This window comes from Chelonia mydas, chromosome 26, assembly GCF_015237465.2.
Source record: "Chelonia mydas isolate rCheMyd1 chromosome 26, rCheMyd1.pri.v2, whole genome shotgun sequence".
Taxonomy (NCBI): domain Eukaryota; kingdom Metazoa; phylum Chordata; order Testudines; family Cheloniidae; genus Chelonia; species Chelonia mydas.
In genome coordinates, this window is record NC_057859.1 from 15,219,281 (window position 1) to 15,289,768 (window position 70,488).

Here is a 70,488-nt window from a genome sequence, read left to right on the forward strand (position 1 = left end):
CATTAGACAAAGTAAAACTATTTCCCCATGTTTATTCCCCCCCCCCCAACTGTTCCTCAGACATTCTTGTCAACTGCTGGAAATGGCCCACTTTAATTACCACTACGAAAGGTTCCCCCCCCCCCGGCCCCCCCTCCACTCTCCTGCTGGTAATAGCTCATCTTAAGTGATCACTCTGGTTACAGTGTGTATGGTAACACACATTGTTTCATGTTCTCTATGTATATAAATCTCCCCACTGTATTTTCCACTGACTGCATCCGATGAAGTGAGCCGTAGCTCACGAAAGCTTATGCTCAAATAAATTGGTTAGTCTCTAAGGTGCCACAAGTCCTCCTGTTCTTTTTGTGAATACAGACTAACACGGCTGCTACTCTGAAACACGTTGGTTTTGTGAGGTTAGCCTCTGTAGAACCAGACATGGAGCATATAACGGCTGCCCAAATTGATGGCAGGGAATACTTGGGGCAGAGGGATACAGGGGCCCAGATCTCTCTGGTTAAGCAGAGTGTGGTCCCAAAGGCCAGTATGTTGCCTGGCCAAATGGCCGAGATTGTGGGGGAGGGTGAAAGCAGATTCCTTGTGCCACTAGCTAAAATCCATGTGGTTTGGGAAGGTTTGGAAAGTGTTCTGACTGGGGGGGTAATAGAACACCTCCTAGTCGACCTGCTCCTGGGGAATGATTTTTTCCGTGTAGCTCAGGTTAAAGTATTTGCCTGCAGCAGGAGGGAATATTATGCTGGGACTCTCGAGGGAAAGGGGAAGGTCTCAGGAACTGCTGAGAGAATGGGAGGGAGTCTCCTTGATTCTTCGGCAGCAGGGGGAAGCCACATGCTTCCAGGTGGGAGGGTGGTTGAGACCAATCTCTGCACTGCAGCTGGAGGCAACACCACCTCAGGAAGGGATGGGGTGTGATGCCTGCCAGGGAGAGAACCGTCCAGGTTGTTAGCTGCCAGCAAATTTCAGCTGAACCAGAGACAGACCCAGCTCTAGGGAGCAGAGAGAAATGTGTCCCAGAGAGCCTGGAGAAGGGGCAGGGAATCTCAGAAACCACTGAGGTGGGTGAGGATTCCTGTGACTCTGTAACCCAGGGAAGCAGGGTGCTTCCAAGTATGGGAGGGGCTGAGACAAGCTCCTTTGCAGCAGAAGGCAACATGCCCTCAGGCGCAGGGGCAGGAGAGGGGTTGTCAGTGATTAAGGAAACTGTCCCAGTTGTTAGCTGGCAGGGTTCTGCAGCTGAACAAAAGATAGAACCCTTCCTAGGGAGCACAGAGAAATGTGTCTTGGGAGGGGGCCCAGAGGAGGAAACGGGGGAAGGAACAGTGGGGGTACAGGAATGTCTCCATCCTGGTCACTTGGGACAGGATGCCCAGGACACTAGCAGGATGGCTGGGTCAGGTTTTGAGAAGGATTTGTGTAACTGACCTCCTGGATGGGAGCAGTCACACAGCTGACTTCTCAGGGACAGAGAAAGGGGTGGCGGAGGGCACCCCAATCCAGGTTCCAGTTTTTCAGGATGCTATTCCTGATAACTGTTTGGAAAGTAACTGTGTCTCTTTACATCAAGATGCAGCTCCAACGCCTGTGACAGCAGAGGAGTTGAGATCAGGAAATTGCCAGGTGGTCGTTTGTGAGAACGCAAATGATCCAACGGGCGGGGTGTGTGTGTGTGTGTGTTCCCCCAGGCTGGTGAGACACATGCAGAAAAGATGCTGGGAAAAGGTGAATCTGATCAAAGGATAAACACACTTATCCCACAGAGCAGGGATCACAGCCCTCTAGGGGGCAGGGAAGGACTCAGTGCTGGGAGGGGGAAACACAGGGTAACCCCAAAAGAGGAGCTGGATTTTCTGCATATGTAGAGTCCTGGGGTTGGGAGACTGCTCCCCAAAGGGCCAGCCAATGTGCAGGATCCCCCTAAACACCTATCTTGCCTGACCCTGAGGCACCAAGATTCCAGAAACATGATTAAATTAAGAGCCCACACAGAAGAGAACACTGGAGGGAAGGAAAAGCCAGTGACTGATTACATGGGAAAGAGTCAAAGGACACCATGGGTAATGAACCAACTGACCTCAAACTACACTATCGGAACAGAGGGCGTGGTATCATAAAGATACTTGTAAACACCCATCTGTGATAAAAATTTTGGTATCAATGTTAAGTTTTGGGGATAAGAATTTTGACACGGATGTGAAACCTTATGATAATGCTACTTTTCAGTTAATACCTATAAACAGGTTTAAAGCTTATCACAGCAGATAAACCATAAAAAACTTGGTTTGCTGTGTGTGAATAGGGAAACTGAGGCACACTGCCTCATGGCTTGATGACTGGGTGCCAAGAGAATTATAACACAAACTGCCTTCGAGCTAATCAGCAACTAACCCTCTTGCAGTAAACTAAGGGGGGAGATGTGATGCTCTGTACCTTGGGGGAGTGTGCTGTAACCCCCATATTCCTATTTTCATATAATCATGATCTTACATATAAAGCATCCTTGTAAGGTATCAGGGGAGGGAGGTTGTGTCCAGGGGTGGAAGGATGGATGGAAGGAGTGTCTAGGGATGGATGTATGGATAGATGGCTGTATTTTAAAGAAGCCTTATTAAGGGCGCAGGAACAAACCATCCCGAAGTGCAGAAAGAATAGCAAATATGGCAGGCGACCAGCTTGGCTTAACAGTGAAATCTTCAGTGAACTTAAACTCAAAAAGGAAGCTTACAAGAAGTGGAAATCTGGACAGATCACTAGAGAGGAGTATAAAAATATTGCTAGAGCATGCAGGGGTGAAAGCAGGAAGGCCAAGGCACAACTGGAGTTGCAGCAAGCAAGGGATGTTAAGAGTAACAAGAAGGGTTTCTTCAGGTATGTTAGCAACAAGAAGAAGGTCAGGGAAAGTGTGGGACCGTTACTGAATGGGGGAGGCAACCCAGTGACAGAGGATGTGGAAATAGCTGAAGTACGCAATGCTTTTTTTGCCTCGGTCTTCACAGACAAGGTCAGCTCCCAGACTGCTGCACTGGGCAGCACAGCATGGGGAGGAGTGAGCAGCCCTCAGTGGTGGAAGAACAGGTTCAGGACTATTTAGAAAAGCTGGACATGCACAAGTCCACGGGTCCAGATCTAATGCATCCGAGGGTGCTGAGGGAGCTGGCTGATGTTATTGCAGAGCCACTGGTCATTATCTTTGAAAATTCATGGCGATCAGGGGAGGTCCCAGATGTTTGGAAAAAGGCAACTCTAGTGCCCATCTTTAAAAAAGGGAAAAAAGAGAACCCAGGGAACTACAGACCAGTCAGCCTCACTTCAGTCCCTTGCAAAATCATGGAGCAGGTCCTCAAGAAATCCATTTTGAAGCACTTGGAGGAGAGGAAGGTGATCAGGAACAATCAACATGGATTCACCAAGGGCACGTCATGCCTGACCAACCTGATTGCCTTCTATGATGAGATAACTGGCTCTGTGGATATGGGGAAAGCGGTGGATGTGATACATCTTGACTTTAGCAAAGCTTTTGATACGGTCTCCCACAGTATTCTTGCCAGCAAGTTAAGAAGTATGGGCTGGATGAATGGACTATAAGGTGGATAGAAACTGGCTAGATCATCGGGCTCAATAGGTAGTGATCAACGGCTCGATGTCCAGTTGGCAGCCGGTATCAAGCGGAGTGCCCCAGGGGTAGGTACTGGGGCTGGTTTTATTCAACATCTTTTTTAATGATCTGGATGATGGGATTAATTGCACCTTCAGCAAGTTCGCAGATGACACTAAGATGGGGGAGAGGTAGATACTCTGGAGGGTAGGGATAGGGTCAAGAGTGACCCAGCCAAATTGGAGGATTGGGCCAAAAGAAATCTGATGAGGTTCAACAAGGACAAGTGCAGAGTTCTGCACTTAGGAAGGAAGAATCCCATGCACCGCTACATGCTGGGGACCAACTGGCTAAGCAGCAGTTCTGCAGAAAAGGACCTGGGGATTACAGTGGATGGGAAGCTGGATATGAGTCAGCAGTGTGCCCTTGTTGCCAAGAAGGCTAAGGGCACATTGGGCTGCATTAGTGGGAGCATCGCCAGCAGATCGAGGGAAGTGATTATTCCCCTCTATTCGGTACTGGTGAGGCCTCATCTGGAGTACGGTGTCCAGTTTTGGGCCCCCCACTACAGGAAGGATGTGGACAAATTGGAGAGAGTCCAGCGGAGGGCAACAAAAATGATTAGGGGACTGGAACACATGACTTATGAGGAGAGGCTGAGGGAACTGGGCTTATTTAGTCTGCAGAAGAATGAGGGGGGATTTGATAGCAGCCTTTCATTACCTGAAGGGAGGTTCCAAAGAGGATGGAGCTCGGCTGTTCTCAGTGGTGGCAGATGACAGAACAAGAAACAATGGTCTCATGTTGCAGTGGGGGAGGTCTAAGTTGTATATTAGGAAACACTATTTCACTAGGAGGGTGATGAAGCACTGGAATGGGTTACCTAGAGAGGTGGTGGAAACTCCATTCTTTAAGGTTTTTAAGGTCAGGCTTGACAAAGCCTTGCCTGGGATGATTTAGTTGGTGTTAGTCCTGCTTTGAGCAGGCGGTTGGGCTAGATGACCTCCTGAGGTCTCTTCCAACCCTAATATTCTATGATTCTATGGATGGATGGATACAAGGAGTGTCTGGGGATGGATGAATGGATAGAAGGAGTGTGATGTTCCCCTCTGGTGTTGTCTGGACCAGTGATCTGCTAGGTCCCCCAATCCTTGACTCTGGGAGCCAGCCTTACCCTGCTCCGCTGTGAGAACCCCCACTCCTGGGCTGTTCATGCACAGCCTCTGCCATGTAAGGGGCTCCCAGCTACTTGCAACCGAATGACACTATCCAGTACCCCCAGTCTCAGACACAACCCTGGGAACCGCCGTCTTGCAGTGTCCATTTTGCCGGCTGGATGCTCCAAGCTTATATGAGTTCATCAATTTAACAAAGAAATTGATATGTACCAGGCTTATTCTCCCAAGGGGAGTCTCTGACATGCTTCAAACCAAACGCACTGCTTCAGGTCGAATAAACAAACAGATTTATTAACTATAAAGATAGATTTTAAGTGATTATAAGTCAAAGCATAAAAAGTCAGATTTGGTCAAATGAAATGAAAGCAAAACGCATTCTAAATGGATCTTACAGTTTCAATGCCCTTATAAACTTAAGTATCAGAGTGGTATCTATGTTAGTCTGTATCCACAAAAACAAGGAGGAGCCCTGTGGCACCTTAAAGACTAACAGATTTATTGGGGCATAAGCTTTCATGGGTAAAAAACCCAGAGACAAACACTTACAAGATCTTTATCAAGCATTCTTAAAACCACAATACTCACCTGGGGAAGTGAGGAAACAGATTGACAGAGCGAGACTGGTACCCAGAAGTCACCTACTACAGGACAGGCCCAATAAGGAAAATAACAGAAAGCCACTGGCCATCACGTACAGCCCCCAGCTAAAAGCTCTCCAGCACATCATCAACGATCTACAACTTATCCTGGAAAATGATCCCTCACTCTCACAGACCTTTGGAGGCAGGCCAGTCCTCTCTTACAGACAGCCCCCCAACCTGAAGCAAATACTCACCAGCAACTACACACCACAGAAGCACTAACCCAGGAACCAATCCCTGTAACAAACCCCGTTGCCTTCTCTGTCCCCATATCGAATTTAGCGACACCATCAGAGGACCCAACCACACCAGCCACACCATCAGGGGCTCATTCACCTGCACATCTACCAATGTGATATCTGCCATCATGTGCCAGCAATGCCCCTCTGCCATGTACATTGGCCAAACCGGACAGTCTCTAAGTAAAAGAATAAACGGACACAAATGCGGAAAAGGACCTAAGGGTTACAGTGGACGAGAAGCTGGATATGAGTCTTGTTGCCAAGAAGGTTAATGGCATTTTGGGCTGTATAAGCAGGGGCATTGCCAGCAGATTGAGGGACATGATCATTCCCCTCTATTCGACATTGGTGAGGCCTCATCTGGAGTACTGGGTCCAGTTTTGGGCCCCACACTACAAGAAGGATGTGGAAACATTGGAAAGAGTCCAGCAAAGGGCAACAAAAATGATTAGGGGGCTGGAGCACATGACTTATGAGGAGAGGCTGAGGGAACTGGGATTGTTTAGTCTACGGAAGAGAAGAATGAGGGGGGATTTGATAGCTGCTTTTAACTACCTGAAAGGTGGATCCAAAGAGGATGGATCTAGACTATTCTCAGTGATAGCAGATGACAGGACAAGGAGTAATGGTCTCAAGTTGCAGTGGGGGAGATTTAGGTTGGATATTAAGAAAAACTTTTTCACTGGGAGGGTGGTGAAACACTGGAATGCGTTACCTAGGGAGGTGGTGGAATCCCCTTCCTTAGAAGTTTTTAAGGTCAGGCTTGACAAAGCCCTGGCTGGGATGATTTAGTTGGGATTGGTCCTGCTCTGGGCAGGGGGTTGGACTAGATGACCTCCAGAGGTCCCTTCCAACCCTGATATTCTATGATTCTATTTAGTCTGAGGAAGAGAAGAATGAGGGGGGATTTGATAGCTTCTTTCAACTGCCTGAAAGGGGGTTCCAAAGAGGATGGATCTAGGCTGCTCTCAGTGGTAGCAGATGACAGAACAAGGAGTAATGGTCTCAAGTTGCAGTGGGGGAGGTTTAGGTTGGATATTAGGGAAAACTTCTTCACTAGGAGGGTGGTGAAGTGCTGGAATGGATTACCTAGGGAGGTGGTAGAATCCTCTTCCTTAGAGGTTTCTAAGGTCAGGTTTGACAAAGCCCTGGCTGGGATGATTTAGTTGGGATTGGTCCTGCTTTGAGCAGGGGTTGGACTAGATGACCTCCTGAGGTCCCTTCCAACCCTGATACTCTAGGATTCTATGAAATCAGACATCAGGAATGGTAACATACAAAAGCCAGTAGAACACTTCAATCTCCCTGGACTTTCAATAACAGATTTTAAAATAGCCATCCTGCCACAAAAAAACTTCAGAAACAGATTTCCAAGAGAAACTGCAGAATTACAATTCATTTGCAAACTTAACACCTTGGGCTTGAATAGGGACTGGGAGTGGCTGGCTCACTACAAAAGCAATTTTCCCTCTCTTGGTATTGATACCTCCTCATCCATTATTGGGAGTGGACCACATCCCCCCTGACTGAATTGGCCCTGTCAACACTGGTTCTCCACTTGTAAGGTAACTCCCGTCTCTTCATGTGCCAGTATATCTATGCCTGTATCTGTAATTTTCACTCCATGCATCTGAAGAAATGGGGTTTTTACCCACAAAAGCTAATGCCCAAATAAATCTGTTAGTCTTTAAGGTGCCACCAGACTCCTCGTTGTTCTTACAAATGTAGGGCTTGGCTACACTTGCAAGTTAGAACGCCTTAAATCAGCACCAGGCACCTGAACTCCTGAGGTGTTCACACTGGCAAGGCACATAGAGCGCCTGGACTCTGCAGCTGGAGCACCCCTGGTAATCCACCTCCACAAGAAGCACAGAGCTTGCTGCACCCAGGCTGGAGCGCCAGGTCTCAGTGTGGACGACGTGTTGCATTACTGTGCCGTGATTGGCCTTTGGAAACATCCCATAATCCCCTGAAGTCAAGTGGCCGCTCTGGTCATTGTTTTGAACTGGCTGCAGGCATGCGGATATCCCCGCAGCCGGCTGCTTCTCTGCTCCGGGACAAAGCAACCATCACGGTGGAATGCTGCTGCCAAGGGAGGCGTATGTGTGTGTGTGAGAGAGAGAGAGGCGGGGGGGATCTGCTGCTGTCTGAACTTACAAGTCAGCACGCTGACACACTCTCTGCCCCCCAAAACACACTGTCTCTCCCCCCACATACACACAACACACTCCCTGTCACACTCCACCCCCACATTTGAAAAGCTTGCTGCAGCCACTTGCACACTGGGATAGCTACCACAATGCATTGTGCTCCGTGGCGTTGCAAGAGCTGCTAATGTGGCCACACCACTGCGCTTGCAGCTGACAGTGTAAACACACAGCGGCACTTTCCCTGCTGCTGTCTCCGAGGGCGAGTTTAACTCCTGGCGCTCTACATCTGCAAAAGTAGCCATAGCCTTAGATCAGGGGTTCTCAAACTGGAGGTCAGGACTCCTCAGGGGGTCACGAGGTTATTACATGGGGGGTCACAAGCTGTCAGCTTTCACCTCAAGCCCCGCTTTGCCTCCAGCATTTATAATGGTGTTAAATATATAAAAAAGTGTTTTTAATTTATAAGGGGGGGTTGCACTCAGAGGCTAGCTATGTGAAAGGGGTCACCAGTACAAAAGTTTGAGAACTGCTGCCTTAGATGCGTCTCACCACAGGCTGGCTGGTTGCTCTTCAGCCAGGCTCTCCCCTTTGATCAGCGTTTCAGTCGCTTGGTGGTGGTGTCTGTAGATACAGGTGGAAGAGAGAGAGAGCCTGGCAAACATCTCTCCCTTTTACCATGTTCTTTCTTCCCTCTTGGCTTTGCCCCCCCCCCCCCCCACCTTTCAGATTCAGGTGAGCATTACCTCATCACAGTCCCAGACTGACCAAAGGAAGGGGGTGACTCACTTGAACAGATCCTTTTGTTGCTGTCTAGGCCAGAGTCCTTTGTTCCTGTGAGGCTGGGCTGGGTTTGTCCCATACCTGCCCTGATGAGGTGTGAACTGCCTCTCTGCTCTTGGAGAATTTTTGCCTGGGCTTATTTTAAGCCATGAGGATACATTTTCAGCCTCATAACTATATATATATGAAATTATATAACATTAGTGTAACACTTACTACAACATCACTATAACAACCATGCTCAGTGCATCATGAGCCTTCCGAAGACACCCAGCATGACAACTTTGCATTGGATCCCACACAATCATTTTAGAAGGATGAACATGGGGGTGCTGGGTGTTCCCCCAAGGTACAGAGTGTCACACCAACCCTCTTAGTTCACTGCAAGAGGGTTAGTCATTGACTAGCTCCCTCCCTCCAGCCATTCCCATACATTCCATCCATCCATCCCCAGACAAAACCGCCCTCCCTCCCTCCCTCCCTCCCTCCCCCCATCCACCTCAAGACACTCCATCCATCCATCCATCCATCCATCCATCCATCCACAGACACTCCTTCTATCCATCCATTCCCAGACACAATCTCCCTCCCTCCCCCCCTCCATCCCTAGACACTCCTTCTTTCCATCCATCCATCCATCTATCCATCCATCCTGACACTCCTTCTATCCATCTATCCATCCCCAGACATTCCTTCCATCCATCTATCAATCCATCCCCAGACACTTCTTCTTCTATCCATCCATCCCCAGACATGCCTTCCATCCATCCATCCATCCATCCATCCCCAGACACTCCTTCCTTCCATCCATCCATCCACAGACACAACCTCCCTCCCTCCATCCATCCCCAGACACTCCTTCCATCCATCCATCCATCCATCCATCCATCCATCCCCAGACACTCCTTCAATCCATCTGTGACGAAGTGGGGGATTTTCTTGGCTTCTTGAATGGTTTGCAAGCTGAGGGGGTGGGACTCAGTTTCCCTGGGTGTTACTGGTTTAACAAGGTGGTAGGAGAGGGAGTTTGCTGTTACAGAGGACCTGGAGAATGGCCTGGAGAATGGATACCACAGCGACTGGTGACCTGGTGACCGGGAGGCCCAGCTCAGGAGTTGCAGCCAGTTCTGGCCAGTGGGAGGACAATGGGCTGTGAAGAGAGGACCCCGGTGACCTGACCAGCCGGTTCCAGCCAGAGGAGGCCAGAGGACAGAAGAGGGAGAGGAGGCCCAGGCGACCCTGTTTACCTGGATAGAAGACAATGGACAGAGGGGAGACCTGGGGGAGGTGATCTCAGATGCCCAGCTGGGAAGCAGGGGGGCTAGGGACTGGAGAGAGAGAGCAGGCAGAGCCCACCTGGAGGGATGCGCTGTGCTGAGGGAGGCCAGGGCTGTGGGCTCTGAGAGTTTCCTATGTCTTGTTCAGACACTCAGTAAACCCTCCTGTTTTATGCTGGCTGAGAGTTGCTCTGGTCTAGAGAACAGGGTTGCATTATTCCCTCTGGGAGTGGGGACCCTGGGAGTCCATAGAGAGTGGACTCCCTGCGGGGGCCCACGGCAAGAGACAGGCATGCTAAGGCTCAGAGAGGTGCAGTTCCAGGAGGTGGAGGGGCTTAACCCCCGAGAGAGAGTGGACCCCCAAGAAGGGCTGTCACACTGAAGGGGGTTCCCCCCAGGGACCGTACGGGCCAAGAGTGGACATGACCTGTGACACCATCCATTTATCCATCTGTCCATCCATCCCCAGACACTCCTTCTATCCATCCATCCATCCATCCATCCATCCATCCATCCATCCATCCCCAGACACTCCTTCTATCCATCCATCCATCCATCCATCCATCCATCCATCCATCCATCCATCCCCAGACACAACCTCCCTTCCTCCATCCATCCCAACACTCCTTCTATCCAGCCCCAAACAGCCCCTTTATCTCTCTATCCAACCCCATACACACCTCTCTGTCTATCCTTCCCTCCCCATACACACACCTCTATCCATTCATCCCCATACTCCCAGTCTTTCTAACCCTGTATACAGCCCCTCTATCTATCTCTCCATCCCCATACTCCCAGTCTGTCTATCTAACCCTGTGTACAGCCCCTCTATCTACCTCTCCATCCCCACCCACCCACCTATATCTAACCATCTAGTTATCTGGCCCCCGTCACCGTGCTGTCTGGGCACCTCACAGTTATTAGTGGTGTTAGCCTCACGCACCCTGTGCAGCAGGGCAGGGCTGTTTTCCCCATTGTACTGGTGGTAATGCAGCCCTGGGTAGATTAAGTGACTTGTCCAGGGTCCTGCAGGGAGCTGGGGGCGGAGCTGGAACTGAACCCGGGTCTCCTGAGTCCCGGGCCAGTGCCCACTTTGTGGCGTCGGGGACATCCTGGTGGCCCCCGAGCACGTGGCCAGACATGACGTGCCATGGGATGCAGCACAACACTTACCTGGGTTCCCAGCACCACCCGCAGCTCAGACACCCAACCCCAGCTGTGATGGGCCACGGACGCAGCCCACTGGCCGCGTGTGGCTGGTCGTGCAGCACAGGGTACGTGCTCTGCAGTGCCCCGTGGTGTGCCCTGCATGTGGCCCTGCCTCATGCCAGTGCTGGCCTCCAGCGTGGCAGGCAGCCAGCTGAGGGCCAGGACATGCCCTGGGATGGTGCCAGCAGAGCCCCCCAGAATGCAGCTACCCCCCATCCTGCACCGGGGCTGTGGCACATGCTGTCTCTCCCTCCACCCCAGCCAACACCAGCACCTTGCAATGACACCAAAGGGCAGGTGTGATGCCTGCAAGACCCTACAAGCCCTTGGCCTGGTCCTGCCCCATTCACTACCCAGTCTCTACCTCTCTCGCCTGAGACCAAGGAGAGTACCACACTTACCCCTATGCCGAGTGCCCCGTCCATCCTGCCCCTTGCTTCCCAGAGTTCCAGACTTTTCTGCCAGGGCCTTAGTTCCCCTGTATCTCATCAGTTTCCAGAACAGATTGCAAGGCACTTGGGGCAGGGACTTTGGCTTGTCTATGGCTCTGACCTTGGGCCTGAGTGGACAGCTTGTTATAGCCAATGCAGGGCCACGCTCCACAGGACAATAAAGGAGGGCTTTGTCATTATCCCCATTCTACAGATGGGGAAACCAAGGCGGGGCAGTGACTTGCCTCAGGTCACCCAGGAGGCCAGTGGCAGAGCCGGGCCTAGCACCTGTGCTGCTCTCCAAGGGTGAGGGGCAGCACAAGGCAGGACCCCCGCCCCTCTCTGTGTTGTGTTCGTAAAGTGCCTAGGAACATGGGGCCCCTGTCTAGAGCTGGGGGTCCCACAGCTACCCGCATTGCGATGATGTATACTGACGGGCCTGGCCCTGCTGAGCCCTGGGGAATGTTATGGCAGCCGTCAAGGGGAGCCGAACCAGCCCACACCAGTGACAGTGGAGAATCCCACCCAGAACAGCTAATGTTGTATAAACAACCAGACAAAAGCCAGGAGGAAAACCGAACCATGTCTCTGACTGGAGGCAGCGTGTCCTAGTGGGCAGAGTGCCAGGGTGGGAATTGGAATTGTTGAGTTCTGTATCCAGCTGTGGCCCTGACTGGCTGGGTGACTTTGGGTATGTCCCTTCCCTGCTCTGTGAGCGCCGACTTCCCAGCAACTGAGACTCAGTGTAGGTGTATTGAAAACAGTATTAATGTTGTGATGTTCACTTTAAATTCTCAGGTGTTTTCCTGGTCCTTCTTGCAGGTAGGGGGATCTGCAGGGCAAGGTGAGATCAGAGTCAATCTGCAGAGAGCCAGCTTGCTACAGCAAGGTGGGGTGCATTGCGTTTCACTGCCTTCGGGAGCAGCCTGTTTTGTCTCTCTCTGTTTTCTGGTTCTTGAGTGTGCTTGATTGTAAGCGATAAAGTTGTGTGACCTTGAGAAGATTTCTATTTTATAAAGCTGCTTTCTGGGGTGTGTGCCAGGAACATAACACAGAGGGGACACAGGCAGGGCAAGGAGCATGTGGAAAGAGTGGTGAAATGTTATAAGTAATGACACTGTGCCATTTTCTAGATCACCATCTCCACCCACCCAACCCTCACCATACATGTGAGCGTGCCCACACACCCATCATACATGTGCGTACACACACATACACACACTCACAGATGTCTCAGGGCAAGTGATGCAGGGTGGAGCGGTTTGGTCCTGATTCCTCACCCCCCGATCAGGCAAGCTGCCAGTTTGGAAAGCAGCCTGCGTCACCCGGGGGCTGTCGCTTTCCCGCCATCGCTGCCTGGCACCTGAGTACTGCTGGCATGACAGAAGGGCCCAGTCCCACACACACATGCTCACCCAGGGCTGGTCTTGGCCTTTGCTCCCCGGGCCAGGCCTGCCAGCCGGTTGCAGCCTCCTGTGGGCTCTGCTCGGGCCCCACCTGCAGGGACTGGCCCCCGGTGCCAGTGGAAGTGACTCTGGACCTTTGCCGGGAACAGGCCCCTGGGCTTGAGGGAAGGATGTGCTGGCACCAGACAAACTGGAGCTAACCACTCCACATCTGCCCAGAGCCCTGCCCCTAAGCCCGGCTCAGTGAGGGGGAGCCCTCGCCCCGGCGAGGGGGGGCAGGGTGAGGGGCTCCCCACTCTCCTCGCTAGTCTACAAACCCCGGCTCCTGTGTCTTTCTTTTTAACTCTTCAAGCCACTCAGCCATGACCCCCCTCCCCCTCCAAAACCCCAGCCAGCCAATCCCGCGCCTCTCCGCTCTGCCGGGCCGCTCTCGGGGGGACCCCGTGGGATAAAACCGGCTGGAAATGACTCTGATTGGAAAAAACTTCCCAAGCAATCAAAAGTCAAACGGAGATTTCTGGTGGTGCGTCCCCCGCCCCGCCCCCGCCGACTCGGAGACAGGCAGCTCGAGGCGGGTGCTGCAGCCGACCAGGTAACAGCAGTGCCCCCCCCATCGATGAGTGCTCGGATCTCTGCTCCCCAGGGGCGGGGGGGGCCCAGATTTCGGGGTGTGTGTGTAAAATCTCTCTTCCAAGTGAAGGGGGCGACCCTTAGCGGAGGGGGGTTGGGGTGTGACCCCCCCATCTCCCAGAACTGGGTGTATTTTCACCCCTAAGCATCCCACAGCTGAAGCTGCCTCGGACACCTGGGTCCCTCCTGGCTGCAGAAGGGGGCTGCCTGGGTTCCTGGCCCTTTCCAGCAGCTCATTTTCCCTTCTCCCCCTTCCAGGCCTGCAAGACTTTTCTTGGCGGGGGGGCGGGGGCTTGAGATCCAAAGGTGACCCCCCACCCCTGCTCCTCTGCAGCGCCCAGCTCCTGCTTGGCAAGAAGAGATCTACCGCCAGGAGCACCTGCCCGCCTTCCTTTGGAGGGGCGATCTCCCCCGCCCCCTAACCGGCCATGCCCCATAACACCATCCGATCAGGTAAGATCTGCCCAGCCTGGGCCTCCTCCGTCCTCCAGCCGTTCCCCGCGCTGGGCTGGATCGGAGCCTGCGCCGCTAACCCACTTCTTGGCGACGGAAAGACAGGGGGCTGCGGGGTGTGAAATGCGGGCTCCACTGGGGCAGCGGGGGGAGAAGAGCGGAATCCCGCCGGACATGAGCCCTGCACCGGTTCCCCTCCCGTCTCCTGCTGACGGGCCATTTCTTCCCCTTTCCTAGCCCCGGGCCGGCCGGAGACGGGGTGTCTGCGGGCTCGCGGCGCAGGGGTTTCTCCCCACGTCTGCTTTGCGGGGACCCTACTTTGGTACCTTGTCTTGCTGATTGATCGCGTGCCCCTCGCATTGGGAAATCCGGCAAAAGGGAGAGAGACCCCGGAGAAGAAAAAAATCTCCCCTTCGGGCGGCCAGATTGAAACAGGGACATTTTAAGTTTAAAGTCAAATTGGAATAAAGTTTAAAGTCAAATTTGCCCGTCCTCTGCTCCCTTCTGACTGCTGAGTTTCCATTCACTTCACATGGGTCTGGATTAAACCTAGCGCCCATTTCCAAGCGAACCCCGTTAGCAGAAGGGAGGGCTTCTTTGGCGGGGCCTAGTACAGTTTATTCATATTTAATTCTTTTTAAAAGGGAGAGAATTGGGGGTTGTTTTTTTGTCTTAAAGAAGGAGAAAAAACGCTCCCAGATCTAAATGTCCCGCAGTTAATCCTGGGGTAATTATGTGATTAAAATCTCCCCACGAAAATCTGGAAATCAACCCCGCCGGTCGCCCCTAAAGCAGGGAAAACACGGGCAGCCGATCCTGCGATGTGTAAGTTTCCCTTGGTTTGTGCAGAGCTGCGGGCGGCGGCCCGGGGTGAATATTGACTGGACACTTCGCTGGGCTCGTTTTAACACCCCAGATCCGGGCGAATACATGGGGCTTGGGGCAGCGGGGATCTGAGTGTGCCGGGAAATAACCACTCCCTCGCTAGGTGTGGGAATAAACACGAGCCACCCGCGGGAAGCAGGGGGATCTGGGCGGGGGGTGGCAGGGATGGAGAAAAGCCCTTGGCAAACAAAACCAAGCCCCGCGTGGGCTGCTAAAAGCCACGCCGGGCTCGGGTGGCCGGGCGCGGGACAAGGCAGGTGGGCGGACAGGGGGACCTGAGCTGTGGAAGGGGCGAGTTTGGAGAACTTTTCCCTTTGCTTCGGCCGGCTCCGCTTCGGGTCCTGCTGGCCCACGGAGGTCACGGTGGGAACGGGATGGCAGCCGACTGCGCATTAGTGTTGCGGTGGCCTGGCTCAGGCTGGGACGGGAGTGCTTTGGGGACAGTCGGCGGGGGCAGGGGGTTGGGCTGGACGCCTTTTCCGGGGGCGTGGGGGGATCCCAAGAAGATCCACGTGGTTATTTGCCCCACAAGATCCTGTGTCTGTCCGAAGCTACCAGCCTGGGGTGATGTGCGGGGCTGGGAGGGAGGGAAACGGGGATTTATAGAGAGCGCTTCGCTTGTATTGATCCCGGGGAGACACAATCAATAGTTCCGATTAATTCCGGGCGAATATAAAGTCCAGCTCCGTAAAGGAAGCATGAGTTCTAATAACACAGGCTCGGAGCGGGGGTATCTGTTTATCTCTCTGTTAAGCTTGTTGTGTAACACACCCCAGTGTTTTATAGTGTCACTCCGGTTCTTGTGTAAACCCAGCGGTTCCAGGTAACTAGTGTCTGAGCTGCCAGCCCCGAGCAGTGTGTTTCCATGGAGCGGGGGCTCTTTGATCCGGATCGGGGCATGTTTTGGTTGCGTGGTTTCCGCAGCGAACGGGCTCGGGTCCGCTCTGTCCCACGGCACATCAGACCTGAGCCCGGCTTTGTGCGCTGATCCCAGGTCTCGGCTCGCGTCCCGCTTTTTCGGCCGGCAGCCCCTGGCTGGGGGGATTTTCTGTTCGTTAAAAATAAATGCACCGAACGTGTTTCTTCCCCCTTCACATTAAATCCAACATTTCTCTTCGCTTCCCCTTTCCTTCTCCTGCCTCCCGCCGGCCCTGTGTAAACCGACACAGGCCGAGGGCTGCAGTGTGTAGCCTGAATTCGGACTCACGAGGCCGCATTGGGTTTAAACAAATCCGAGCGATCCAGGGACTTTGCCACGTAACAAAGAAAACCCGAGGGGAAATCTATTTCTCCCAATCGATGCGAAATCGGTCAGTCAACGGAAAGCGGGCAGCGACGGGCTCTGTTTCCATTGCTACACTCCTTTCCTTGCTGCTTCGGGAGCTTCCTTTTGAAGGGAGAAACCAATCCCTCAGCCGGTCGGTGAAATGCAGCGCCCGCGGGCCTCTCTCAAGCCAGACACGTTTTAAAATAAAGGCGTGAGCCCCCAGTGACCGCCGCGCTGGCCTCGGCCAGCTCCAGACCCAGCCCTGGTGTTTTCTGTCCCCGGGTCCGTTCTCATCCCCAGCATTGTCCCGAAGGGAGCGACCGCAAGCATCGGGATTTTACAAGGCGCGGCCTGATTTGCGTGTCCCGTTTTTAAAGAAAAATTGATTCCCGGCGCTTCTGCTCCCGGCGTGTCCAGACGTGCCGTTGTCTTTGGTTGGCGGTTTGGCCGCTGTGTTTTCTCTCTCGCTGGCTCCTTCGCTCCCTGGCCAGCGGGATTTTGGTTCAGTTCGAAAGGTTTGATCCTGCCCCCTTCAGCTCCCCGGGCCGGGGAAACGGGACCTGCTCGGGGCCTGCGACTCCCCGAGCCGGCCGGCTCCGCTGCGCAGTGAACCGACGGGGGGTGAAAGTCCCAACTAAATAATGGCCATTGTCGCCCAAAGACATCTGCGAGGCACGAAGGGCCATTCCCCAGGCGGGCCCGCGGGTTAGCTCTGCCAAAACCAGGGCGCGAGAATATGGTTAAAAAACGGAAAATAAAAGAAATCTCAAATCAAACACACGGCGCTGCCGCTGGACCCAGGTCATTTCGCGGGGGGGCGCTGGGACGGGCAGCAGTGTCACCCCGGCCCGGGGGGAGCTCCCCCGGCTGTCCAGAGACCGGGGCGGGTTCTGACACCCAGCTCGGGCTTTGCCTTTGTCGGCGGTTCGCGTCCTCTCCCCCCACCCCAGCCCCTCAATGAAAGTTAATTAGGAGATAATGTAGCCACCTCCCGGATGAGTTTCGAGATAAGAATCTTTTCAGGCTTCGTCACTTGAATTGTCCCAGTGGCGGACGGGGGGGGGGGGTTGGACGCTTTTTCGGAAGTCACACGGGGGACTCTCTCCTGGGTTCTCGGGTTACGCGGGGTTTATTATCTTCTCATAAATCTACGGCTCCATCCCGGGGGGCGGGGAGGGGGACGGCTGATTCACGTTAAGGGGTCACCCTGCCACACGTCCTTCGGGCTTCGTTTTTTGAACGGTGGCCCGGGACAATGGGGCAAAGAGGCCGGCAGTGAGCGCAGAGGGATTTGGGTGGCTGCTGGGAAGCGGGTCCTTCATGTCTGGGCCAGGGCCAGCGGCACGCAGGGAAAGGCCTGGGTGCGCAGGGCTGGGATTTCTTATCCCTGGGCGTGTCTGGATCTAGCCACAGGCCCCTGCCTGGACAGGGGTTAGTTAGGGCTCTGCGGTGTGGCTTTATGTCTGGAGGGGGCCGGAGACGCTGACCGGTGCTGTAGGGACAGGTGTAAGTGTGTGGGAGTCTCTTGTGGGTCTGTTTATTGCCAGGGGCATTGTGTGCTCCTGGGTCGTGTCTGTGTTCACTTCAGGTCCAGCTGTGAAGCTTAGGGTGACCGGGTGTCCTGATTGTCCCAATATCTGGGGCGTTGTCTTACAGAGGTGCCCATTTCCCCCGTCCCGCTTTGTCACACTTGCTGCTGGGTCAGCCTGTGTGTGACAAGCTGCAGTCTAGCAGTGGGTGTGTACCACACACTGCCACAAAGGCCTGCATCTGAGCAGGAATAAGGAGGGACACCCAGACAGATCACGCAGCCAGAAACCCTAGATTGCAGAACGCCCCCCGCTCTCTAAATCTGCCCGGCCGTCCCCGTCCCCGGTGTCGGTCGCACACACACGTACAGCGCTGCATGACTGCCGTGGGGATCCGTGCCCAGCGACTCCATTAAAAGACAAGAGAGGCCTCGTCTGCTGCACCAGCCTGGCCATAGCAGCAAAGCCCCCCCGGGGCTGGGGTCCCCAAGGCAAACGAGCGGAACCAGGACAAACAGCTGAGGCTGCCGCTGGGGCAGGGGTGCTGGAACTGGGGGTGCCGGGGGGGGCTGCCGCACAGCCTGGCTGGAAGTGGTTTCCATCATACACAGGGTCTAGTTTGGTTCAGTGGCTCTCAGCCCCCCACCGTACAAATTGTTCCAGTGCCCTGTGGGCACCCGGCCCCCCTCCCCAGAGCCAGGCCGGCAAAACTTGGACGTGTCGCTCGGCCTGTAGACGCTGTTTCTGCAATGACTCGGGCCCCAGGAGCCCGGATCCGTGAGACGGGGGCATCTGGCCCGTGATCTCAGGGCCGGAGTCCAAGTGGGTTTCATGTTCGAGGCTCTATAGATTGTTTTACTCTGTCCCAAAGCAGGAGCAGTTCAGCCCAGGAGCTGATGGGCTGGCAGGGGTGGGGGGATTGTAGCACCCGCCTGTACTCAGAGAGATCCCCAGTCACCTGGCCCTGCTCAGCTCCGGGGGGGGAGGGGGCAGGATAGCAGATGTCCCCATATTAGGGGCTTTGTCTTATACACACAACTCTACCCGACCCCCACCTCAAAAAAGTGTCCTGATTTCTCACACTTGCTCTCTGTTCACCCTAGTGCATGCCCGGGGCTGGATCCTTCTTTCCCTTGTAATTTACATCAACCCCAGCAGCTCCACTGTCTTGGAGGGAGCTGGGGAGCAGGGACAAGAACCAGGCCCCTTATCCGTGGGCCGATCCGGTGGTGGCTGCGGTGAGTGCAGGTTTGGTTCTGGTGCGATGGGAGCAGGACTTGGCAGCCCGCCCCCGCCTTGCTGTAATTATTAATGGGCGCTGGGATGCCGGTGCAGGGGGAGCGTAAGCCCAGGCCCAGGGTCTAATCATTCACGGCCCAGAGCTGGGGGTTGGGAGTGGAGAAATGAGAGTTGTTTTTTAAAAGGCATAAAATGCTTTAAAAACCCAGTCTGAGCCCAGGGGAGTGGGGAGCCATGGGGCCTGACCGGGAAAGGTAAAAGCTTTACAACAGAGCACCCCCCACTACGTTCCCCCCACCCATGTGTCACGCATAAACCACTGCACCCCCCACTTCCCACTGCATCCCCCCACCCAGTCACCCCCATGCACCACTGTGACCCCCACCCCCGCACTGAACCCCCCACTGTGTCCCCACCCTCACCACTGCACCCCCGACCCAGCCAGCCCCATGCACCACTGTGACCCCCACCCCCCCACTGAACCCCCCACTCTCCACTATGCCCCCAACCCCACTACTGCACCCCCCCACCCAGCCATCCCCATGCACCACTGTGACCCCCTCCCCTCCACTGTACCCCCCACTCTCCACTATGCCCCCAACCCCACTACTGCACCCCCCACCCAGCCATCCCCATGCACCACTGTGACCCCAACCCCCAGCACTGTATCCCCCCCAGCTACCCGCATGCATGACTGTGACCCCAACCCCCACCACTGTGACCCCCCACCCAGCCACCACATGCACCACTGTGACTCCTACCCACCACTGTGCCCCCCAGCCACCGCCACCCCTCCATTGCACCCCCCAGCCACCCCCATGCACCACACACCCCCCACTGCACCCCCCCACTTCCCTACTGCACAGCTGCTCACCCCAAGCACCACTGCATCAACACGCCAATGCACCCCCCCACACACACACGTGCACACACTCACTCCAGGATACGAACTTGCATCATCACACCAGCATACAGGGTACACTTGTCAACACACCAACCGTCACAGGTCCCCACCCCAAGGCATGCAATCACAGAGACACGTGCATAGACTGGAACAGACACACACAGCCAACCTACACCCACCGTCCAGACAGACATGGACAAACCAACACAGCATCCACAACCCACTATATGCATAGCCAACCCACAGACCCCCACGATTCTGTACGAACACCTTCCCGCCCCCAGGGCGTCTATACAAACACACCCAGTCAAATACACAGATGTGCACCGACGCCCAACACACACACAGTCCAACATACACAAACACAGCCAACATACATGAACACACCCATATGTATAGATGTCCATATCCCCCCTCTGGCCACAGAGCCCTGCAGAGAGAGAACAGTACGAAACACATTTCCGATCCGAAAATATATTTGAAAAATGCTGCGTGTATTTTTGCCAGCTGGAGCAATGTGAGGGGGCGAGACGCCCAGCGGGTGCAAACTTGCGCACGCGGGATCCAGCAGATGCCCAGTGACTGATACCAGCTGAGGATCTGGCCCTGGTCTCTGGAACGTCGGGTGGCATGTTTTCCCTGAGCCAAGGCAGGAATCGGAACGAACCGAGGGAGAAATACAACTGCGTAAATCACCTCGTGGTGCAGCCGGTATCGTACACACCAGACAGACGGGGCTTTTCATCACCAGCGCAGCACCTCACCAGGCAGTGATGGAGTAATCGGGTGGTCGTAACGAATTGTCACTTACTATCCGGCTGTCGCAATAGCGCTGAATATGGGGCAGATTTTCAGAGAGGAGCGCAGGCCTGTGGGAAGCCAAAGGGCTCTGTGCATCTCACTGCACCTTTTGCAAATCACCCCCCTATTTCTTTGAAATCAGGGGTGGAGCCAGGGAGAGATGCCGATTTACCCCAAGTAAATATCTGGCCCTTTAATCACAATGCCACACAAACCCCCCCCCACCTTTAAAGGGAAAAGAGGGGAGTGGAGACACCTGGGCCACCCCGAAACACCCATCCCTGGGTGATCTGCAGCCTCCAGAGCCAGCGCCTGGTGGGGAGCGGCTGGGCTGGGGTGGGGCGGCCCTCTGCCAGAAGGGGGTGGCCCTGGGTTGCTGTGAGGTGATCTCCAACCCAAAGCAGAGGAGAGGAGTGAACCCTGCAGCCCTTACTCCCCCGAGTAAGGATTGGACAAGGAGATGAGGATTTGGTGTAAATCACTCATTGCAGCGAGGGCCCGATCCTGCTGAGGGTGATCCTACTGGCGTCAGAGGATGGAGCAGAGTCCCTCCCATGCACAATGTCAGAAGGATCGGGCCCTGAGGTGGGGACCATGTGTGCGCAGGTCTGGCACAGACATACAATAATCTTTAGGCTTCAGACTCGGGCGGGGCTAGGTGATGCTGGGCTGAAACGTGGCCAGGCAGCGTGTGTGATGCGTGGCAATGCCATGCTGTCCTGGGGCGGGGTCATGCTGCACCACGGGGCCGTAACTGTGTGGCACGAAAACTCCCGGGACCAAGAGCTACTGACCAGGGACCAGCCTCTGCTCCTCCTCACACAGCTGCATGGCGAGGCTAGCGGATGGCACGGGCTGGCCCTTGGTGCACTCCGGATCCATGCAGGGAAATGGAGCCAAGCGGCCAAAGGGCCCCGGGTTCACGTGGCTGGGTCGTGGGCTGGGTGGATGCCTAGGGCGGGGGTTCTCAGTCTGGGCTCCGCAGACCCCTGGGGTCTTAGACTGGAAACTCACTGAACAGAATCTAATGACAGCCGCAGAGAAGAGATTTCCAAAGGGGTCTGCGCCTCCCTTCGGAATTTGTTAGGGGGCGGCAAATGAAAAAAGGTTGCAAACCACTGCTCTAGGGGCGGCCTGGGGAGCCTGCGGCTGGGGGTGTTGGGCTTTGTACCACAGGGCTCTCAGGGGTTGTTCCTGAGTCCCTTTGGGTGGTGTTAAACGTTCTCTCGCAAGGGAAAAGCCAGGCTCCTTCATGGCTGCTGGGCCCGAGAGCTGAGCTCATCAGCGTTAATGGCCCCCAGAGGCCCGCGGGGGCCGATGCGCGCCGGCCGAGCGTCGAATGGGGCTGTGCAGAGCAACGCTCGTCACTCCGGGGCTGTGGAGTCATAGGCCAGATTCTGCCTCTAGGGACGGCCATGTAACAGCTCTGATTTCTATGGGGCTTCGCCTGATTTACACCAGGGCATTGCCAGGGCTTTGCCTGTATCCGTAAGGCAACTGCCGTGTCGGGTGGGGGCGACAGGGTTTGTTCAAAACAGCCCAGGGCTCTGCTGGGACCCAGTGGAAACTCCCCCCTCCTGCCCATCCTCCATTGTACGGGGGTGGGGGGGGGAACTGAGGCACAGGGCAGGGCCTGACCCAGCTGGTCTTTGACAAAGCTGGGAGTTGGACACAGGTTTTGGCCTTGCTCCTGCTCCCCTTATTCAGCTAAGTCCAGCTGGAGTTTCCAGATCAGATTCTTAGGGGAAAGCTCCCTGCTCCCCCAGCTGGGGCTGCATTCCCGGGCCTCTGCTCCCCTCCCGGGAAGCCCCACTCTGAGGTCCAGGTGTATGGCTGGGGGAAAGCCAAGGAGCTCCCTGGCAGGCATTGGAGCTGGGTCAGCTTGGCTGGAGGTTGTTGCTGGGAATGGTGGGGGCTGGCCTGGGGTTGGGGGAGGCTGTTAAAGAGAACACTTGGGGCTGGGGTCAGTATTTGGGGCCTGGTGCTGAGTGTGGGGTTGGGGTGGCCGCTGGCTGCGGACGGGGGAGCCAAGTGTCATAGCGGGGTCTAGAAGCAGTTAATGGGGCTGGAGGAAGAGTTCAGATTTTCCCGTTAAAGGCATTTTAATGGCACATGACGTCTTGCCTCCCCCCAGGGAGGGGGCCAAATGCCTCCCTCCATCTGCCCCAGAGCTGACCCCCTGCATCCCGCTGCTCCCTGTAGGATGGAGGCCTCTCTAGCAGGGATAGGCCCTGCCGGGTGACCTGGGGCAAGCCCCATTCCCTCTCCCATGCCTCGGTTTCCCCTCCCAGCTCTTTGGAGCAGCCTCTCACTGTGTGTCTGCACAGTGGGAACCCTGATCTCAATGGAGGTCCATGCGTGCCCCCTGCTAAGGCCACGTCCCCCTGGCCATGCCAGCCTGCTGAGCTGTGGCCTGCCCCCAACGCCACCATGCAGAGGTTCTGGGCCGCTCCTGGCTAGCAGCACGTCCTTCCCTCTGGCAGCTGCCTGGCTCTGACCCTGCTCTGCTCCGGGCCCGGGTGCGGTGCTGCTGCCTGCAGCCAGAACAGCGCTGGCTGAGGCACCAGTGGAAGCATGTGCCTGATCCAAGCCCCCGAGCTCAGGGGAGGGACTTGCAGTCCCTGGGCTTGGATCAGGTCCTGCAGGGCAGAAAGCAAGACCCTGAATTGTCCCCCGTAACTTGACCTCTGCCCCTCCCTCCCCCCAGGGCTAACCCTGGCCCCGACTGGCCCCCAACATAGACTGCAGATGAGCCCACCCGCCAGCAACCTTCACTCCCCGTTTGAACACCAGGGTCACTGAGTGTCCTGGAAGCAAAGTGCCGTGGAGCATTTGGTTGAGCAAAACTGGGACAAAGAGCTTGGTGGCTCAGAGGCCGATGTGGCAAGATAGCTGGACCCGTCCGACAGACTGCGCTCTACAACCAAGACGGCCCACAGCCTGGAAGGATGTCCGGGAATCCCTGAGCCCTGTCCTCTGAAAATCAGCCTTTTGTCATGTCTCGCATCTGAGATGGAGGGCTGAGGGGGAGGGGTGTTCTCTTACTGTGTGTCCGTGCAGCAGACTGTTCAATAAATATTTCTGTTCCGTATTTGGAAAAGAGCTGGATGAAGTATTCGTATCATAAGATGATGAAATACTTTCCTCTCCAACAGCAGCTCAGGAGGATGTCAAACAGCAACGACTAAAGTCAGACCTCTTTAAATCAGCAGGAGCAGAGGACTTGCACCCAAGAGTTTCAAAAGAGCTGGCAAAGGTGTCTCCTGTCCAATTGGTGCTGATTGTTGTTGCTAAGTCATGGAGCACTGGGGAAGTTCCAGAAGGCCGGAAGAAAGCTAATGTTGTGCCAAGATTTAAAAAGGGGACGACCTAGGGAGTTACAGGCCTGTCAGCCTGACATCAGCAAAATAGTGTCGTGGCCAATCTGATACTCCTTTAATAAAGATTAAAGGAAGGCAATGTAATTAATGCCAATCAATGTGGGTTTATGGAAAACAGATCCTGGCAAATTCATGTTGTATATTTTAAAAATGAGAATATAAGGTTGATTGGTAAAGTTATTAGCGGTGTTGTAATTAACATTGTTGGGAGGAGGGATAGCTCAGTGGTTTAGAGCATTAGCCTGCTAAGCCCAGGGTTGTGAGTTCAATCCTTGAAGAGACCATTTAAGGATCTGGGGAAAAATTAGGGATTGGTCCTGCTTTGAGCAGGGGGTTGGACTACATGACCTCCTGACGTTCCTTCTAGCCCTGATATTCTATGCTTAGACTCCTCTAAGGCACGTGACCTTGTGCTGATATTTTGATCAAGAATCTAGAACAATATAAAATCAAGGGGGCTCAGATTAAATGGCTTGATAAATGGCTGACTGATACATGTTCAGACCAAACTGTAAAAGGGAAGAAGGAGAACCTGGGGAACTACAGATTGCTCAGCCTCACCTCAGCTCCTGGAAAAAATCATGGAGCAGGTCCTCAAGGAAACCCTTTTGAAGCACTTGGAGGAGCGGAAGGTGATCAGGAACAGTCAACATGGATTCACCAAGGGCAAATCATGCCTGACCAACCTGAGTGCCTTCTATGATGAGATAACTGGCTCAGTGGATATGGGGAAAGCGGTGGACATGATATATCTTGACTTTAGCAAAGCTTTCGATCCGGTCTCCCACAGTATTCTTGCCAGCAAGTTAAAGAAGTATGGGCTGGATGAATGGACCATAAGGTGGATAGAAAACTGGCTAGATTGTTGGGCTCAACGGTTAGTGATCAACGGCTCGATGTCTAGTTGGCAGCCAATATCAAGCGGAGTGCCCCAGGGATCAGTCCTGGGGCTGGTTTTGTTCCACATCTTCATTAATGATCTGGATGATTGGATGGATTGCACCCTCAACAAGTTCACAGATGACACTAAGCTGGGGGAAGAGGTAGATAAGCTGGAGGGTAGTGATAGGGTCCAGAATGACTTAGCCAAATTGGAGGATTGGGCCAAAAGAAATCTGATGAGGTTCAACAAGGACAAGTGCAGAGTTCTGCACTTAGGATGGAAGAATCCCATGCACCGCTACAGGCTGGGGACCGACTGGCTAAGCAGCAGTTCTGCAGAAAAGGACCTGGGGATTACAGTAGATGCGAAGCTGGATATGAGTCAGCAATGTGCCCTTGTTGCCAAGAAGGCTAACGGCACATTGGGCTGCATTAGTTGGAGCATCGCCAGCAGATCGAGGGAAGTGATTATTCCTCTCTATTTGGTACTGGTGAGGCCTCATCTGGAGTACTGTCCAGTTTTGGGCCCCCCACTACAGAAGGGATGTGGACAAATTGGAGAGAGTCCAGTGGAGGGCAAGAAAAATGATTAGGGGGCTGGAGCACATGACTTATGAGGAGAGGCTGAGGGAACTGGGATTGTTTAGTCTGCAGAAGAGAAGAATGAGGGGGGATTTGATAGCTGCTTTCAACTACCTGAAAAGGGGTTCCAAAGAGGATGGCTCTAGACTGTTCTCAGTGGTAGCTGATGACAGAACAAGGAGTAATGGTCTCAAGTTGCAGTGGGGGAGGTCTAGGTTGTATATTAGGAAAAACTATTTCACTAGGAGGGTGGTGAAGCACTGGAACGGCTTACCTGAGGAGGTGGTGGAATCTTCTTCCTTAGCGGTTTTTAAGGCCCAGCTTGACAAAGCCCTGGCTGGGATGATTTAGTTGGTGTTGGTCCTGCATTGAACAGGGGGTTGGACTAGATGACCTCCAGAGGTCCCTTCCAACCCTAATCTTCTATGATTCAATTATTATGATGGCTGGACAGATGTGTAAATAGCCCTGTTGGTGTGATCACTTGTCCATTATTTCAGCAAGTGTGAGCATCCCTGTTGCTGGTCCCGGCCCTGTGGGATGCAGCACCCCCTTCCAGTGAGTGAGGGGATCTGGCACCTCACAGGATCAGGCCCTAACAGAGCCCCCTTCAGGGACAGATTCTGACAGGCCTTTTTGCCTTATGCCCACAGTGCTGTGGAGTTCCCCCTCTCTGGGGCTGTCCCATATGGCCTGCAGCGGGACTGGGGGTCTCTGGGCCGGCCCAGGAGTGGGGTGGGGAATCATTGGAAGGTGGGGACTCGGCTAAAAGACGGTGCAGTGAGGTGGCCAGCCGGGCAGCGTGCCCCAGCCCTGCGCCAATGTGTGGTGCCCTCCTCTCCATGCACACCCACTGCCTGGCAGCCAGCTGCCCCCCTTTCCCCTCACCGCTCTCCATCTCGCCTCCCCTGCATAATCGTTCTTGCCTGCATGAGCGCTCCGGCTCCGCAGCCCGGCGCCCCTCGGAGGCATTCTCCCCTCGCCTGTTATTCTTGTATTAGCGCCGAGCCCATTACAGCTAATTTGCTCGCCCTAATCTCCATTTATTTCTCCCTCGTTGATATTAGATTTTGCTTCTCTATTGCTCCGGCCTGATTTCCTCTTTGTCTCTCTAATGGCCCCCCCCCATTTCTCTATTAATCTGGTTTCCTCTCACCATGCGCCCCCCCCTTATCCTTACCACCCACCCCAAACTGAGTCCCCTTTAAATTAACTCCTCACTGCCCAGGGGCTGGCGGAAAGCAGCCAGGCTTCGCAGAGGAACAGGCCCCTGCTCAGAGCCCCTCGTGTTGGCTCTCACACCACTCTGAGACCCCAGAAACAGGCCACATCCTCCCGCACCCACCAGGGGCCTGCCCTACAGCCTGAACCCCCTAACACCATGGGGAACCCTCCCTGACCCAGCCAGGCTCACCCTGCACAAGCCCAGCAGCCTCTGGGGGTTTGACCCCCACTCTCTTTGGGGTGTTTCGTAAAGCCCCAGCTCCTAGAGCCAGGGGAGTTTCTGCTCCAGACTGCCTGTTTGCAGAGGGCAGCTGGTCATGTGGCCCCAGGCCCCCCCGCAAAAAAGCGAAGACAAAAGGACTCCACCTTTGGCACTGCAAAAATCCCTTGTGGTTTCTAAGGCCACCTCACCATTTTGGGGGGCCTGGTTCAGGGGTTTTGACCACTAGGGGCTGGCCAGATGGAAAAAACTCTGCTCTGGAGAGTTAATGGCACTTCTCAGTAACCCAACTCTTCTCTCCCACCCCCTTGGTTGCTGGTACTCCAGCTCCCCTTCCCCACCCCTCTGCCCCCATTCCCTGTACCCTGTCCTCTGCTCCACACCCCTGGACACCCTCCCAGAACCCCCCAGGCTCTGTCTCCCAATTCCACTTCCCCTCCCCAACACCCTTACCCCGCCTCCCTTCCCAAGCGCTGTACCCTGACCTCCCCAGCCCCTGTAACCATCTCAGCCAGCTCCTGTATGTCACCCCCTTTCACGTCCCACACTGAGCCCCTCTAAGCATTACTGGTGCCTCCAGCTCCCTGCTCCCACCTGGCTGACCTTACGTTCCTGGGAGTGGGGCTGGGAGCGGTATATCGAGTCAGAGATTATTAGGCCAGACAGGGCTAAGGCAATCATCCAGTCCAACCACCCAATTCCCAACTTAATCCCTCTTTGAACTGGAGCAGACTGTTAGCAAAGCAGCCCGCTCGCTTTAGCAATGGGCTGTGCTGGAGAACACACCAGGCCCTTGGGAGGTCGTTCCAATGGCTAGTGACCCTGGCTTGGACCTGCAGCCAGCAGATCATGTCAGGCCTTAGACTGAAGACACCTCTGGTACCAATTTCTGTAGGTTCTGACAGACTGGGATCCAGGTCCCCCTTGACAGTCTCTTTGATGGAGCTCCTGGGGTCGACGGCAAGTTGTCCAAGCCTTTAACCATTCTTCTGGCTCTGCTGCAAACCCTCTGCCATTATCAACAACCTGCTTAAATTGTGGGCGCCAGAACTAGGCACAGGATCCCATCAGCGGTCGCACCAGTGCCAAACACAGAGGTGAAATCACCTCTCTGCTCCTACTTGAAATTCCCCTGTTTACCCATCCCAGGGTCACATTAGTCCTTTTGGCCCCAGCATCGCACGGGGAGCTCATGTTCAGCAGATTCTCCTTGCGATGATCTTCAAACCTTACACTGGTGCTTATGCAGCGACCCAGGCCTTGGTCCGGCAATGCTTACCGTGAGGAGAGGAACATAAGAACATAAGAGCGGCCAGAATGGGTCAGACCAAAGGTCCATCTAGCCCAGTGTCCTGTCTGCCAACAGTGGCCACTGCCAGGTGCCCCAGAGGGAATGAGCAGAACAAGGAATCACCAAGTGATCCATCCCCTGTCACCCATTGCCAGCTTCTGGCAAACCAGGACAATGGAGAGAACTTCCAGTTTTAAACTGTATAAAGGAAAAACCCAGAAATTTGGCAGAACAAGAACAGAAAATAAATAATATCTAGTGTCATCAAATGCTCGGTTAGGAAACTAAACTGTAAATTACTCTGCGTAGCTCGAAAGCTGGGCTCTCTCCCTGCCAGGAGTTGGGCCAATAAAAGCTCTTTCTCCACCCACCTTGTCTCATTGCAGTACAAAACGTTTGTCAGCACCACAACCCATCGCCCAAGAAGGAATCCACCCCTCTCCCTGGCTGTGAAGTTCGGCTTCGCCCCACCTCTCTCCGGCGTGCGTGTCTCCTTTGCTTCCACACCCCTTTCCAACAGCTCCCCCCGCGGATGGCCATGCCTCGTCCCCAGGCGCCCGAACTGTACCCCTCTGTCAGGGTCCCAATGGTCAACCTGGGTTGTACACTCCGTATCCCTCACCACCTTGCGGGCAGCTTCCTCTCCGGCCCAACCAAGCCTTACCCTCTTGGTTGAAGCTGCAGCTGGTGCCAGGGTCAGGGTTACTACACTTCTTTGCCTACCCATGCAAACCTGCACTGCACTGCAGCTGCCCGTGCATTGGCCTGTAACGAGGCCAAGCCTAACGTGGCCCTTCCCACCCATTGCCTTCAGAGCAGTGGGTGGGAACGTGCTCAACCGGCCACGGGCAAGCCTGACAATCCTGGAGAGAAGGAAGCGGGCACATGGTGGAGCAAGCAGGGAGTGCTGCTGGCAACTGGTGGAGTGTGTGGGGCTGTGAGGGGCAATGGCTGGGGGGGCAGGTAGCGTGTAGGGCTGGGTGTCTGTGTAGGGGTGTGCAGAGATACCAGTGTGTCTAAGCCTGTGTGTAGCTCCCTGCTGGCATGTAGGGGTGGGCACACATGGGCATGTAAATCCGGGTGCATACATGCCTGCACGTAGATCTGTGTGCATGTAGGTCTGTGCATGCGTGTAGAGCTGTGTGGGTGTGTGTTGGTCAGTGCATGCGTGTCACTCTGTGTGCAGATCCATGTGCATGTGTGTAGATCTTTGCATGTGCATGTCGGTCTGGGGGTCACTCAGGGAGAATACTGCCACACTGGACACAAACAATCACAGCCCGGGGCAGAGCACGGAGCTGGGAACCAGGAACTGCTGAGCTCTTCCCCTGATTCGCTTCATGAAGTTACATAAATCCCGTCCCCTCTCTGTGCCTCAGTTTCCCCATTTGCAAAATGGCAGTCAGCAGACTTATCATCCTGGCTACGTACTCACATTCCCCTCTCCAAACAAGAGCAGTATCTGGGCAAAAGCTCTTAAGGAATTTACCCACAACAACCCAGCTGGTTTCAGATGGGGAAACTGAGGTCCCAGGATAGGAAGGGACTTGCCCCAGGTCGCCCAGTGAGTGAGTGGCAGAGCTAGGATTTATACCCAGGGCTCCTGGCTGTTACTCCCATGCATTAACCACAGCCACACCCTTCGCCTAGTGCATGGGGCAAATACATTAGAGCATAAAGTTCTTTCCAAATGAACAGCTTGATTCTGATTTATCTCATGTTCCTGTGAACCCAGAGTAGCCCCAGTGACTTCACTGGTGTGAGCTGGCGTTGAGAGGATCCGAATATGCCCAGACACATGCTGCTGAAGGAGCACGGGCTGCAGAATTGTTCTGCTCGGCTCCATATGGGCGTATAACATATTTGGCATGGAAATGAGCGACTGATGCTTCTCCCATGTCACTTTAACTGCATGTTAGGTTGGCTACAGCCCAGTCTGGGGGCGGCCTGGTCCAAGCTGTGATGGCTTCCCTATTGCGCAGGGCATCACGCCTCCCTCCCGCTCCTCCGCCTCCCTCCCGCTCCAAGCAGCTGGCCGATCGCTGGCACCAGATGGCAGGAGCAAAGAGAGGCCCAAAGACCCGCAGACGTTTTGTCCTCATGGCAGAGCCAGCTCCTCTGGAGCTAGCCTAGCTCAGGTGACGGCAACCGAGCAGGCTGTGTTGGCAGCGGGGATGGGCAGTTAAAAGCACCACCAGGCTCCAGGGACAGGGTCTGTGTGTGGACAGGCTGGGCCAAAGCCCCAGCTGCAGCTCAGTTCATCCTGCGGCGAGCCCAGGCTGCCAGGCAGCGCCGAGTCAGCAGGTAACGGACGGGGCATTGCTGAGTACAGAGAACGTGAGGAAAACGCAGGGAGTGCTCAGGTCCGGCAGCGAGCCTGGGCAGCCGTGCGCTTCTGGACCTGCAGCGTCGCCCCCTTCGGCCGCCACTCTGCAAGCTGGGGGGTTCAGATCAACAGCTTCCAGCTGGTTCCCCCTGCCCGGGGCCAAGTGGGAAGCTGGCTGCAGAAGGAGACAGGACAGGTGGGAAGAGGCTCCCTGGTGGTTTTAAGGGTACGTCTGCCTAGCAAAACCAGCCCCCCGGCAGCGAGCCGCTGAGCCCCGGTCACCTGACTGGGCTCATGGGCCTTGCCCAATGCAGCTAAAAACTGCAGTGGAGACATCTGGGCTCAGGCTGGTGCCTGGCTCTGAGACCCAGAGAGGCAGGAGGCCTCAGGCTCCAGGTGCCAGCCCGAGTGGACGCATCTACACGGCTATTTTTAGCCCCTCGTGCCATGGGAGGCGGACGAAGCTCCCTGTCCTGCCTCCTCCATCCGTGGCCACACCCACACTCCACCCTGCCCCCTCCCCTGCACGGCCCCCTGCCCACTCTGCCCCCTGCCGCCACTCGCCACGTCCCTCCATCCCTCCCTCCCCACCACGGCCCAGGTGTCGGGCAGCGGGGCTTAGCCTCCCCTGGCCCATTATACCCACGGCCCAGGCCTAGCACGATCCCCGTGATCCTGGGTCAGTTGTCCAGGCCCTGGACTTGCAGCCACGGGGCTTTTGCTGCGTAGACGAGCCCTGACTCATGTGGCGAGCCAGGTTGCTGTGTCTCCACGGCCGTGTTAACTCGGGCTAGCTGACCCACGCGCAGCATCACCAGAGCCAGGAGAGCACAAGAGTCTCCTGGCCGAGGCCTGTGGAAATAAGAGGGCCGGGGAATGGCACCCCTGTGGGATTGGAAGAGTCTGGCCTGGAGTTTGCAGACCAAGAGACGTGGCAAGACGGAGCTGACCAGATCCCCGGCCGGCGTGCCAGGCCGCAGCTCCGCTGTAGTTGCCGGAACTTTCCCCGTCAACCCCAGCAGCAGAGCTGGCCCATCACGTGGACAGGATCAAACGTTAGTGGTGCTAATAGTCCTCCCACCTCCACTTGGTCACGTGGGGTAACCCTACAGAGTCGCCACAGAAGGGCCACGCCCACCGTTGCTCCGGGTGGAATTAGCCGGTGGCACTGACTGCTACTGGCCACGAACTTAGCAAGGTTCAAAGAGAGCCTGGATGTGTCTATCAAGCATACGCAGAGTTCTATGGACAACAAATCCGCGCGGGAGTTCTGAAAAAGGAAGTGCTGGAATGCAGGGCAGTGGGCAGCCAGGAGGGAGCAGCACGGGGAAGGGAAAGTCGGGGTGTGTGTGTGGGGAGTGGGAGGAAAATAGGGCAGTGTGGGAGCTAGAGGAGGAGGGGAGCAGGGGTGATTCCCCACAGAGCCTGTCCCATCCCTGCTTCCCCTCTGCTTGTGCTCCCCCTGGGGGGCTCCAATGTTGGGGTGTCCTTGCTGCTTAGCTCCTGACACCTCTCAGCTCTGGCGCCCCAGGCCAGTCTGGGCTGCAGTGATTCAAACCACCAGGTGGAGAGCGGGGATCCGCAAACCATCGATTTTAATCCACTTTTCTGTTTGTTCTCGTTGGCACTATAACCATTAAAACATGCACATTTTACAGTCACATGGAGCCTTTACACTAGATTTGGGACCTGGCAGGGTCCCCGCTTACTACATACATTTATTTACACAATTATATAGTGTAATATGTTCAGATTCTTATCAACTGTACATTTTTAGTCTGTTCAAAAATGGTGACTGATCTGTTTCTTATTTCCTAGATAATTAACTTTTTGTTCATGGTTTGTGTCAAGCAGCATTTGGATGCTAACTGGGAATTTAATTAAACACCCAAAACAGCATCTACAATTTATTTTTATTAAAGAAAACAACCTTGGATGTTTTGGATACATCAGCTTCGCTTATCAAACCATATTTCACAGTGCCAGCTAAACGATTTGTTAAAGGAACAGAGGGATTAACTGTAGTTAGTGAATTAATCTGATTATTTCAGGTCAGCCTGGGCAAAATTTCAAGTCTATATAAGTGAAAGTGACTGGAGCATAAGTTCTTACTTGCCTAACGTGACGAAGTGGGAATTTTCGATAATATTTTTATGCAGCCTTGGCGTGCCTCAGTTTCCCTTTGTATGTTGCATTTCTACCCAGCGGGTAGACAAGGGTTAACACTGGAGCAGTGTAGGAGTGGGGGGTGGGGGGTGTCACTTTGCTGTCTGGGGCAATGGATACAGCCATTAAAGAACTGGTTCAATCCCACTCAAATCAACAGAGGGTCCAGCAAGACAAAGAGATGCCTCAAGGACAGAACAACTCCAGAAGTGGAAGGGAGCTAGAGAGCAAGAGGTCAGATGGCTGGAAGAAGGGGGCCTTTTGGAGGGGCGCAGGAGCCTGGACCGGGGGATCCAAGAGAGGGAGCCAGAGGTGGAGTCCCTCACTACTTGGCTGGCTCATCATGGCACTGGTTGGACCAGGGTGGACTATGGCGTAACCCCTGCCCCTCTGTGCTGACCGAAGGATGTCCAGATTCTGTAGCCAGGTGACTAATCAATGGTGACCTTGTTTGGGAAAGGCTGCCTGTGGGAATATTCCCTGAGAGCATTGTGCCCTGAGGGGCCCGGTTAGCTTGGCTGGATTCACTGCAGGGAGTGTGGGAGCTGTGGAGGTCACGGGCCTGCCCTGGTGGAACTGTGCGGGTCCTTGGGGCCCGGTTCAGTGAAGGGGTCATTCCCAGAAGACTGGGGACAGGCTGGGCAGAGACTAGACCCTGGGACTCCGTGATGCTTGTCTCTTGAAATGAGACAACAGCCTCCTAAGTGACTTAGGCTGTCCTTCAAACTAGTAGATCTCACTGACTTTTTCAACTCGCAGTCGACTTCTCATCCATGAATCATAGAATATCAGGGTTGGAAGGGACCTCAGGAGGTCATTTAGTCCAAGCCCCTGCTCAAAGCAGGACCAATCTCCCATAGTTGCCCCAGATCTCTAAATGGCCCCCTCAAAGATTGAACTAACAACCCTGGGTTTAGCAGGCCAATGCTCAAACCACTGAGCAATCCCTCCCCCCGCAAATGAAGAACATGTTCTCTCTGCACCTTCAGACGAGGTGACTGCTGCAAAAACTGGGCTAACACTTCACCAAACTGGTTCCAGGTACTTCGCCAGTGACTTTCACCCGTTCAGTGGTGGGACTTTCCTTTAAAACACCAGCAGCCAACACATGCTGCTTGCAGGGTTCACCTTCAGCCTGGAATTTATGATGGTTGGGATGATTGATGTGTGATTCTTAGGTGCCACATCAGAGCAGCATCTTCTGCAGTTACACATCTCCCTGGGTCTGCTGGGTTGAGAATATCGACAAGAACATGACTTGGAGGAAGTGCTGGATCCCGCCATTTCTCTCCTGCCTGCAATTTACCTCTGTTGGGGGCTATTTCTTTCTTCAGCGTCTCTTGAAGTTCTTTCCACATTTCCACCCCAGCAGCAATTCAGCAGCACCCTGCTGCCGTTTGTCCAAGGCAGGATTCGGGATAGCCAATGTCCTTCTCCACTTCTCTTGTTTTGGTTGGCTACTTTGGCTGGGAGAGTTCCATCTACTTTGTCACGATTTTCCTCACAAATTGCCGTCAGAACAGGCCAGTTCTTAATAAACAGCTTCAAACTGCCATTGAAAGTCCATTGTACACCTAGGAGGGGACTTCGTTTGAATCCTCCTGCTCTCTTCAGTGACGCTGAAGCAGCGTGGTTGTTCTGGAAATATTTTGCAATTTCAACAACATTTTCCTTGATTCCTGGAGTTGTACTTAAGGCTCTGGCTAAAAGATGCATCACATGAGCCCTGCACCCACAGGTTATAAGTGTCGGGGTTCCCTTCATTATCTTGCTTCTAGATTTCTTCTCATCTTTGCTACATTGGCAGCATTGTCTGGGACAAAGCTACACACCTGACACTTGGTTTTTTGTTCATGGTTTGTTATCACTCTTCCTGCTACTTCTTTTAAGTACTTTGCTGAACGGGCATTTCATGATGTATCAGTTGTTTCTATAAGACAGCCAACCCCATCTTCTGCTGTCACGCAAGCACCTGCTACTAGATGATTGTGTACATTGCTTCACCCATCAAGACTCAGATTAACAAATTTCCCATCAATGTTTTTTGCAAACTGTTCGAAGCCCTTCTCATGCGCTGTATCCAGCAACTGTTCAGCAGCGGCTGCTCTGCCGGGCGGAGGCAGCCTGCTCAGAGATTGAACCATGGCAATCAAAGGTTTGTCCTGAACAAGGCGAAAGGGAGAATTTGTTGCCCAAATGAATCAAGCAATCTTTGCATCTGCAGAGTCTTGGTGGGATTTGCTGCTCCTGGTGACAAACTAATCCATAGTTTTACTGGACAATGAGGGCAAGTTTGGTTTGTGGGTTTTTTTAATCCAAGTAATTTACTGCCTGACGCTTGTTTACTTGCAGCACTGCTGGTGGGACTGGCAGATGACTCTGAAGTTGTAGACAGTGCAGATGATGGACCATTTATGTCCATGCTGGACCCTGAAACAAAGCCGTAAAAAAGTCACTCTCGCTCACGGACTATTGTGCCTTGCACTGCTTTGTAAAAAATGAGATTGTATGATAGATTCCTCCTACTGCAGCTGTTTGCTCCGCTGTTTAAAAGATATTTATTCTAAATCCAGTGTTATAGGGAAAATAACAAATCATAGGGAATATCTCAATCTATTTAAACCCTTATCTCTAGCAACACACCAAACAGCTTGGAAAAAATTGTTAACGTTCCTAGATGCCAAATAACCCTTTACTTTTAAACGGGAAATCGTCACCCAGGGTGTTTGATTAGATTGAGCAATAAAAAAATGACCCTCCGAAGTCCAGCAGTAATCGGTAAATCCTCCCACAACAAACTAACGTGACAGTTCTATTCAGAACACCAACATTTTGAAATCCCTATGTAAGCAATGCCCTCAAAACACAACCGAATGACCATAATCTATGGTGTCACTTGCTAGCACGGTAAGGCATGGTAACTAGTATTTGAGAATGATGCAAAAATAAGTTTACTAACCAACTGATCCAGATCAGATCCAGATCAGACATGTTTACAAAGTTGTTCCCTTCTGAGGAGCATTTTTCATGGTGGTTCATTCTGACAAGCAGGCCTCGCATCTCTTTGTGGCACAGTTCACATTTGGCGCGTGTTCCCTTTTTACAGAGATTTCTTGACAATATTCCCAAACAGGGTCTCTTTGACAACCTGCAGCCCTTGCAGGTTTTTTCCTTCAGCTCCCAGGTGTTGAAATCGACCCTGCCTTGACAGCAGCATTGCACATTCTGCTCCTTCTCCCTTGCTACCTAACCCCTCCCACCCCCGCCCCCAGAAACGCACATCACTCCAAGACTTCTCCTGGTGTGACCCACGTGCCAGTCACGCTGCAGTTTGTGGAGTCAGAGAGGGAGGCTGGCGCGGAAATGAATGGATTTCGGTGTGTTTGCATCTCTGCCCGTGTACGCTCACAAGGAGACAGAGCGAGGCTCTTTACGTGAAGGGCCCAGATGCAACCAGAAGCAAGGGCTGGCCGTTACTGGCATTCCATGTTTTTCCATGAGCTGGAGAGTGCGTTTCCATGGTTGTCATAATGTGAGAACGGAGCTAGTCCGACCAGAAGCTATAAACCAGGAGTATGAGATGGCCCAGGTGGGCTCAGAGGATGATCCCAGTGAGATACCTGATGGTGTCTGCTGGCATCAGAGGCCAGGTCTCAACGCCTGGGATGACTTTGCCAGGCTTTTGCACCCCCTAGCACAGTCCCAGGTCACCTTAATACAGCACAGGACCTAGTGTGCCACATTTACAAAGCTTGGCTTCCAAACTTAGAGGTCTCGCCCCTGATTCTTTCTTTCTAGAGACAAGCAGCTGTTGGTGCAAAGGTTTTGCTGCAGGCTCATGGACTCAGCCAATTTATTTGTATTGAAATGTTTGAAGAAATTATAACAAGCGTTAGCCCTGAACATATTTCATATGACATTCAGATTGCCTTTGAAACAGGTGTATTTTTAAAAAGAAAAACTTATTGTCATTTCAATAAAATCCAAAAATGTATTTAAATAAAAAAATCCGATTTCTGCCCCACCCCAATCATCATTTTTTTTCCAGGGGGCTTCACGGCTATTTCCTAGACAGCAGAGGAACAGGGAGACTCAGGACTCCTGGGTTCCATTCTGGGCTCTGATGGGGAGTGTGTCTAGTGGGGATGGACTCTTCTGCCCCCATCCAGTTCTAACCTCTCCCTGTCCTCTTCCGCTGCTGTCCCCCACCACACTACATCTCCTGTTCACCCTCCCCCATTCCGCCCCCTTGGCATTAGCCTGGAGGCCTGGAGGGGGAATCGCTGAATGCACGGGACAGACAGTCTCCCTGATCCCAGCACCACAGCCTCTCGGAGGATCAGTTGCAGGTAGGGTGACCAGACAGCAAATGTGAAAAATTGGGACAAGGGGTGGGGGCTAATAGGAGCCTATATAAGAAAAAGACCCCAAAATCGGGACTGTCCCTATAAAATCCGGACATCTGGTCACCCTGGTTGCAGGGAAAGTCCTGCTCTGCCCCTGCAGCCCTGGGATGGAGCATGCTCATTCACACTGTGGGGCTGGAGCATGCAACATCCGGTCACATGTGAGGGGATAGAGCGCACTCAGGGCAGATGGAATCTTTGGAGAATTTAGCTGCCAAACTCTAACAAGTCTCCATTGAGCATGTGTGAACTGAGATTTTAGGGGCTCATCAAATGGCCAACTTTAAGTGAATTTGCATGGGGATGGCAAAAGGCACCTCACTGATCCGAGGGCAACCTCCCCCTGCCAAATTTCATGTTCTTCCTCCAAAGCATGGAGGCGTTAGAGCTTCTCGACATTTTTGACATGTGCAAAGCCATGTATTTCCCTGCCAGTCTCGGGCTTGGAAACAGCAGAACCATTTTAGCTGAAACTTTCCAAATCAGTTCAGCCTGTGGCAGACCCTGGCCTGGAAAATTTCAACCCTGAAAGTTTAAGTTTGCAAAGTTATACACAACTGAAAACAGGGGTTCGTAATGGGAAGTGTCAGACCACCTTAATGATAGGTGTCGCTGCTTGTTCCACCTAAAACAGCTCCAGTGGGAATTCCTACACATCACCCATTTAACACACACCCTTATCCCTTAGATCTGCTCTGTCCAACAATCTCAGATCTAATCTATGTTTGTTTTGTTTGTCTGTGCAGCACCTAATCTCGGACCAGGGCTCCTAGGCGCTACCAGAATATATCTTTGGGTGAGGCGGGTGCCAGGAAAGCCAGAGCCTGTGCCATCCCTGGGGACAAACAGAGGCTGTGAGCAGTGCCACTAATACCAAGGGAGCACAAATCCCGAGCCAGGCTAAACAAATCATGAGATTTTGCTTTCCGGGGTTCGAGCCGTTGGGCTCATGTTGGGGGTCACATTTTCTCCCCAACCACGAGAGACAGAAACTTACTTACTTTTTAATAAAATGCCAGTGGAGATTCTCTTGTCATCCTGTGACTCTAGGAGCTGTGGCTTGAAGGAAAACAGCCAATATCGCGAGCCCCGTGATGGAATCACAGGTGTTGGTGACCCTGGTTGGGCTCCAGGAATCTCACTTGTTAGCAGCCCAAAGTTTGCTAAAAATCTCATTGATCCCTGGAGTCTGAGGCTGGGAGATGGTGCGACGCGTCTGGTGCCTGCAGGACCCCGGCCAGAGAACATCCCTGGGGGTTCTGCACACAGCCTGATCTCTCGGGGCTGAGCCAGTGTGTGTAACCAGCTGCGGTACATGGCCCCTAAGTAATACCAGGCCTCCCCTGGCCTGCCTGGGGCTGGCTTTGTCTCTTGGCAGGGCACGGCGGGTTGAACCAGCTGGGTGGGGCCTTTGTGAATGGCCGCCCCCTGCCAGAAGTGGTCAGGCAGCGCATCGTGGACCTGGCTCACCAGGGCGTGCGGCCCTGCGACATCTCCCGCCAGCTGCGGGTCAGCCACGGCTGCGTCAGCAAAATCCTGGGCAGGTAAGCGCAGAAGCGGGAGATGTTTGCTGGCTGGCTGTGGAGCTGGGACGGGGCCTCACAGTCTCCTGGCCAGTCACACCCGGCTTCCCAGCAGATCCCAGCAGAGTCCCCCCAGCTTGCCCTCCATGGGAGGAGCCGGGCCAGGGGCTGTTACAGGCTGGCACAGCTCGCCATCCAGCCTGGGAACAGTCCTGCTGCAAAGAGCCCAGCCAGGGTAACTAGAATCTGTCTGGCAGAGCTAAGTGGACACAAAGGTTGGTCTAGTGGCTAGGGCACTGCCTGGTGCTCAAGAGCCCAGGGTTCAATTCCTGGCTCTGCCCCCGATCCCATGTGACCTTGGGCCTGTCCCTGTATTTCTGCATGCCTCAGTTTCCCGTCTGTCAATGCAGACAATGATCTCGGGGCCTACACTTGGCTGGGGTCCTCTTGGGCAGGCAGCTCTCGGCATGGGGGGACAGGACTCTCTGCTCAAACAGCTCCAGAAACTACAGTCTCTGGTGTCTCAGGGCCATCCCTGCGCCTGGCTCCCAGCAAGGCTAGTTGGCTGGTGCCGAGTGGCTGGGAAACCCCCACCTCCACGCAGGAGCCAGTGGTTGCTGCCGCTGGTGGTGGGCTCAGGGTGGATGGTGCCAGGAGTTTGGTAGAGTAGCATGAATGGGTTCTTCACCCCAATATTCAGTACATCCCCTGCCGCTGGTTAGTCTCCGAAGTGCATGTGAGTTACCATGCAGCGTGCCCTAGGCTGGGGACAGTCCTGCCGGGCTGGGGGTGGCTTGGGAGGGACTGTATGGGGAGGGTCATTTGTCTGCAATAAGTAATTCAACCAGCCCCAGCCCAGGGTCCCAGAGTGGCACCAGACACCACTGTGGTGGGCACCGTAGGAACGGATGGCTGGAGGAAGTGGGACATGCTTGGTCAGGTAACAGCTTGATATAGTTCCCCGAGGCTGGACACCCTCTGACTATTTACAAAGACCCCATCGGAGACTGGGGTGATGCCCTGTTACCTCTCCGTGCCTCAGTTTCCCCATCTGGGGCTAAAGTACTTTGTGATGCCCCACAGGCAACTCAGTGAGCTGGGAGGAACCAGCTGTTCATTTCACTCTGAGCGATTGCAGTACTGTGCTGAAAGACGAGCCCCTGGCTCAGTCCATAGGGAGGGAGGGTATCGCAGCATAGACCCCCCAAGCACTGATACTCCAGCAGCGCCCGCCCTCCACTTCCCTCGGTTTACCCGGTAACCCTCTTGCTTTCTCTATTGGAGTAGGTACTACGAAACTGGCAGCATCCGGCCCGGCGTGATCGGGGGCTCCAAGCCCAAGGTGGCCACCCCCAAGGTGGTGGAGAAGATTGGGGACTATAAGCGGCAGAACCCCACCATGTTTGCCTGGGAGATCCGCGACCGCCTGTTGGCCGAGGGCGTCTGTGACAATGACACCGTGCCCAGTGTCAGCTCCATTAACAGGTTGGAGGGGGCAAGGGTCCGGCCCTGGGGGATCCCCACCCATCTCCCCTAGATGTAGCCAGTCCTGTCCCCTTCCATCTCCCAGGAACCCCTCCTATCCATTGGGGATCCCCCCACTCTCATTCAGTTGGGACCCCAGTGGACATAGTGTACTTAGATTTCCAGAAAGCCTTTGACAAGGTCCCTCACCAAAGGCTCTTATGTAAATTAAGTTGTCATGGGATAAGAGGGAAGATCCTTTCATGGATTGAGAACTGGTTAAAAGACAGGGAACAAAGGGTAGGAATAAATGGTAAATTTTCAGAATGCAGAGGGGTAACTAGTGGTGTTCCCCAAGGGTCAGTCCTAGGACCAATCCTATTCAACTTCTTTATAAATGATCTGGAGAAAGGGGTAAACAGTGAGGCGGCAAAGTTTGCAGATGATACTAAACTGGTCAAGATAGTTAAGACCAAAGCAGATTGTGAAGAACTTCAAAAAGATCTCACAAAACGAAGTGACTGGATAACAAAATGGCAAATGCAATTTAATGTGGATAAATGTAAAGTAATGCACATTGGAAAAAATAACCCCAACCATACATACAATATGATGGGGGCTAATTTAGCTACAACTAATCAGGAGAAAAATCTTGGAGTCATCATGGATAGTTCTCTGAAGAGTCCACGCAGAGTGCAGCGGCCGTCAAAAAAGCAAACGGGATGTTAGGAATCGTTAAAAAAGGGATAGAGAATAAGACGGAGAATATTTTATTGCCCTTATATAAATCCATGGAACGCCCACATCTTGAATACTGCCTACAGATGTGGTCCCCTCATCTCAAAACAGATATACTGGCATTAGAAAAGGTTCAGCTCGCAAAAGCTTATGCTCAGATAAATTGGTTAGTCTCTAAGGTGCCACAAGTCCTCCTGTTCTTTTTGCGATTACAGACTAACACGGCTGCTACTCTGAAACCATTCAGAGAAGGGTAACTAAAATGATTAGGGGTTTGGAATGGGTCCCATATGAGGAGAGATTAAAGATGCTAGGACTTTTCAGCTTGGAAAAGAGGAGACTAAGGGGGTATAAGATAGAGGTATATAAAATCATGAGTGGTGTGGAGAAAGTGAATAAGGAAAAGTTATTTACTTGTTCCCATAATATAAGAACTAAATGAAATTAATGGGCAGCAGGTTTAAAACAAATAAGAGGAAGTTCTTCTTCACTCAGCGCACAGTCAACCTGTGGAACTCCTTGCCTGAGGAGGTTGTGAAGTCTAGGACTATAACAGGGTTTAAAAGAGAACTGGATAAATTCATGGAGGTTAAGTCCATTAATGGCTATTAGCCAGGATGGGTAAGGAATGGTGTCCCTAGCCTCTGTTTGTCAGAGGGTGGAGATGGATGGCAGGAGAGAGATCACTTGATCATTACCTGTTAGGTTCACTCCCTCTGGGGCACCTGGTATTGGCCACTGTCGGTAGACAGGATACTGGGCTGGATGGACCTTTGGTCTGACCCAGTCTGGCCATTCTTATATTCTTATGTTCTTATGACCCCCATCCCCTGGGAAAGGAAAGGAGGTGCCCGACATGGGTCCGGTGGCGTTATTAGGCCTTGGTACCACTTAAATCCCACAAAGCCTGGACACCATTTCAGTCCTGCTCCCTTTCCCCTCTCTGTGCCTTGGTTTCCCCATCTGGAACATGGGGCTAAAATACTTTGCGATGCCCCACAGGCAAAGTGGGTCTGAAGTGGTACCTAGGACTTTGCCCAGGGATGAATCTCTCCCCAATCTGTGCTAGGAACCACTCCCCGAAATCCAGGGGACCTACCTCCACCTTCCTCCTGGACAGGAGTCGGTCCAGCCAGTCTGTGCCAGAGCAGCCCCGGCTCTCACACTGGGCATGCCCACGCCCAGGGCCTGCCATTTAATTTTTCTGATACCCTTTTTCCCCATCAGAATCATCCGGACCAAAGTCCAGCAGCCATTCAACCTCCCGATGGACAACTGCGTGGCCTCCAAAGCCCTGAGCCCCGGGCACAGCCTGAGTGAGTCTCAAAACTTGAGTTTTCAACAAAACGGAATTTTTCATGAAAAGCGTCAGTTTCCTGCAGAAAAATCTAGATTTTTTTAATTAAAAAACCCCAAATGCTCCCAAACTGAAATGTTTCAATTCAGAAATGTGCCCTGGTGCCTCATGGGAGTTGTAGTTCATTGCCCCATATCACCGTTTTCCTTTATGGGCTGGGCTTCTTGGCTGGGGGCATCTCCCATGATGCACCATAACCAGGGACTCCCAGCTGCCATGCTTCTGTGGTGCACCATGGGAGATGTAGTCTCACCCCGGATCCTGGCTTATAGAGGAGAACAGGGACTCAAGGCACCCAAACTATAACTCCCAGAAGGCACTGCAGCAGCATTGCCAAATAGAACATTTTCTGGCTTTTCCTGAAATTTTTTAGTATTTGAATTTCCACCAAAAAATGGAAATTTTCTGTGGAAAACGCCCTCCATTTTTGACCACCCTGTGCCATTGCCCCAGACAGGGAAATGGGCACAGAGAAGGGACTGCTCACAGAGCCAGCTGACGTCAGGCTTGGAGCGCCCAGAGTCCCCGGTGCACTAGGCACGTCCGCAAGGGATGATTCCCCTGGGTGGCCTGGGATACCCAGCCTTGCCCCTGTCCTCGGGGCGGGTGGCACGACCCAGCGCCATGGGGCGAGGTGTCCTGGCGTCATGCCCGCCCCCTCTCCTGGCGCTCGCTCCAGGACTTACTGACCCAGCGGGGGTTGTTTTCAGTCCCCAGCTCGGCCGTGACCCCCCCGGAGTCACCCCAGTCGGACTCGCTGGGCTCCACCTACTCCATCAGTGGGCTCCTGGGCATCGCCCAGGCCAGCAGCGACAGCAAGAGGAAGATGGACGACAGTGAGTGGGGGTGGGACGGTGCTGGGGGGGCTTCTCTGGGGCTGGGCTGGCAGCAGATGGGGACAGAGGGGTCCGGCGTCTTAGCCCCGGGGTGGGTGCGAACACCCCGTGAGGGCGACAGAGACGGGGGCAGGGCTGCTCCTACCAGCCCCCCCGGGGGAGGCGGTGCTGAGACCGGCGGGGCCCAGGGCAGCTCCCACACGGCGGGTCTCAGTCTGCCATGCCCAGCCCAGGGGCCCAGCACTCAGCGATGCCCTCTGTGGTGTCATCACACTGCTGAGTGGTGCCCGGGCATCCCTGGGGCAGCTGGGCCAGGCCTGGAGGAGTTATGGGCTGGCTGGGGGGGCAGGGCCTTGCCCGTGGTCGGGAGGCCAGTCTGGGATCGGGCCGTGCCCGTGGCTGGTTGTGGGGGGGGGGCAGTCAGGGATTGGGCCGTGCCCGTGGCTGGGGGGGCCAGTCGGGGATTGGGCCGGGCCCATGGCTGGTTGGGGGGGGCGGTTGGGGATCGGGCCGTGCCCATGGCTGGTTGTGGGGGGGGGCTGGTCGGGGATCGGGCCGTGCCTGTGGCTGGTTGTGGGGGGGGCCGGTCGGGGATCGGGCCGTGCCTGTGGCTGGTTGTGGGGGGGGCCGGTCAGGGATAGGGCCGTGCCTGTGGCTGGTTGTCAGGGGAGCAGTCGGGGATCGGGCCGTGCCCGTGGCTGGGGGGGCAGTCGGGGATCGGGCCGGGCCCGTGGCTGGGGGGCCAGTCAGGGATTGGGCCGGGCCCGTGGCTGGTTGCGGAGGGGGCCGGTCGGGGATCGGGCCGTGCCTGTGGCTGGTTGTCGGGGGAGCAGTCGGGGATCGGGCCGTGCCTGCGGCTGGTTGTGTGTGGGGCTGGTTGGGGATCGGGCCGGGCCCGTGGCTGGGGGGGCAGTCGGGGATCGGGCCGGGCCCGTGGCTGGGGGGGCAGTTGGGGATTGGGCCGTGCCCATGGCTGGGGGGGCAGTCGGGGATTGGGCCGTGCCCGTGGCTGGGGGGGCAGTCGGGGATCGGGCCGGGCCCGTGGCTGGTTGTGGGGGGGCCGGTCGGGGATCGGGCCGGGCCCGTGGCTGGTTGTGGGGGGGCCGGTCGGGGATCGGGCCGGGCCCGTGGCTGGTTGTGGGGCGGCCGGTCGGGGATCGGGCCGGGCCCGTGGCTGGTTGTCGGGGGAGCAGTCGGGGATCGGGCCGTGCCTGTGGCTGGTTGTGTGTGGGGCTGGTTGGGGATCGGGCCGGGCCCGTGGCTGCGGGGGCAGTCGGGGATCGGGCCGGGCCCGTGGCTGGGGGGGCAGTTGGGGATTGGGCCGTGCCCGTGGCTGGGGGGCCAGTCGGGGATCAGGCCGTGCCCGTGGCTGGTTGTGGGATCAGGTCATGCCCGCCCCTTGGAATGGGGTCTCATGGCTGCTCTGCCGGCAGGCGACCCGGAAAGCTGCCGGCTCAGGATGGACGCCCAGAGCGGCGCCAGTGCTGCCCGCAAGCACCTGCGCTCCGAGGCCTTCGGCCAGCCCCCCCTGGAGCCACTGGAGTGCCCCTTCGAGCGGCAGCACTACCCCGAGGCCTACGTCTCCCCCAGCCATGCCAAGGGCGAGCAGGTCCGGGTCATGCCCAGTGCTCTGGGGGATGAGCAGTATTGGGAGGTCCCGGCAGGCGGGGAGCAGTATTGGGGGTCCCAGTGGGGGGATGATCAGTACTGGGGGCTTTCCCATTGCGGGATGAGCATATTGCGGGGTCCCAGTGGGGGGTGAGCAGTATTGGGAGGGTCCCAGTGGGGAGGGGGTGTTGAGCAGTATTACGGGGTTTCCCAGCAGGGGCAAGCAGCACTGGGGGTTCTAGTGGGGGGGAGCAGTACTGGAGGGTTCCAGCGGGGGGGTGTGATCAGTATGGGGGGCCCTCTGGGGTGAGCGGTACTGGGGGCCCCAGTGGGGGTGAGCGGTATTGGGGAGGGTCCTCGCAGGAGGTGAGTAGTACTGGGAGGTCCCAGTGGTGGGTGAGCAGCATTGGGGGGGTTCCCAGTGGGGGGGATGAACAGTACTGGAGGTCCCAGCAGGGGGGGATGACCAGTATTGGGGGCTCCCCTGGGGGGTGAGCAGTATGAGGGTCTTAGGAGGACTCGGGGGGCTGAGCGTTACTAGGGGTCACTGACCTTTCTGTTGCCCCCTTGCCCAGGGTCTCTACCCACTGCCCCTGCTGAGCAGTGCACTGGATGACGGCAAAGCCGCACTGACCCCCTCCAACACGCCACTCGGCCGCGGCCTGGCCGCCCCCCAGCCATACGCAACCGTGACAGGTAAGGGCTGCCCCTCGAGGCTTGTCCCCCACAGCCGGGGGAGTCTAGGGCAGGCTGGGGCTGGCGTGGGTGTGAAGAGATGTCAGGGCCAGGGGCTACAGGACCAGCACCCACCGGGACCCTGCTGTCTGGGGGACCCTGCGGGAGGTGCTCCCAACTCCCCCCGCCCTGCATCCCCCAGGGAAATGAACCTCTGGGGAAGGAAAATAGGGAGATGAAATTTCTGTTGGGACCTTACTCCTATCCCGGACAGCACAGCCCTGCCCCCACCACGCACACACAGTGACCCCCAATCCACAGCCCTGCCCCACTGCACAGCCCTGCCCCCACTGCACACACACGGGGACCCCCACTGCACAGCCCTGCCCGCACCGCGCACACCCAGTGACCCCCACTGCACAGCCCTGCCCCACTGCACAGCCCTGCCTCCATTACGCACACACAGTGACCCCCACTGCACAGCCCTGCCCGCACCGCACACACACAATGACCCCCAATCCACAGCCCTGCCCCACTGCACAGCCCTGCCCCCACTGCACACACACGGGGAAACCCACTGCACAGCCCTGCCCCATTGCACACACACAGTGACCCCACTGCACAGCCCTGCCCACACCGCGCACACACAGTGACCCCCAATCCACAGCCCTGCCCCACTGCACAGCCTTGCCCCCACCGCACACACACGGGGACCCCCACTGCACAGCCCTGCCCCATTGCACACACACAGTGACCCCACTGCACAGCCCTGCCCACACCGCGCACACACAGTGACCCCCAATCCACAGCCCTGCCTCACTGCACAGCCCTGCCCCCACCGCACACACACGGGGACCCCCACTGCACAGCCCTGCCCCACTGCACACACACAGTGACCCCCACTGCACAGCCCTGCCCACACCGCGCACACACAGTGACCCCCAATCCACAGCCCTGCCCCACTGCACAGCCCTGCCCCCACCGCACACACACAGTGACCCCACTGCACATCCCTGCTCCACTGCACAGCCCTGCCTCCATTACACACACACAGTGACCCCCCACTGCACAGCCCTGCCCCACTGCATGACCCTGCCACACCGCGCACACACAGTGTCCCCCACTGCACAGTCCCGCCTGCACCGCGCACACACAGTGACCCCCACTGCACAGCCCTGCCCCACTGCACATCCCTGCCCTCACCGCACACACACAGTGTCCCCCACTGCACAGCCCTGCCCCCACCGCGCACACACAGTGACCCCCAATCCACAGCCCTGCCCCACTGCACGACCCTGCCCCCATCGCAGACACACAGTGACCCCACTGCACAGCCCTGCCCCCACTGCACAGCCCTGCCCCCACTGCACAGCCCTGCCCCCATCGCACACACACAGTGTCCCCCACTGCACAGCCCTGCCCCCACCGCGCACACACAGTGACCCCCACTGTACAGCCGTGCCCCCACTGCACAGCCCTGCCCCCACTCCACACACACAGTGACCCCCACTGCTCAGGCCTGCCCCCACCACGCACACACAGTGACCTCCACTGCAGAGCCCTGCCCCATTGCACAGCCCTGCCCCCACCGCGCACACACAGTGACCCCCACTGCACAGCCCTGCCCCCACTCCACACACACAATGACCCCCACTGCACAGCCCGACCCCCACTGCACAGCCCTGCCCCCACCACGCACACACAGTGATCCCCACTGCGCAGTCCTGCCTGCACCCACCGTGCACACACAGTGACCTCCACTGCACAGCCCTGCCCCTATTGCACAGCCCTGCCCGCACCGCACACACACAGTGACCCCCCAATCCACAGCTCTGCCCCACTGCACAGCCCTGCCCCACCACACACACACAGTGACCTCCACTGCACAGCCCTGCTTCCACGGCACACACACAGTGACCCCCACTGCACAGCCCTGCCCTCACCGCACACACACAGTGACCCCCAATCCACAGCCCTGCCCCACTGCACAGCCCTGCACTCACCGCACACACACAGTGACCCCCAATCCACAGCCCTGCCCCACTGCACAGCCCCGCCCCCACCACGCACACACAGTGACCCCCAATCCACAGCCCTGCCCCCCACTGCACAGCCCTGCCCGCCACTGCACACACACGGGGACCCCCACTGCACAGCCCTGCCCCACTGCACACACACAGTGACCCCCAATCCACAGCCCTGCCCCACTGCACAGCCCTGCCCCCACTGCACACACACAGTGACCCCCACTGCACAGCCCTGCCCCCACCACGCACACACAGTGACCCCCACTGCACATCCCTGCCCCCCACTGCACGGCACTATGCGCCCACCCGCCACTACATTGCACTGACACCCCCTCCTGCCCCACCCTGGTACAGCCCCACCAGCGCCAGTACATGGCCCTGCCCCTCCCACTGCACAGCACTGCCATCCCGACTTCCCCTTCGCCTCCACTCCCTTTAGCCAGCCTTCTGCTGCCCAGTCCCTCCTCCTCTGCCCCACCAGTGGGCCGGGGTGGGGTGGGGAGTGTGGGGAAGGGCAGGGGATCCAGTGCCCCCTTTGTGATCCCACCCCCTGGCTCCAGATCCCCGGCGCTGGCCCTGTGATCATTTCAGCCCATTTTCATTTCATCTCCTGTCTGTTTTTTTTTCACCATCCCCCTCCCCCCAGACCCTCACTCCCCCTTCCTTGTAAAGCAGGAAACCCCGGGGGCCTCCAGCCCGAGCACCACCCCTTCCTCTTTATCTAGCACCGCCTTTTCGGACCTGCAGCCCGGGCCGCCCTTCAGCGCCTTCCCCCACTGCTCCGCCATCTACGGCCACTTTCCTGGCCAGGGCCTCGTCCCAGGTACGGCTGCGGTGCAGCAGGGGCTGTTGCAGCGGCTGGCATCTAGCAATGCAGGGGTAATCCCGGGGTTCTAGACTGACAGCCCTTCCTCTGACCTGAGCTGCAAGACTCACTCGAGAGCCCAGCTGGCAAATCAGGTTCTGGACCCCCCCTCCAGACCCCAGTTTAGAGGAGGACATTTCCTTCCAGCAGCTGGTTAGAGATTTGGGTTCCAGGCTCCTCCTCCTCCTGTCTGTAGGCATGGGTTCTAGACTCACTTGGGGGTCAAGTGGGAGTTTGGGTCTGTGGACTCCCCTCGGAGAAGGCAGCTCAACTGTGGGTTCTGGAGTGTTTTAGACCTGGGCAGAATTTACGCGAAGCCAGGTTCTAGCCTCCCTCCAGAACCCAGCAGACCAGTGTGTTCTGGGTTCCCTCGAGAGCCCAGGCAGGGGCAGGTTCTGGAGTCTGGCTCGCCCTGGGGTCTGGACCCAGGGACAATTGGGTTCTGGGCTCCCTGCTGGAGCTGGGCAGCAGTTCTGGACCGTGCCCCCCACAGAACCATTGAGCTTCTACCTTAGCCCAGCCCACTGATGTCCTGTTCATAGTCCAGGAACCCCTTAGCCGCAGGATCTGAACATGGGCGGGCCCTTCCCCCCTCCACCTTGGCTTGAGACCAAAGGTGCATTTCCTGTCCCCGCCCTCCTCAATTGTCCTTTTGTTGGGCTGAGGGCTCTGGCTGGGGGCCAGATGGGCTGGAGTTCAAACACAGCTGCCGTGCCCTCCCCAGCCAGACACTGGGGGAGCCCTGCCCGGGCCCTCAGACGCCTCCCCGCTCCATCTGCCCTCCCACAGCTTGCCTTCTCAGCCCCCGGCCGGCTAACAGGGCTCGCCGCTCTGCTGTGTGTCCCCAGCCCCGCACTGCTCTTGGAGAATGGGGATTCTCCAGAGACAGGGATTTGAGTGGCCCACCAGAGGGGCAGCTGCCTGGCCCCAGGTTAGGCCCCCTCCTGGGATTAGAACACCAGGCTCTGAGGCCTCCCAAGATTTGGGGCAGTTTGGGCCATTAGCTGGGAGCAGGGGCTGCAGCACTGGAGCAGAACTGGACCTACCCTCCTGCGGCTTTGTCTCGCCTGGGGCCAGTCCCAGCTGCTCCAGAGGAAGGTTCCAGGGCCCTCCCCTGCACCCCAAGTGGGCAGTGGTAGTTCACGAATCACCTGCTCCCAGGGGATGTTTCTCCCTGACACCATCAGGCTATGGCTGGCTCGCGCCCTGGGGCAGAAGGGGTTAGATCCCAGCTAATGGAGGTGGGCCTGTGCCCATTTATCCATCAGTGTCTCCTCTGCTTTGGAACCCTCCTGGCCCCAGTGCTCTCCAGTGGCAAGGAGTTCCACAGGCTAACTGCATTTGCCACATGCACTTTCAGGCTATGGACTGGGATTGTGATACCCCCCTTCTCCTCCCCCCACCATGGGGGCTCGGTTCTGGGGTTCTGATCCAGTCCACGGGGTGGAGGGCAGGGTCGGAGAAGGCCCCTAGAGAGCAGGGGGACCTGCAGAGCTGACTCCAGCCCAGGAGGCCTCCCCCCTCGGCCACAGGAGAGGAAATTGCTGGGTCTCAGCTCGGGAGGGTGGTGGGAAGGAGCTCAGGCTGCAGGCCGCCTGCCAGCTGTGCCGATACCAGAGGGAGGGGCACTACGGACAGGGGAGCACCCCAGGGATCCAGGAATTGGGGCTGGCGGAGGGTTACAGGCCTTGGCTAGCGACAGAGCTACAGACTGAGGACTGGATCCCCTGGCCCTCCCATGGCAGCTATGTCGCAATCTCAGAGCCGGCCCCCTCCTTGCGCCCGCCTGCCCTGACCCCCCGGCCTCCTCAGCAGCCTAGTCCCAGAGGGTAGCAACCCTAGCTGGTGGAGGCCAGGGCAGGTTGGGCACCCAAACCCTTCGGCCCTCTGCACTGGCAGGTCGGGAGGCTGGTGGGGCGGGCACAGACACAGAAAGCGCTTGAGCAACACAGCTGGGCAGGGCTGCCCAGAGCCCTCCAGGCACTCGCCTAGGCCTGGTGCTTAGGGCACAGAGCTTGGCCACAGGACACCGGGGTTCAAGGCCTGGCTCTGCCACCGACTCCCTGGGGGACCTTGGGTAAATCCCTGCCACGCCCTGTGCCTCAGTTTCCCCAGCTGTAGAATGTGATAATCATCCTCTGAAGTTTGTTTAGACTGTTGGCTCTAGCACCAGGTCAGTGTGGCAACAGGGCCCTGATCTTGGTCGGGGTCTAGGCAACACCTGGCCACAACAGGGCCTGATCTTTGTTGAGGCTTCCAGGTGCTTCCATAATAGAAATCATGATGTAAAAACGCGGCCTTCGAGCTCCCGGCCCGGAGCATTTTGGCTGTGCTCATTAGCCCCTTGTGTCCATGCCCATCCCAGCCACCTTCCACTGCTGCTGCGGGTCACCGTGCACTCCATGTTTCCCATGCGTTCTTCACCGACGCTCAGGCTGGTGGGGTCATCGCCAGAGCACAGGGCTGGGACAGGGGGCGCAGGGGGCTCAGACAGGGATTTAGGCGCCTGCCAGTGCCAAAGTAGAAGAGGGTTAGAAAGACAAGGGACGGTCGCCCAGTATGGGGGGCGGGGGTGTAGCACTGTCCAGTTAAACCCTTAGAGTCCGTCTGGCCTGGGGAACATGGTAGGTTCAGCGGGGCTTCCACCTGCTCTATGAGCTGCAGCCAGAGCTGCCTGGATCCATAAGGGAGGGGCAAGAGGAGTGGGGACCCGGGCCGGGGGGTCTGCCCGGAGATTAGACCAGCAGCTCCTGGGGCTGGAGAACAGCGTCAACACCCTGGACCCCTAGATACCCCTGAGGGATGGGAGTGGGATGGCCCACAGTCACCAACAGGGATCTGGGGCTGCAGGAAATGGAGAGGAGACAGAGAGGGAGAGCTCCCCAGGGAGATCCCCAGGTCAGTACGGTACTAGATCTTCAGACAGATCCCCAGGTCACAAAGGTACTAGATCTTCAGACAGATCCCACAGGTCAGTAAGGTACTAGATCCCCCAGGGAGATCCCCAGGTCACAAAGGTACTAGATCTTCAGACAGATCCCACAGGTCAGTAAGGTACTAGATCCCCCCAGGGGAGATCCCCAGGTCAGTACGGTACTAGATCCCCCAGGGAGATCCCCAGGTCAGTAAGGTACTAGATCCCCCAGGGAGATCCCCAGGTCACAAAGGTACTAGATCTTCAGACAGATCCCACAGGTCACAAAGGTACTAGATCCCCCAGGGGAGATCCCCAGGTCAGTAAGGTACTAGATCCCCCAGGGAGATCCCCAGGTCAGTAAGGTACTAGATCCCCCCGGGGGAGATCCCCAGGTCAGTAAGGTACTAGATCCCCCGGGGGAGATCCCCAGGTCAGTACGGTACTAGATCCCCCAGGGGAGATCCCCAGGTCAGTAAGGTACTAGATCCCCCAGGGAGATCCCCAGGTCAGTACGGTACTAGATCCCCCAGGGGAGATCCCCAGGTCAGTACGGTACTAGATCCCCCAGGGAGATCCCCAGGTCAGTACGGTACTAGATCCCCAGTACCTGGGAGATCTCCAGATCACAAAGATACTAGATCTTCAGGCAGATCTCCCAGGTCAGTAAGGTGCTAGATCCCCAGGCAGATCCCTCAGGGAGATCCCATAGGTGGGTAGAGCCCCAGATATAGCAACCCCCCAGATAGGTAGGGAGATCCCCAGGGAGATCCCTCCAGTAGGTAGAAGGATCACACCTGCAGATCCCTAGGCAGATCTCCAGCTAGGTAGCTGCATTCTGCCTGGCTCCCTGGCAGGCTAACCCCAGGATCAGCCCCCCGGGCCAGGGTCCAGCTGGGCTGGGGGCTGCTTTCGGGGCTGCCTCCTACCTCCATGTCCCACCTTACACCTCCTATCCCTTCTCCCTTGCAGGGCGCGAGATGGTTGGTTCCACCCTGCCTGGCTACCCCCCGCACATCCCCACCGGTGGGCAGGGCAGCTACGCCTCCTCCGCCATTGCCGGCATGGTGGCAGGTAGGGCCGCGAGGCGCTCGGGGGTGCTGCAGGACCTGGGCGGCAGGAGGGGGAGCAGCAGGCGCTGTGCCACAGGGCAGCTGCGCTAGGGGAAGCCCCGGGGTAGTTAGCAGGCAGCCCCTCACGTGCCATTCAGCTCCCAGCGGAAGGGCAGGCCTGCGGGTCGGGATTGAGGAGCACAGCTGGGGTGGGAGAGCCTGGGCTCAGGGATACAGTGTATGGGGTTATTAGAACAGGTGGGGTGATTAGAAGGCAGGACTCCTGGCTTCTGTCCCTAGCTCTGGGAGGGGAGTGGGGTCTAGTGGTTAGAGCAGGGGAGCTGGGAGCCTGGACTCCTGGGTTCTCTTGCCAGATCAGTTTTGCAGCTGACCTTGTCTGTAATCGGCTGAACCAAAACTCAGGATCCACCCCCGCATCAGATCTAGCTGTGAGTTTTGGCTCTGGGGACCCGGAAAGAGTCGGGGGGGGGGGGCTGTCTGTGTGAGCAGAGCAGGTGGACTCCCCCTGCCGGTACCACCCTGATGCTAAGAAATGGGGTGAGGGGGACAGGCTCTGGGAACCAGCCAGACCCTAATCCCCCTGCCACACCCCACACCCACTCCCCGGTGCTGCAGCCGGCTGTTCCCTGCGAAGGGTTAATCTCTGTAGGCCATGGCGCAGGTAGCTGCACGGCTCCCCTGGGCCGGGAACATGCTGAACTGGCTTGTTGCCCGTTACCCTGGAGATGTGCTTAATGCAGCGTTGAGAATCCAGTGCTGCACCCGGGCCTCCCCTGCCCCTCTCCTCGAGCGTGAAATGAGATTGGAGAGCACAGGGCGGGGGGACTCGGGACTGGGTTAGACAGTGTGTGCTGGGGGCTCCGCCAACCACCCGCAGCCCGCCTGGCCCCCGGCCTGCTGAGCAAGGCAAGAAACTCCACCGTCTCGCTCGCTCGCGGCTACCTCCATCCCCAGCTGGTGCCAGCTGGGCCTGCAGGCCGGCGAAACACTGCGCATAGACCGGCTGGCCACAGGGCCGGTCAATATGTCCATCTGCATCTATCTATCTATCCCCATCCACCCCGTCTATCTATCTATCTATCTATCTATCTATCCCCATCCCTCCGTCTATCTATCTGTCCTCATCCACCCCGTCTATCTATCCGTCCCCATCCACCCCGTCTACCTATCTATCCATCCCCGTCCCCCCGTCTATCTGTCCATCCCCATCCCCCCGTCTATCTATCTATCTATCTATCCCCATCCACCCGTCTATCTATCTATCTATCCCCATCCCTCCGTCTATCTATCTGTCTTCATCCACCCCGTCTATCTATCTATCCCCATCCACCCCGTCTATCTATCTATCTATCTATCCATCCCCCATCTATCTATCTATCCATCACCATCCCCCCGTCTGTCTATCTATCTATCCCCATCCCCCCGTCCATCTATCCATCCCCATCCCCCCGTCTATCTATCCATCCCCATCCCCCCGTCTATCTACCTATCTATTCCCATCCCCCCATCTATCTATCTATCCACCCCCATCCCCCCGTCTCTCTATCTCTCTATCACTGGCTCCTCACCATGGTAACTGCTCTATCTGCAGCACTCATGGCTTAGCTGCATCCTCCCCAGTCTCCCAGGGTGCCCTAAACGTCGTGCCCTGTGCCCCGGTGCTCATGCCCACCCTCTGTCCTGGGGGGCGTGCCCTGGAATGGCCTGTGAAGGGACTTTCTTGTCCTCCTGAACCCTGAGTCATGGTACCAGCCCTCGGTACACCACGCCCCCAGCCCGCTCTCTGGCTGGCCCCCCCGGGGACGTGGGCGCTGCCCGCTCTCTGGCTGGCCCCCCGGGGACGTGGGCGCTGCCCGCTCTCTGGCTGGCCCCCCGGGGACGTGGGCGCTGCCCGCTCTCTGGCTGGGCCCCTTGGGGACGTGGGCGCTGCCCGCTCTCTGGCTGGGCCCCCCGGGGACGTGGGCGCTGCCCGCTCTCTGGCTGGCCCCCCCGGGGACGTGGGCGCTGCCCGCTCTCTGGCTGGCCCCCCCGGGGACGTGGGCGCTGCCCGCTCTCTGGCTGGCCCCCCCGGGGACGTGGGCGCTGGCCGCTCTCTGGCTGGCCCCCCCTGGGGACGTGGGCGCTGCCCGCTCTCTGGCTGGCCCCCTCTGGGGACGTGGGCACTGCCCGCTCTCTGGCTGGCCCCCCCGGGGACGTGGGCGCTGGCCGCTCTCTGGCTGGCCCCCCCTGGGGACATGGGCGCTGGCCGCTCTCTTGCTGGCCCCCTTGGGGATGTGGGCGCTGCCCGCTCTCTGGCTGGCCCCCCTGGGGACGTGGGCGCTGCCCGCTCTCTGGCTGGCCCCCCTGGGGACGTGGGCGCTGCCCGCTCTCTGGCTGGGCCCCCCTGGGGACGTGGGCGCTGCCCGCTCTCTGGCTGGCCCCCCTGGGGACGTGGGCGCTGCCCGCTCTCTGGCTGGGCCCCTTGGGGATGTGGGCGCTGCCCGCTCTCTGGCTGGCCCCCCCTGGGGACGTGGGCGCTGCCCGCTCTCTGGCTGGGCCCCCCGGGGACGTGGGCGCTGCCCGCTCTCTGGCTGGCCCCCCCGGGGACGTGGGCGCTGCCCGCTCTCTGGCTGGCCCCCTCTGGGGACGTGGGCGCTGCCCGCTCTCTGGCTGGCCCCCCCTGGGGACGTGGGCGCTGCCCGCTCTCTGGCTGGCCCCCCCTGGGGACGTGGGCGCTGCCCGCTCTCTGCTGGCCCCCCCTGGGGACGTGGGCGCTGCCCGCTCTCTGGCTGGCCCCCCCTGGGGACGTGGGCGCTGCCCGCTCTCTGGCTGGCCCCCCCTGGGGACGTGGGCGCTGCCCGCTCTCTGGCTGGCCCCCCCTGGGGACGTGGGCGCTGCCCGCTCTCTGGCTGGGCCCCCCGGGGACGTGGGCGCTGCCCGCTCTCTGGCTGGCCCCCCCTGGGGACGTGGGCGCTGCCCGCTCTCTGGCTGGCCCCCCCTGGGGACGTGGGCGCTGCCCGCTCTCTGGCTGGGCCCCCCTGGGGACGTGGGCGCTGCCCGCTCTCTGGCTGGCCCCCCTGGGGACGTGGGCGCTGCCCGCTCTCTGGCTGGCCCCCCTGGGGACGTGGGCGCTGCCCGCTCTCTGGCTGGCCCCCCTGGGGACGTGGGCGCTGCCCGCTCTCTGGCTGGGCCCCTTGGGGACGTGGGCGCTGCCCGCTCTCTGGCTGGCCCCCCCTGGGGACGTGGGCACTGCCCGCTCTCTGTCTGGCCCCCCTGGGGACGTGGGCGCTGCCCGCTCTCTGGCTGGCCCCCCCTGGGGACGTGGCACTAACTCCCCTTTCTGTCCCCAGCAGGCAGTGATTACTCTGCGAACGCCTACAGCCATTCCCCCTACTCCACCTATGGTGAGGCCTGGCGCTTCCCCAACTCCAGCCTGCTGAGTGAGTGCCTGGCATGGGATGGGGATGAGGGGGCTCCACTGCATGGGGGTGGAGGGAAGGGGTCTGCCCAGCTCCCGACTGAGAGGAGGGTTCCGTCGCGCCGGGCGCTGCCCAGACTCTGCCCAAGATCAGAGCCCAATCATGCCAGGTGCCACACACACACAACGACTGGCTCCTGCTCCAGAGCTCCTAAGGTCCCACAGTGGTAGAGGCAGGACTAGAACCCAGGTCCCCAGGATCCTCTCCCAGTGCCCCACCCATTGGGCCACCCGGCTTTGCTGCGGGGACACCGGCCACTGGCTGCTTCCTGCTCTTTGTAGCCAGGAGGCGTGGGAGCTGGGAGGGGGTGGGAGATGGGGCCGGGCAGTGGAACCGAGCGGGGGGCGGAGCTCCCGGTGTGGGTTAACCTGTGATGCTCAGTGTGAATGGTTAATTCTGGTGGTGGGGGAGGGGGGCAGGCTGACGCTCCCCTCTAACAAGCACTGTTGGTCCTGCCCAGGTTCCCCGTATTATTACAGCTCTGCCTCGAGGGCCCCTGCACCCCCCACCGCTGCCTACGACCACCTGTAGCTGCCGTGGGAGCCACGGCACAGGACCCCGGGACGGGCCCGGTGCAGCCAGCCAAAGGCGTTGTTATTATTACCTGGCGAGAGAGCGGAGCCAGCCCCAACCCCCACAGGGACCGGGAGACACAGCTGCCCCTGGCACCCACAAAACAGCCTTGTGGGAACGTGGGGTGGAGGCATCTGGGTGACGTGGCTCCCCCGGGGGGGATGGGCAGGGGGCACTCGCCATGAAGATGCCCCCTTAGCACCAGTGATTTGGGGAAGAACAATGGGGTGCCCAGGATACCCAACAATGCGCAGCACTGGCCAGAGCCCCTCCCAGACAAAGGGGGCTGGACAAAGACTTTTGATCATCACATGGCCTCTAGAGACCCAGATCGGATCGAACTGTCTGTCCCCACACAACGCCTGTCCATCAGTCTGTCCCCACACACCCCATCTGTCCATCCATCCCCGCATACTCCCCCCCCCGTCTGTCTGTCCCCATACACCCCTCTATGGATCTATCCATCCCCATACACCCCCTGTCTGTCTGTCTGTCTGTCCCCATATATGTCTGTCCCTGTCACGGAGTCCCCAGGCCATGCTCTGGGACTGCTCCCTACGAAGCCAGGCAGGACTCTGGGGAAGTCTTCTCTCTGGGAGCAGCCTGTCTGCAGGACACACAGCTGACCCGGCTTCCACCTTCCTGGGTCTGACCTCGGAGCATTCAGCCTCCTCTGCCCCTCCGTGCGCTTCCCACAGCGAGTCCGCCCAGGCGGGGTCCTGGGGAAGCCAGAGAGTCCTGCCCCCCAACTCCGCAGTCAGATGTGACTCTCAGCCAGCCAGTAAAACAGAAGGTTTATTAGACGACGGGGACGTGGTCTAACACAGAGCTTGTAGGTGCAGAGAACAGGACCCCTCAGCTGGGTCCATTTTGGGGGGCAGTGAGCCAGACAACCACATCTGCCCTTCACTCCATGTCTCCAGCCAGCCCCAAAACTGCCTCCCCCTCCAGCCCCTCCTCCTCTGGGCTTTCCCCTTTTCCGGGCCAGGAGGTCACCTGATTCCTTTGTTCTCCAACCCTTTAGCTCTCACCTTGCAGGGGGGAAGGGCCAGGCCATCAGTTGCCAGGAAACAGGGTGTTGGCCGTTCTCTGTGTCCAGACCCCTGCGCACACCTGCCCTCTAGAGCTCTGCAATGATCATACACCCTTATCCCCGCACCTAGATATTTAAGAACTGCATAGGGGAAACTGAGGCACCCCCACACTATTCAGAGGAAACATTAAGAACAGTCCCGCTTCGTCACATCTCTCCCCCCTTCGAGACCGAACTGAGCGGGGTCACTTTAGCCGGTGACCTGGGGAAGTTCGAAGCCATCAACGTTCCCATGGATGCCCCAGCATCTCTCCCATTCCTTGGTGGGAGTTACACCAGTCCCTTCCAGTTTCATGCCCTCCCTTAGGTCGGGGTTGGTCGATAGCACTCGCAGGCCGCATGTGGGAAGGTTTATGCGGCCCATGCCCTTTTGCCACCCCAAAACCCCCGGGGGTCAAACTGGGATCGGGTCTTCTCCCAGTGCTCCACTCTGGAGGCCTGCAATTCAGGCTCTCTTGGTTAAGAGCCCCCATCTTGACCTGGGCCACATACTGTTCACTTACAGAATCAGCATGGAGACATCCCTTTCTCAACAACCTTGTCTCCCCAACAAGCTGGCCAAACACAGCCACTTGGTTATAGGACTGTTTAACTTTTTTAACAGCTTTCACTCCATCTGAGACCTTCTCAAGGCTCTCCACACTGGGTCTTTCAACAGGACAGTCAGTGGATCCATTCACAACAGAAAATTTCTGGCTGTTAGGAACTGAAACTTTCTTGATTAAATCACTTTCACACCCGTCAGTTGCAGTAAACTGCTTGCAAAGACTCCATGAGGATTCCTTTCCCGAGGGCTTTTCTATGCAACAATTCACCCTTCACAGAAATTCTGCCCTTACCCTCTTTACCTAGGGCTTGCTCTAGAGGAACACTTTCCTGAGCAACAACAGACTCTTTCTGGGTCTCCCTTACATCCAGAATTACCTCTGGCCCATCCGGCGGATTCCTACACAATCCCCTTTCAGGCAAATTTACAGACTTCCTAGATAAACGGTTAGAAGCATTCTCCTTCCCTTTGCCACCCACAAGTTCAGGAATCTTTTCCTTCTTGCTACAGGTTTCCACACCCTCAGTAGGTAACACAATCACATCACCTTCATGCTCTCCTTGTGCACTGGCTAGGATCTCTCCCTGATTAGACAGAGTTGCGACACCCTTTCCAACAACACACTAGCAACAGGCAAAATACAAGCACCAGAATTGTCTGGTCTCTGGGATTTTGCATAGACACTAACTGGATACGACCTAGTTACAGGGCCATTCTCCCGAGCAGACACAAGCTTAGGGCCATTCCCTTCCTGGGCTTTAGTTGAATCCAGAACCAACTCTGAGACAACTGCACGACCCTCAACCATCACGGGCTGAAAGGCCCCTTCTGTCTGCTCCACAGACAAAGAAGAGCCGGACACACTTTCTCCTTTCCCAGACACACAGCTTGGGATCTCATTCCCCTGGTCCCAGCACACAGGGCTGGTCACAGACAACTGCTTGGAGACCGGGGTAGCTCCCTCCATAGGCAAGTCAATACCCCTGACAGACACAGGCACATTTCCTTCACTGTCACAATTCTCCACCCAGCTAACAGGTAAGGTCCAGGGACACTCATCTCACACTCTCCTCGCCTTCCCACCCTGCTGACTAGACACAGCCATCAGCTCACAAGGCTGCCTAGGCTCATCCAGACTTTCCTTACCAAGCTCCTTGCCACTCCCAACAGATCCCCTGCCCTGCCTGTGTCTCCCCCCACTCAGCTGGGGTCTCAGCTCCCACTGTGCTCAGAGCTGCCCTTGCTGTCCCAGTGGGGGCAGGCAGCGAGCTCACTGCTTTCCTCACTGCATCAGAGCCAGCATGAGCCCCATCTCCGGTGTGCAAGGGGGCGGGGAGCATCTCTCTGTCCCACCCAGCCCCAGGGGTCTGGTTACAGGCAGGCAGGTATCCTGAGCCTAGCAGCTCCTCCCTGCTGCCAGCCAGGTCATCTGCATTTTCACTGACCATTTCCCTCTCTGCCGATTGGTTCCCTGAATTCAAATTCAAACCCTCGGCAGTTACCGGAGCAGGGCCTGGATCCTGTCATAGGATCATAGAATCATAGAATATCAGGGTTGGAAGGGACCTCAGGAGGTCATCTAGTCCAACCCCCTGCTCAAAGCAGGACCAATCCCCAATCAAATCATCCCAGCCAAGGCTTTGTCAAGCCTGACCTTAAAAACTTCCAAGGAAGGAGATTCTACCACCTCCCTAGGTAACGCATTCCAGTGTTTCACCACCCTCCTAGTGAAAAAGTTTTTCCTAATATCCAACCTAAACCTCCCCCGCTGCAACTTGAGACCATTACTCCTTGTCCTGTCCTCTTCTACCACTGAGAATAGTCTAGAACCATCCTCTCTGGAACCACCTCTCAGGTAGTTGAAAGCAGCTGTCAAATCCCCCCTCATTCTTCTCTTCTGCAGACTAAACAATCCCAGTTCCCTCAGCCTCTCCTCAGAAGTCATGTGTTCCAGACCCCTAATCATTTTTGTTGCCCTTCGCTGGACTCTCTCCAATTTATCCACGTCCTTCTTGTAGTGTGGGGCCCAAAACTGGACACAGTACTCCAGATGAGGCCTCACCAATGTCAAATAGAGGGGAACGATCACGTCCCTCGATCTGCTCGCTATGCCCCTACTTATACATCCCAAAATGCCATTGGCCTTCTTGGCAACAAGGGCACACTGCTGACTCATATCCAGCTTCTCGTCCACTGTAACCCCTAGGTCTTTTTCCGCAGAACTGCTGCCTAGCCACTCGGTCCCTAGTCTATAGCTGTGCATTGGGTTCTTCCATCCTAAGTGCAGGACCCTGCACTTATCCTTATTGAACCGCATCAGGTTTCTTTTGGCCCAATCCTCCAATTTGTCTAGGTCCCTCTGTATCCTATCCCTGCCCTCCAGCGTATCTACCACTCCTCCCAGTTTAGTATCATCCGCAAATTTGCTGAGAGTGCAATCCACACCATCCTCCAGATCATTTATGAAGATATTGAACAAAACCGGCCCCAGGACCGACCCCTGGGGCACTCCACTTGACACCGGCTGCCAACTAGACATGGAGCCATTGATCACTACCCGTTGAGCCCGACAATCTAGCCAGCTTTCTACCCACCTTATAGTGCATTCATCCAGCCCATACTTCTTTAACTTGCTGACAAGAATACTGTGGGAGACCGTGTCAAAAGCTTGCTAAAGTCAAGAAACAATACATCCACTGCTTTCCCTTCATCCACAGAATCAGTAATCTCATCATAGAAGGCTATTAGATTAGTCAGGCATGACCTACCCTTGGTGAATCCATGCTGACTGTTCCTGATCACTTTCCTCTCGTGCTTCAGGATTGATTCCTTGAGGACCTGCTCCATGATTTTTCCGGGGACTGAGGTGAGGCTGACTGGCCTGTAGTTCCCAGGATCCTCCTTCTTCCCTTTTTTAAAGATTGGCACTACATTAGCCTTTTTCCAGTCATCTGGGACTTCCCCCGTTCGCCACGAGTTTTCAAAGATAATGGCCAATGGCTCTGCAATCACATCCGCCAATTCCTTTAGCACTCTCGGATGCAACTCGTCCAGCCCCATGGACTTGTGCACGTCCAGCTTTTCTAAATAGTCCCTAACCACCTCTTTCTCCACAGAGAGCTGGCCATCTGCTCCCCATGTTGTGATGCCCAGCGCAGTAGTCTGGGAGCTGTCCTTGTTAGTGAAGACAGAGGCAAAAAAAGAATTGAGTACATTAGCTTTTTCCACATCCTCTGTCACTAGGTTGCCTCCCTCATTCAGTAAGGGGCCCACACTTTCCTTGGCCTTCTTCTTGTTGCCAACATACCTGAAGAAACCCTTCTTGTTACTCTTGACATCTCTTGCTAGCTGCAGCTCCAGGTGCGATTTGGCCTTCCTGATTTCATTCCTACATGCCCGAGCAATATTTTTATACTCTTCCCTGGTCATATGTCCAACCTTCCACTTCTTGTAAGCTTCTTTTTTATGTTTAAGATCCGCTAGGATTTCACCGTTAAGCCAAGCTGGTCGCCTGCCATAGTTACTATTCTTTCGACTCATCGGGATCCCCAAAGAGACACAGTCACCCCACAACAGGGTTTCACAGCTGGTATCCTGGAGAACCCCAACGGCCAGCCAGCCCGACCCCTCCTGGGTCTGCACAGGGATCTGGGCCATAGGCAGGGCGAGGGGCTTCGTCCCTGGGACCCTCACCCAGCTCACACAGCCCCTCAGCATCTGAGGCTGCACCACCCAGGGCCTGACAACAGTTCTGTCTGTCCCAGGATCTCGCCACCCCAGCAATGTCTCCCCATTGACCATCACCTTCCGCTCCCACTGGAGGTCCGAGGGGCCTGGCCCCAGGAAACTCCACACAGACATATAGGTTGGTGTCAGGAGTGGGAGCCTGTCCACCTCCCCACCCATCTGGCTGACGGAGTCTATGGCCTTTGCTTTTCCGCAGGGTCCCCCTGGTTCAAATCGCCAGCCTGCTCAAAGGCAGTGAGGTGGGCATCCACATCCCGCTCCTCCTTAATCAGGGGCAGCAGTTTAGTCTCGAGGTTCCCTGCGGAACTGGCACCCCGGGGTCTATCCCCATTCACCCTGGGGATGTCCCCTAGGCCTCTCCGCTCCACCATCCCCAGTTCATGATGCTGCTGCTTCTGCAGCTCTTTCTTGGGCTCTCGCTGTCTCTCACAGTCCTCTTGCTCTCTCGGACTCAGCTCCAATCCCGTCCGTCTCCGATCCCCTGATGGGGAACCCGATTGTGAAGACCCCTGTCTGGTCGGGGACAGGAGTCTTGGGGATGCCTGGCTACCACTCCAGCTGCTCCCAGATCCTGCTATAGCCCCATTTGGGTCAGGAATCTCCTGGTCATCCTCCTCCAGTTGCACGATTAACTGTGCTTTGGTGAACTTCCCAATGCTCAACCCTCTCTTTCTGCACCGGGTTACAATGTCCTTCTTAAGGAGACGGTGACAGGATCACCCCGCTGTTCCCAAGTTGTTGTGGACTCACAGGCCTGTGTGCTCTCAGCTCCCCACGGTTCCCAGGGAGAACCCCTAGTGTGCCAGCTCTTCTTGAGGTCACCTCCTCTTTGCCAGGGTCGAGCTGCACACTCCTCCGCCCCTTGGACTGCTTGCTGCAATCTCCAGGGGAACCCTGTTACTGCAAAAGTCCTTCTCTCTCCCAGGGCCGAGCCACAGGCTCCTCCGCCCGTGAGACTGCTCACCGCAGTCCCCAGGGGGACCCCATTACTGCACAGTCCTTCTCGCTGGTCACACACTCCATGGGGTTAACCACCCCCCAAAACCGCTCCTCCCTGAGCCTTCAGCATGCCTGGTCCTCATCAATCCCCCTTTGTTTTACTGCTCCCCAGTCACTTACTGCAGGAACCGCCATCCACGGGGTGCAGTACATCCCACTTCTGTCACCAGTTATCACGGAGTCCCCAGGCGATGCTCTGGAACTGCTCCCCACGAAGCCAGTCAGGACTCTGGGGAAGTCTCCTTTCTGTGAGCAGCCTGTCTGCAGGACACACAGCTCACACAGCTTCCACCTTCCTGGGTCTGACCTCGGAGCATTCAGCATTCTCTGCCCCTCCGTGCGCTTCCCACAGCGAGTCCGCCCAGGCGGGCTCCTGGGGAAGCCAGAGAGTCCTGCCCCTCAACTCCGCAGTCAGACGTGACTCTCAGCCAGCCAGTAACACAGAAGGTTTATTAGATGACAGGAACATGGTCTAACACAGAGCTTGTAGGTGCAGAGAACAGGACCCCTCAGCCAGGTCCATTTTGGGGGGCAGTGAGCCAGACAACCCCGTCTGCACTTCACTCCTTGTCCCCAGCCAGCCCCAAACTGAAACTCTCCCCAGCCCCTCCTCCTCTGGGCTTTGTCCCTTTCCCAGGCCAGGAGGGCACCTGATTCCTTTGTTCTCCAACCCCTTTAGCTCTCACCTTGCAGGGGGGAAGGGCCAGGCCATCAGTGGCCAGGAAACAGGGTGTCGGCCATTCTCTGTGTCGAGACCCCTGCACACACCTGCCCTCTAGGGCTCTGCAACGATCATACACCCTTATCCCACCCCCTAGATACTTAAGAACTGCATAGGGGAAACTGAGGCACCCCCACAATATTCAGAGGAAACATTATGAACAGTCCCATTTCGTCACAATCCCCATACACTCCTCCTCTATCTGTCTGTCTGTCAACACCCCTTGTCTGTCTATCCCCACGCCCTATCTATCTATCTATCTATCTATCTATCTATCTATCTATCTATCTATCTATCTATCTATCTATATATCTATCCCCACCCCCCCATCTAGCTATCTCTCTATCTGGAGCTTGCTCTCCCCGACAGCCCCATGACCTGAGGACTGGCTCTGGGACCCTGCTGAGCTGCTCTGCTGTGTTTCTCACCAGCCCCTTTCCCACCACAGGCTTTATTCTCTGCTCCCCTCTTGCTGGCCGTCCAGCCATGCTGGGCTGGTGGCAGGACCTTCGATGCCCAGCTGGGCCCCGTTGGGATCCAAGCCCTGGAAAGCACTGTTTGTTGAGGCTCGCCCTGCTGGGCTGGTGTTTGCCAGCGGCTGGGGAGGGGCAATGCACCCCGGGGAAGCTCAGCTCCCTCCTGCCCGCCTGGACCCTCCTCCATGGGCAGTGCCAGCTGCCCCCATGGCGCTGTAGATGGGCATTCCAGCCCCCCAGGGACCACGGACATTGCTAAGTCTCCATCCCAGCCTCACTTTGCTTGTGTATAGACTGTACATCAGCCCCCCTCCCCTGGTGGGGCGCGGGGCAGCCCCCTCTAATTCTCCTCTTTCGCTCTCTCCCCTTTGGATGCTCCTGCTTTTTATTAAAGGTTCAATAAACCCGTTGTCCTGGCGTGCCAGGCATGCCAGCGTGAGCCGGCAGTGGTGTGTGTGGTGTCCTACCTGTCCAGCCCCTGCAGGGATGGGGGAGATCTGCCCCTGCAGGGGGCTGTGTGGGGTGATGCCTGGGGAGGGCGTGGGGCTGAGGCAGTGCACTTGGCAAGGCATGGTACGGTGCCCCCAGAGGAAGGGCAGGTGCAGGGACGGGATGGGATTCACACGCCTCCTGGCTGAACTTCAGCAGAGGAACTCCCTGCTGAAGCCGAATTCGCACTGTGGGCTCCAGCTCCTGCGTTACAGCAGTGGGGGTGACCCCCCCCCCCCACATCTACCCTAGCCCCGACTCATTGTGGCTGCAGCGAGAGCTGCGTGACTGGCTATGTATAGCGTGTGACAGCGCTTAGCGGCCAACCTGCATTGGGCCCCATTGTGTCAGGTGCTGTACCAACCCCAGGGCCGTAAATCCCCAGCCCCAAGGAAATGGCAGTCCTGCCCTGCCTCCCCCTGCTTTGCCCCTCCTGCCCCGCTTCCCACAGCACCTCCTGCTGGGAGATGCTGGGACTGGAGTAGCTGGGAGCCCCACCCCCAGCCAGTGATCAGAAACCAGGGCTTTCGACTGAGCTATGGTTGTGCGTACTCTGCGCAGGAGAAGGATCCACAGTCACCCCGGCTGTCCTAGGGTCACTACGCTGCGCCCTGAGACGGCAGCAGGAAAGAGCCAGATCTGTCTCCTGCTTCAGAAACCCAGGAATTGAGACCCTGAGGTAACAGAGAATCCCCCTCCGCTGTCAGCAGGACAGGGCCAATGACACACAGGTGTGAAGTTCTGGGGCCATCCTGCAGAGGGCAGTGGTGTTCACACACACCCAGTGCAGGACAATATTAACCATTTATTGCCTGAGGACAGTGCAGGCTGCCAGGGGCACCATGGCGAGGGCCCACAACACAGGAAGTTTGCCACGGCCAGCTGCAGACGCCCATGGTCCAGGCCAGAGAGAGCTCCCGAAGGGTGACACTGAGCAGCACCAGCTGGGACCTGGGGAGCCCAAAGGAACTCCAGGGTCTGGCTGAGCCCAGCAGCCTTGACAGAGACACCCCTTTGCTTCACCAGGGCCCAGCCGCGAAACCGCCACCCCTGCTGAGCTGGGACTGGGATCCCATGTGCCCCTGCTGCATCCCGCCCCTGGCCTCCCACGGGCAGAGAGAGACGTGGTGGCCACGGTCAGCAGCTCCCCGCAGCGAGCGAGGCAGCTGCATTGTGCGGAGGTTGGTGGAGCAGGGAGACGCCAGGGCAGCATTTTCCCAAGTGCTCGACTCCAATGTAGCATTTCGTTAGTGGTTTGATTCTGGCCTTTGGCCAAACCCAGGGTTTAATGGACCCCTCCCCCACCCCCGCAGACTCCACCCCGCGGGCTTTGGGCTCCAGTCCGCCGGGGCTGGGCCAGCCCAGGGCAGTATGGAGCAGATGCTGGCCCTGCCCACAGGTCACAGCCTGTGGCCACAAGGCAAAGCCATGGTCCCAGGTGGAGCCCTCCACGATGGACGCAGATCCCCAGTTCGGGGGGAATCCCAAGAGCACACAGCTGGGGCACAGGGGGTGAAGGTTGGGGGCAGTGGGTGCGGGGAGGGGCTCACCCCACACCTCTTCTGCAGAGAGAGGCTTCGGTGTCCAGGGACCAAACAACGCTGCACCTCTGGCCAGCACCAAATGTATGCAACAATGGAAGGCGAGGAGCAGCCGCCTGGCGTGAGCAGCGGGGAGCCCATCCGGGCAGCCCAGGCTCCAGGGCCTGCTGGTGCTGGCAATGCGCCCAGGGACAGCCCATGGAGCACTGGCTCTGCGAAGGGTGAAGTAAAACCCGGAGGCTGCCCTCGAATTTCAAGGCTCTCTGATGTAGAGCCCCCGGGCCCTGTTCCTATTAACAAGAGGCCAAAAATATGCCACCAGGAGCATGATTTTTTTTTAAGTTGACGCTGTCCCTTTAAAGTCAATTTATTGCTACAGCTGCCCTGGGTGCGCCCTGGCTGCGGTCAGGGTGCCGGGGCATCGGGTGCCGTACAAACATACACCAGCATTCAAAAATCATGTCAGACACTCAACCCTCTCCCCCTCCCCCCAAAACCAACCCAGGAGATTGGCTTAAACACTCACAGGATTTTAAAACCATAATAAATGTGGGGCTGGAACCTTTTTGGGGCCACCACCAGAGTGAGAAACCCGCATCCCGCCGTGATTTGAAGTCACATGAATCTGAGGCAAATCCCAAGCGGCATGAGACAAGGGAGAAAATTGCCAGAGTTGAGGAGCCTCCACAGAGCAAGAGACAGTCCCTCCCTCCAAGCACGGCCGACTGAAATAGGCAAGGCAAAGGCAAGAATATTATTCCCATTGTACACATGGGAAACTGAGGCCCCAGACAGACCAAGGTCCAGATCCTCTCAGGAATTTAGCCACCTAACAGCCATTGAAATCAGTGGAAGTTTGGCTGGGCCAGGGTCCCACGGGGTGTCCATGGCAGAGCTGGGAGCTGAACAAAGAGAAGATTAAGGGGGGACTTGATCAGTCTGTCACCTACACGGGGATTTCATAAGGGGCCCTTCAATCATGTCCCACAATCCAACAGCTGGGAGTTGAAATGAGACAAAGTCAGACGGGAACTAAGATGTAAATGTTTAACAGGGAGGGGAATTAACCGTGGGGGCAACAGTGAGTCTCCGTCACTGTCCAGTTTTAAATCAAGCGTGGCTGTTTTGCTCCCAGGAATGATTGTGCAGCAGGTCCCTGGCCTGTGCTACTCAGATGACCACAGTGGTCCTTTCTGGCCCTGGAATCTCTAACCACTAGCCTGTCCTTCCCCTGCAGAAGGCCCATTATCAGCTGCAGCCCAAGGAAGCAGTTTGCTGTGACTCTTGCTTGGTTTGGAGCACGCCTGGGCGCTTTTCCTTGGAATGCGCCCCGGATGGGAGCTAAGCTGCCGAGAACAGCTGGGCAGGGGGAATGCCTCCTGGCTGTTATTGGTTTATGCTCATCAGCTATAAAATATTACAGTTCTCTCTCCCAGCCTGTTACCTTTAGCGCAGATTTAGCTGTCGCACTGTGAAAACTGACGGCGTCCCAGCAGCAGGGGAGGAGAGAGATTTATCCTGCTGCTGAGAATGATGGAAAAGGATTCGGGGGGGCGGGGGGGGGGGGGTTGTAGTGAGTGAGGAGAATGACCCATTGGTGAAATAGGCTATTCCAGAAAATGGGAAAAAGCTAAGCTGGGCCTCAGGACACCTGGCTTCTAGTCCCAGCTCTCCCGTTGGCCTGCTGGGTGACATTGGGCAAGTCACGTCCCCTCCCTGTGCCTCGGTTTCCCCATCAGTTGAATGGGGTTCATGACACTGCCCTCCCTGGTGAAGAGCTTTGAGATCAATGGATGGAAAGGGCTCAATGTGTGTGCAAGAAGGAATGTTATTGTCACTTGTATTTATGGTAGGACCTACAGGCCCCAAGTGAGCTTGTGCTGGGAGTTGTACAAACCCAGTGTGAGAGACACAGCCTGCCATGAAAAGCGCACAGGCTAACCAGACAGGAGAAGAAAGGAAAGGTTATTAGCCCCATTTTACATCTTGGTAAACTGAGGCCCGGGGTGGGTCAGTGACTGGCCCAGAGTCAAAGAGTCATGGATTCTAAGGGCAGAGGGGCCCACTGCAATCATCTAGTCTGACATATTTAACCCAGGCCTGGGCCTGCCTTGAATTAAAGCAGTCACACAGGGAGTCGGTGGTAGAGCTAGGAATTAAACCCAGATCTTCAGCAGCCTTAACCATAAGAAACAGAAACAGGTGACACGCTCCTCCCCAGAGGCAGCTGCATCTCAGCACCAGGTGAGGGATCGCTGCATAAACAGTCTGTGTCTCACCCCAGAGGGGGTCACATCTCAGTGCCAGGCGAGGAATCCCTGTATAAACAGTCTGTGTCTCACCCCAGAGACAGCCGCATGCTCACTCCCTTTGCAGCCATGAAAGAGCTTTTATTTCATTCTAAATACCCCTCCCCGTGGATCTGTGCTCCTTTCCCCTGCCCCATAACCGCCGTGACACATGCATCTACGTAAGCAATGTCTTTGCTGTGCTGCACTAGAGATAAAATTCTTGGAAAACTTCTGGCAAATTCCAAGTCCTAAGGAAAATAACTTGATTCAAAATGTATTTCCTGAATTAAAAACAAAATTCCAGCCCAGAACGAGCTGCACTTCAGCCAGAGCTGCTTTCGCCTGTCAGCTGAGCATACAACAGGAGCGAAGTTTAGAAACACACTTTGCACCAATCCAGCGGGAAGCCAGACTAGCCAGGCCCAGGCCAGCCAGGTTCAGCAGCTGGTCCTGTCACCCCTCCCCCCAAATCCTGAGATGTTCAAAATAATAATTTGGGGAGTCCCTTTGGCCTTTGCTTTCTGGGGGTCCCATTTTTCCAACCAGTGTGCAGCAGTTGCTTTTCTCCCCAACCATGAGGGACGGACACTCTTCTTTTTAAGCAGAAGGCGAGATTCTCCCATATTCACATGACTCCAGGAGCTGGGGATTTAAAGCAGCACATGTGGGCAGACGTGCAATGACGTGGCAAGAGCTGGCAGCCCCTGAGCTTCTCCCAGGCACCCAGGGTGTGCTCCTCTTTAGGACCCCCTGAACTGCCCTGGCCATGGGGGCTTGGCAGGAGAGCCCAGCCCCAATCCTGCAACTGGATTTGAACCAGGCTCTGGAAGTGAAAGGCTTCAGTGACCTGGGGAAGGGGGGGATTGTGTCTGTGTCATCTGGTGCCACCTCATCAGTCAACCTGGGCACCAGCCCCCTGCCTGGGGGCCTATGGGAATCACTCCCCGCTCGCAGCTGGCCCAGGCCAGAGTCCCTGTGCTGGGGACGTGGAGGGCAGCGTCTGTCAGCTTGTGTCCCCCCACCTGAGGGGGCTCCGTGGGTAGCACAGCGAGGGTGGGGATGCCCTGTCTTAGTGAAGAGGGGTGTTGTCCTCTGCCAGTGGGTGCCTCAAACCGGGGCGGGGCCTGTGAGCTCCAAGGGCCTTAACCCCTTTGCTCTGTCCCCTGCCCTGCCCCCCACCCCCGTTACATGGCTCAGCACAGGCCCCGGCTGGAGCCACTCTGCTGGGGCGGGGGCAGGGACAGTCCCACCCCAGCTAGCCCCCCAGGGGCAGTTCCCAGATGGCTCCCACCCGTGCTCAGGCTCGTGGGGTCAGTGGTGCAGCCCAGATGCCACACGTCGATGGGTCGGGGGGTGGGGACAGCCCCACTCCCCACCCCTTCCGGCATCGCTCTTGGGATCGGGGGAGCCTTGTCCTGGTGTCTGGCACCTGGTGGCACCCGCTGGAGACGGGGCTGGGGGAAGCTTGAACGGGGAACAACAGGGCAGCTGAGTGGTACACGGGGCTGGAGAGCGGGGGACTGGGGGACATGATGGGGGGCAGGGGCAGAGGCCTCCTGGGGAAAGAGCTGGTCCTATTTTATCTGGGGTCCCAGAGTTTGGGGTCCTGGAAGGGCAGAGAGATTGGCCGTACTGTGGGTCCTGACCCCTGCCTCTGCCCAGCCCCAGGGCAGAGGGCGGCATGGACACACACATAGCACCCCCCATCACTCTCACACTCCACGCAACGGGTGGCTGGGGAGGGGGACCAGCCAGCTGCCTGCCTGCCTGGGGTCCCCAGGGCTGGAGTGGAGGGTGGGGAACCTCAGAGACTCTCCACAGCAGGGTCTGTCTGCATCCATTTCCCTCTGGAGTGGAGCATCCTCTTCAACTCTCCTGCCCCCCAGCCTTCTGTACCCCCAAACCCTCCATCCCTGTAACCCTCCATCCCCCCAAACACTTTTCCCCCCAAACCTTCCATCCCCCAACTCCCCCAAACCTCCATCCCCAACTCTCCCATTCCCTCCATCCCCCCACACACCTGCACCCCCAAACCCTCCATCCCCCGAGATCCCAAGATCTTTCCATCCCCCAACCCCCATGTTCCCACAAGGCGCCATGCCTCCCAATCCCCCCAACCACTCAATCCCCACAACAGCCCCAAGCTCTCCCTCCCTGGCCCAGCACCTCCCTCCTTTTGTGGTTTGTTTTCACGCTCTGTTTTCCCCTCTCCCCACAGGGGGCTGTTTATCATGGGGGCCCTGAGCCATTGGCGGCTGCAGGTGCGGGGGGGCTGCGGAGCGCGGCATGGTGAATCCTAACGAGAGGAAGGGGGCGGGGAGGTGAATAAATAATAGGAAATAAAAGTTCATGAAGCAGAAAATAAAAGGCAGATTATAC

The 70,488-nt window shown here is 56.6% G+C and overlaps 1 protein-coding gene across 10 annotated transcripts; it reads left to right on the forward strand.

The window, feature by feature from the left end:
- The first annotated feature begins 13,385 nt into the window (after positions 1-13,385).
- PAX8 (paired box 8) lies at positions 13,386-56,698 on the forward strand. 10 transcript variants are annotated; one of them, XM_043536448.1, is made up of 12 exons: positions 13,386-13,501; positions 13,798-13,992; positions 38,473-38,638; positions 39,902-40,102; positions 42,047-42,135; positions 42,887-43,012; positions 44,446-44,621; positions 45,196-45,316; positions 47,969-48,145; positions 52,074-52,175; positions 55,504-55,593; positions 56,093-56,698. In XM_043536448.1, the coding sequence occupies exons 2-12, from the start codon at positions 13,968-13,970 to the stop codon at positions 56,161-56,163; spliced, it is 1,344 nt and encodes a 447-aa protein (XP_043392383.1). In that variant the 5' UTR covers positions 13,386-13,501; positions 13,798-13,967; the 3' UTR covers positions 56,164-56,698. The 10 variants fall into 10 exon arrangements, with proteins under 10 accessions (XP_043392383.1, XP_043392384.1, XP_043392388.1 ...); XM_043536449.1 differs by having other exon boundaries at positions 13,405-13,501; positions 13,874-13,992; XM_043536453.1 differs by lacking the exon at positions 13,386-13,501 and having other exon boundaries at positions 13,800-13,992; positions 55,504-55,557.
- Positions 56,699-70,488: the final 13,790 nt, after the last annotated feature.

What these genes read in the sequence shown, in the direction of transcription:
- PAX8 (XM_043536448.1), top strand. Translation starts at nt 13,968, where the DNA reads ATGCCCCATAACACCATCCGATCAG. An exon ending in AGTGTCAGCTCCATTAACAG is followed by an intron (nt 40,103 to 42,046) that starts GTTGGAGGGGGC and finishes TTTCCCCATCAG; the next exon opens with AATCATCCGGACCAAAGTCC. An exon ending in GCCATACGCAACCGTGACAG is followed by an intron (nt 45,317 to 47,968) that starts GTAAGGGCTGCC and finishes CCCTCCCCCCAG; the next exon opens with ACCCTCACTCCCCCTTCCTT.